This window comes from Adiantum capillus-veneris, chromosome 3, assembly GCF_014529385.1.
Source record: "Adiantum capillus-veneris isolate H3 chromosome 3, ASM1452938v2, whole genome shotgun sequence".
Taxonomy (NCBI): domain Eukaryota; kingdom Viridiplantae; phylum Streptophyta; class Polypodiopsida; order Polypodiales; family Pteridaceae; genus Adiantum; species Adiantum capillus-veneris.
In genome coordinates, this window is record NC_140933.1 from 103,534,167 (window position 1) to 103,606,255 (window position 72,089).

Below are 72,089 nucleotides of genomic sequence, written 5' to 3' on the forward strand. Positions count from 1 at the left end.
TGTGAAGCACTTGCGACTCGGAACTGCAGTGAACTCACGTCGCATCAATCGATATCACCATCTAATTTGCAACTAACGTTTGCTCAAATTTCGTGATTCATCTTTGTCAAGTGTTCGGACATGGATAAATCAACATGCACAAAGAGTTCATTATTTATACTGCCAACTTGGTAATCGTCGATTTTCAATCACTTCTGCCATCAAAAATGCGGAGGGTGACTACTCATAGGCCTATACATGTAACCACTCAGCCAGGAGTCGGGCCGTGTTAGGATTTGACGCCCTTCTTTCCTTCTTTGACTCTCAAGCCCTTCGTATGAAGGCCACTTTGAGGCAATACCGATGTTTTGGAGGGAGAAGGCAAAATATGTCCATCCTCATGGACGGATGCCAATCCCACTCTCTTGTCATTAGAAGGGCAACCCTTAGGAAAGCCCTTCCTGGACTTGAACTGAGGTCAAGGCCCACCAAAGGTAGGGGTGGAAACATTTGCACAGGAATTAAAAGTAGACGAGGAGGATCGGGGTGTGTGGTTAAGCCATTCATAATTTGGTAATTTTCGAAATTCCAATGGGAAATGGGTCAGTGGCCATTGCTAAGTTCTAACTTAACCTAATGGGAAATGGGCGAGTCAGTGCTTACCCAAAATTTTGAACGAGCCAGACTCTGGGGCTGTGGTGCTCGCGGACCACGAGTGTAACGTTTTCTCTCATCCTCTCTGTGTAGGTGCCTATAGGGATTTGGAAAGATATCGAGTGTCGATGGTCACAAGGGACTAACTTCATCCCCAGACACAGTAAATGAACTGCAGCAAAGGAGGGGAAAGAAATGTGGGATTTGCTACGTCAATGCAGGAGAGAGTTGGAAGGTCTTGTGACAACACGAAGACTCATGCGCAGAGACTTGCGAGCAACCTTCGAACACTTCTCAGGCTCTCAGTCTACCCCCTATTAAACTGCAGCCTCGTATAGTGGACTACCCTTGCCCTCCTCTCAGGTTGCCTCTTCTCGAGAGTCCGACCTCCTCCTCTCCAGGGAAGGTTGCTGGGTACTCATTGTTCTAGGACTGATGGAACACTACAAGAGGTCGCTTAAATTCCAGCGCCAAATTACCGACATCAATTGCGGGCGTCGGTATATGTGTAGGTAAGTATGGAGGGAGATTAAAAAAAAAATTAAAATCAATTTTAAATTTTCGACGCGTGTTCCGATGTATTTTTCAACGCCTTTCCAATGCACTTTTCGATGCCTGTACGAATGCTTTTTCGATGCCTATATCGATACTTGTTCCATCGGACCTTCCAAAAAACAAACCGCGGGCTTTCTCTGTGCATTTCTCTTCTCCTCTTCTTCCTTACCTCTTACAGATCTTGTGCAAAACAAGTTGTCGGAGGTGCTAATCTATAAGCACTAAGGTGAGATTGTTTTCAAAGTTTACTTGTAGGTTTAGGTTTAGGGTTTAACATGGTGTGTGTGTGTGTGTGTGTGCGTGCATTTTTGTTGGTTCGAGAACGTTTACAACACCTTTTCTTGCTCAAATAGGTCGCATGTGAGTGCTTGAACTTTTAATGCATATTAAATTTATTTAAATTAATTTGTATCAATATTGATAAAAGAAAATTCCATGCTTTAAACTTTCAATGCTTTAAAAGAAATTATGGTTTGTGTTGTAAAATTTTGTTTTGAACTATTTGAAAAAAATTGTTTTGATTTATGAAAAATATTTCTTGTTTTGAAGAAATTTCATTTTTAATTATGTCATTTTTGAAATTATGCGATTGATGAAGTTTAGGTTTTAGCTTTCGGTTAGGTTTAGTTTAGGTTATATGTTAAGTTAGGGTATATATAGGTTATATATTAAGCTATAAGTGAGGTTATACGTTAAATTATGTTAAGTTACGTTAGCTTATAGGACGTTAATTATGTTAGGTTAGGCTCTAAGTTAGGTTTAAATTAAAGGTTAAATTAAGTTATAAGTTATAGGATAGGTTGACTAGATTATAGGTCAAGTTTATTCAACAAGTTACTTGTTATAGGTTAGGTTAAGTTAGGTTATATATTTTTCGTAAAAAGTTAGGTTAAGTTATATGTTTAAGTTAACTCATGTTTAAGTTATAGATGTACGTTGTGTTCGGACAGTTAGAACCTATATACTTTTATGTTAATCTAAACACTTATCGGTGAAACGTCCAAACACGACCATCTACAAGCGTCTAAACCATAACCCTCTAACCCTATCAGCAGACTGAAATGGTCAAGCGCTACACTAATTGGATTTGGAGCGACCAAATCAAAAGTTGTCAAACCTAAGTGGATTTACATAGCCTACCCTAACGCTCCAAATATAGTAATGTATTAGCGGCCAAAACAAAAGTCGCTAATCTAAAGCCGATAATCCTTACTAGCTATCCCGAAGCATTGTAAATGGCCTAACGATACCCTAATATATTTAAGAGCGCTTTACCTTAGCGGATTTATATAGTGTGCCCTAACCGTCCAAACACGATACGCCATCTATTAGCTGCCAAACCAGAATGATCCATAGAATCCTAAGCGGCTAACCCTAAGCAGATTGAAATGGAAAAACGCTACACTAATCCAATTTGGAGCGGCCAAATCTAGGCAACTTTACATAGTGCACCCTAACACTCCAAAATACGGCCATCTATTAGCAACTAAACCAACACTAGTTCTAAGACGCTAACCCTAGGTGGCTAGCCCTAAGCGGATTGAAATGGCGAATTGCTATCCTAATCCAATTTGGAGCAGCCTAACCTAAGTGGCTTTACACACCATGATACCATAAGTTCTAACTAACCGAACACAATGTCCATCTATTAGCTGCCAAACGAAGATGATTTGTGTATTTTTAGAAACGCAAACGGACTTCGATTAGGTTAGGTTATAGGTTAGGTTAGGTTATAGATTAGGTTATATTATAGGTTAGGTTAGAGCTAGCGACAAATAGTAAAAAAACCAGAAACGGATTTCGAAGATGACTCGTGTACTTCAAAAAACGCAAACGGACTTCGGTTAGGTTAGCCTATAGGTTAGGTTTAGGTTATAGGTTAAGGTAGGTTTAGGTTATTGGTTAGGTGATCGAGATTATAGGCTAGGTTAGAGCTAGCGGCAAATGAATAGTAGAAAAAATGCAAACGGACTTCGAAGATAACTCGTGTACTTCTAAAAATGTAAACGGACTTCGGTTATGTTAGGTTTAAGTTATAGGTTAGGTTAGATTATAAGTTAGAGCTAGCGGCAAATAGTAGAAAAAACGCAAAGTGACTTCAAGAATAATTCGTGTACTTCAAAAACCGCAAACGAACTTCGGTTCGGTTTTGTTATAGGGGAAGTTATAGGTTAGGTTTAATTTGGTTATAGGTTAGGTTATAGTTTGAGTTATAGCTAGGTTAGGTTAGGTGCACACAAACTTCAAAAACACTATGTAGTCATTGACCTTGTGGTCCTAATCTCCATGCACCTGTACACCGAGGTGTGCTGGGATCGGACATGGCTAGAGAATGTGAGATTATTAGAGGGGTTGAGCTAGCAGCAAATAGTTGAAAAATGCAATCGGACTTCCAGAGTGCACACAGACTTCAAGGACCTTAATATATAGTCATTGACCAATAAAAATGAGATTATTAATTACCATGTGGTCCTAATCTTCGTGCACCTCTAGACCGAGGTGTGCGGGGATTGAAGCTTGGCTAGAGAATGTGAGGTTGTTAGAGCTAGCAGCAAATAGTTGAAAAAACGCAATCAGACTTTCAAAGTGCACATAGACTTCAAGAACCTTAATATATAGTCATTGACCAATAAAAACGAGATTATTACCCTGTGATCCTAATCTCCATACACCTCTAGACCGAGGTGTGCGGGCGGGCTTGGCTAGAGAATGTGAGGTTGTCATGTATTGTCATGTACTTATCAGTGTGTAGTTATAACAACTAGAGTGTTTTAATTATTTGTTGCATCATTGTTAGATAAAGTATGGACAATAGGATGGTGTCTCCTTATGCGCATTGCAAGCATTAAATCTTTCAAAAACAAAAAATATGTGACCAACACATACGCAATCACGGTCTCTTTCCGATTGAGCAACTACAAGACCTGCGTTGTCGATCTCATGGTCTAGAGACTGGAGGTCAAACTCCGCAAGTAGATATTGCTCCAACTTCATCCCAGAGAAGACAATTTTCAAATGAGTAGCCATCGACTGAGTCCTCCCAACCAATACCTGATGTGGCATTTCAAGAAGTGGAGATGGAGCAAATGTTGACACGTTCTTTGACATGGATCCCATCATTGAAAACATAGAAGACAACAACATTGAACGCAATACTGCGGGACAACCTCAATCATCCCGTTCATATCGACATCATGATAGCAACGATAAAGAGTTTGAGATGATGCAAAGTCTTGCACGCATGCTGCTTTACAGTGGTGCAAAAATCTCAGTTCTTCGTAGCTCATCAACAATGCTTAATTTGCAGTCTGTCTACGGTTGGTCTGACGCCTCAGTCACAGAGCTTTTCAAGTAAATACATTGTATCCTAAGCATGATAAAGTACAAATTACAGTTCATAATGTGATCAAGGGGCTGACTTGTTCATGTAACGACAGATTGCTCAATCTTGCCAGAATGGAATCGCATGTCCCCTATCCGTCCAATCGCTAAAAAGCTTCTTACTAATTTGGGCTTGGATTATCACAAAATACATGCATGTCCTAATGATTGTATACTTTTTCGCAATGAGTATGCAAATTTGAAACAGTGTCCCAATTGTGGATCAAGCAAGTACAAGGAGGACACACAAGGAAAATTTATCCCTGCAAAGGTCCTTTGACACTTTCCTATCATTCCAAGAATAAAGAGCATGTTCAGATACAAGTCCATAGCCGCTTTGATGACATGGCACTCAAATACTAGATCGGCAGATGATGTGATGCAGGTACGTGCATGGAAGCACATAGAGGAAAGTTGTCCTACATTTAAGATTAACGAGCCTTGATGTATCCGCTTTGGTATGGCAATGGACGGAGTAAACCCATTTGGATTATGGAGTTCGTCATGGAGCATGTGGCCTATTTGTCTGGTTAATTATAATCTTCCACCATGGCTAGCTATCAAGAAGGGCCATCTGTTGTTGTCATTGATCGCCCCAAGAAAGTACAAAGCAAAGAACATGGACGTCTATCGAAAACCACTTATAGAAGAGCTCCAAATCTTGTGGACACGAATTGATGTGGTTGATATGTCCCAACCAATCGTACGACAAAATGTACATGTGCAAGGCATTGTCATGTGGACCATGCACGATTGGTCAGACTTTGGTGATAAGTGCCTTTGAAACCCTCACACACATGTGATTCCTGGCTATGCCAACGCTTTTATATTTTAATTTTGTGATGTTTCGGGCTTGAGTTACTCGGGCAATCATGCAATGTCCAAAATGTGGTCCTTCACTTGGCTTCCGCCGCTCTGAGCATTTAAGCAAGAAGTCCATATTAGAGAGTTTGAGACTTTAGAGCCAATTTGGGAATCACCAATGTCTTGAAGATTTGGCCATATGGACAAATTTCAATTTGGTTTTTAAAACCAAAGCCTTCCACAAGGTAGTACTTGAAAAGATCCTCCAAGCCATGCTCTGAAAACTTTGGCTAAGATTTGCCATGTGGTCAAATCTTAAGCTCTTGTTAAAAATGAGAATTGGCAAATTCCCAAATTCATTAATATGGTATTCGAGACAGTTTACGAGGAGCATGGTAGATTTTTTCCTAAAGGACATGAGCTACGTGGACCAAACATATGCAAACATGACATGCATCCACTGAAAGCGAGTGATTGGAAAAACGTGTGGCTGTAGAGGGGAGATTGGATGCCACCTAGAATGAAAAGACTTTCTATTTTTCATGAACTCCCGTACTGGAGTGACGCTGATTAATCATTTGCTCAACCCAATGCACATCTTCAAGAATGTAGTGGAGATCATATGGAAAACCATCATTGAAAAAAGGGAGAGCAAGGCCCAAAGAGATGACCTGCAGGCTGTGGGTCGAATGCCAGAGATGTGGCGTCGACGTAAACCAATGGAAAGTTTGCTATACCAAAAGGTCCATGGGTTTTGAGTCGTGCAGAAGATCAACAAGTGAAGAAGAGTTTATCTTCATTCAAGACTCCCACAGGGTGCATGCGATGTTTGAAAATGCCTTTTATGAGAGATGACAATCTTAGTGGTCTTAAGTCCCACGATTGGTACAAATCTTTATACTTCATCTTACCAATTTCTATAAAGGGTTGTTTGACGGATGACATTAGAAGAGCAATCTACAAAATCAGTGAGTTGGTACGTTGGATCATGGGAAACACTTCAGAGTGCAACGAATCGACAAACAAAGGGTCACTTTCAATAGTGGTGTTAGGACAAGCTTCGTCCAAGAAAGTAGGAGTAGTGCCAGGGATGAGAACACAGAGACTAGCCAACTTGAATACTTTGGCTACATCTAAGACATCTTGAAGATTAGCTTTAAAAGTTTGATATATTTATCTTTGATGTCAAGTGGTTCAAAGTTATTACCAGCGACCCTAATGCAACTTTGCGTAAAGACAAGAGTGGATTGATTCAAGTGAACTCTAGGTGGATGTGGAGAAATGCGCAGGATGCATTCGTACTTCCGAGCATTGTGAACAAGTTGTGTTCACACACAATCCACTATGGATAGAAAATGATGAGAATGATCTGTCTAAACCCTGATGGATCTATGTCGTTCAAGTTGCTCCACGGAGCAAGCAAGTGTGTGAAAGATTGGACATTGAGGTCAAAGAGGTGATTCATGAACAAAGCGCAGGACCGACAAAAACTTTAAGTTTAGATTTTGAGGTGGATATCAGCAGTGAGCAGTTGTTTGAACCTAGAGATGAGCTGTCAAATACTGAAACTGATGCGGAGAGCGACGAAGAAGTAGAGTTCAATGACGAAGATGTAAAAGTAAAAATTGAGATAGACATCTTTGGTGCATCATATCTCATAGAAGATGAGAGATTAACTAATTATTTTTGCTAGGAACTCTTTTGTAAAATTCTTTTTATTAGTTTACAATACACTTTAGATTCATTCATTTGTGTTGCAGCTTCGTTTATTTATTATTTGTATTGATAAAGCGTTTCTTCTGTAAACTAACATATTTTGTGGGTGTTATTTGTGTATGATTAGCCATGGACAATGACGAGTAGCCATACTCTCCTAGTTTTAGTTTACCTATCACTCCGGTCGGCATGCCACCCGAGCAGATGGGCTCATTTTTGTCTCAGTTCACACTATAACAGATCGGGATGGCACAGCACCTTTGGGCAGCAGGTCTCTCTAGACCTACTACAATCGACCCTATGCCCGAGACTAGTGTGGTCCCTACACCGAGCAGCCCCACACCTCATTCTAGTGTGCTCCCTACACCTAGGACTCATGTGCGCTCTACGCCGACGGGTGGTTCATCCTCGAGACGAGGTAGGTGCCATTCTAGAGGCGGTGGTTGTTGTGGTAGCGGTTCTACCAATGCGTTCACACCACTGAGAGAGCGTCAACCACTCTCTTTAGTAGATAGTTCACCAATTGGCACACCACGTACACCTTGGGGATCACACGAGCATGATCTTAGCAAGGTGTACAAGAGCAACGATGGGGCTGCAGTGGGGGATAGGGTAGGAAAGGCCATGCGACAGAGGATTCGAAAGCTCTATACCATTTAGTTTCGTCACTCTGTGATGGAGGTTTGGGATAATCTTGATCTTGAAAGAAAGAATTACATCATCGAGGCCATTCACAAAGAGTACAGGCTGGCAGAGGGGTACGATCCAATCTTGAATCCCTGGATTTTGAGCATGGTGAGGCCACAATGTCACACCATCGGTTAGAGGCAAGAGACAGGTACAATGCCAACAGTCCAAAGCCGGCATGGTTGGACGCAGAGGAGTGGGCCGGGATTGCACAAGAGACACAAGACAATCTGGAGAGATTTCAGCAGCAAAGAGATGCAGCCAGAGCACATTTGGAGTCTGCTGGAGCGTCACATCTTGGGAGTGGAGGCTATGACACGCTTTGACATGAGTTTTTAAGTATTATATATATGATTTAAATTATTGAAAATATATATGTTATTTGAAGATTTATCTAATGATTAAATCATAATTTTGTAGGAAGTTGCCGTGAAGCATCCTCCGACATGCCGAGAGGAGAAGTATGGGTACAAGCAAAGACTTGTGGGCCTTTTGACCCAGCTGCAGGAGGAGGGAGAGGACGTCGACTGGGAGGCATTATCATGAGGGTCTTCTTGATACAGTCGACTGGGAGGCATTATCATGAGGGTCATCTTTATACAGTCTTCTCAGTACAGTCTTTTTTGTAGTTGTGGTCTTCTTGATACTGTCTCACTCAATGATTGTTTGCATATGTACAGTTTTGTAGTGCTTATGTTTATGGTTTATGGTTATGTTTATGGTATGGCATAGATGTTATGGTTAAGTCAAGATAAGGTTATGGTTTTGCTATGATGGTATGGCAATCATGTGATGGTTATGGTTATGGTTATGGTTATGCAATGATGGTATGTTTGTTATGGTTATGGTATGACAAGCAAGTTATGGTAATGGTTATGGTATGGCAAACGGGTTATGTTTATGGTTTTGCAGTTTTCGACTCATGTTTTAATTATGGTTATAAAATCTTTATACCGTCATGCCATAATCAAGCTTTTGATTTTGTGGTTAAGTTATTCTTACAATTTTGCTAATTGCCATACACTCGCTCTTTAGCGTCAACTTGTAGGTAGCGGCTGCTTGTGCACTATTCCTTTGGATAGAGAGGGCTATTTTCTTTTGCTGCAGTACATGCAACATCAATTCCCAGCCTCTCCGTCCCAAAAAAAATTGCAGGTTTGGTTGTCGGTACAAAGTACGGTACAAGCGTCGGTATAAACTTCAGAGGATGAGTCAGAATATTCTTTACAATTACCGGCGCTTATTTCTAAGCTGATTTTGACGCTTAATTTCAAGCCGATTCCGACGCAGAGTATACCGATGCTTATATCGATGACACAAAATTGGCGTGTTTTTTCGAGGCCTGTTTCAACGCTTTTTAGTTTTAAAACTAACTTTATCTCGTCGCCGATTTTTGCGCGATGTGTTGCAGTGGAAAAACATTTTTCCTTGTATATATGCTTGCATATTGTAACTTGTGCAGAGTGTGTGTAGGAACATATATGCATACCCAATCCTACGTATAGTTTTTAACATGTTTATTGAATGTATGCTCAAGTGTGAGTTTGTGTGGAGTGCTCCCCACACAAATACCGAGACGTAATACTACATATGGGTCTGGACACTGATGAATTTGTTTAGGATGCACTTTTTAGTCATTTGTTTGGGCTGGTATCTATTAGGAAATATGACGTAGCTAAGTAGATAATTGAGTAAATTACTTAATGGAGAGAGAAAATTTTCACACGAAAGAGATTATAGAGTAGGTAGAGAGAGAGAGAGAGAGAGAGAGAGAGAGAGAGAGAGAGTACACATGATATACGTGGTTCACCCAATGTGGGCTACATCCACGAGAAAGCAGCCACTTAACGGCTTTAGTACTTCAAACAAGAAGTAGGTTTCAAAGGGATTATACCCTTTATAGAGCTCCCACCTTGCTTCACTCTCACCAACTTCACACTGTGAAATGTGTGTAGAAATGGCCTCCTTTTATAGGTCAAAAGGGTTGCCCTCTCTCATGAGAGGCAGCCATGTATAGCCGCCCTAGTGTAGATAAGTCCAAATCGGACCCTCCAATCTGCCCATGTATGGCCGCCCTTGAGAAGACAAGTCCTTTGAAATCAGCCACCGGCCATTGACTTTCGACCACCGGCCAATGCTTAGTCACATGGGGTGCTTGAATCCTATTGGCTGGGCTAAAGAGAGGTCCAATGAGCTTCTAGTTCAATTCAATAAATATCTAGATATTTTCAAGCTCTCTCTCTCTCAAAGGGGTAAGGAGGACACTTGTCCAAAGGCTATCATGTTGCTTGAAATGCATTATGCATGTGATTGGCTAGGCTTAGAGGGGTCCAATGAGCTTCTACTTCAAATATCTAGACATTTTCAAGTTCTCTCTCTCAAAAAGGTAAGGAGGACACTTGTCCTAATGCTACCCGTGTTGCTTGAAATGCATTATGTATGTGATTGGCTAGGCTTAGAGGGATCCAATGAGCTTCAAGCTTGATCTACAAGGAGGGGTCGACCAAAGCAAGCAAGGGGTATACTTGGGGGTATACACCTCTCACACACTCATTTTTCAAACATTCTCACTTGGTGAATGTAGAGGAACTCCATCTCCTTCTCCAAGCTTGTTGAGAAATTGAGAGCCTACACCAACACTCTTGGCTATGGAATGCAAATCCAACCAAGAGCCATGCTTCAATGCTTAAGCTTACCATCTTCTCCATCTTCATTACTATGCTATTATGTATGCTAGCAAGAAGGGTGATGATAAGTGAGGAACTATTTCTTTCTCCTATGAATGTTTCTTCTTCCTCTACCCTACCCTCATTCCCCGCTAGCTCTCTCCACCTTTGAAGGTGTTTGAGGCCTTGGGACTGAGGTTGGGGATGGTTAATGCTTTCTACAAATTCTATGTTATGTTTGTGATGAATGAAGATTTCCATCTTCATTGCATCACCTAGGTCACAAGGAACACAAAGATTGCATTATACCAAGTCTCTCTTTATGGGAGAATCTATAATACGAAAGCCTATTGGAGGGGGGACTGGCTCCACATGAATTCGTTCCTCAACTATTGTCAAGTTCTCTAAACTCTCTCTCTTGCAAAAGTATTGTTCATGCCAATTTAATTAAGTATATTGGTTATGTTGCTACCGCTAATTAAGTTCACCCTCTATGTTCTCAAAGTAGTCTCATAAAAATGCTCACTCTAATTCTCTTAATTCCGCTATTCGCGAAGTTCATGGGCCATTTTTATTACATTGGTATCAGAGCTATTGGTTACTCTTTTCTTGCTTAAGAAGAGAGGTCCTTAAGTTGTCCACCATGGAAGTTTGGGCCTGTTTTTGCTATAGGGTAAGTGGGACAAGGATCTTTTATCTTGGTTGAGAAGGACTTAGTTTGAGGTACACTGTTGGGAACTATAGTCTTAATAATGGAGTCTCTCGAGGCTTGCCTTTGGCTTAGCCATTATTGAGCTACTAGCAAGCTCAACAGGAACTCTTATCAACCGAGCAATGTTAGACCCTCTCCACTAGTCTTTGTAATCAACATTGTCTAAACCACGGGTGTGGCTGCTTGAGGACTAATTTTCAAAGGTAAAGAAGAGTAGTGAGTAAGGTTTTTGAGGGTACCAAAGCACAAAGTAATTTATACATAAGTTTAATTAGCATGGATGACAATAACCAAGAGAGTAGAACTAATATTGACAACTTTGATTTTGCACATGAAGGTGCTAATGATGATGCCCCTATGTTTGTTAATTATCTTGTTACTAGGTTACAACAAGCTATGGGCAACCGTGCTTTGCAAGCCAAAGCTACTCGACAACTTCGTGCTTATGGGATTTCACTTCCTCTCCAAGAGGAGAGAGAGTTTAGGAGGCCTCTTGATGAGACTCACAAAAGAAGACTCTCTCCCATATGAGAGGAGGAATCCAAATAACGAGAAAGTAATAAATCCCTATGTTTCTCAGAAGATGTGGCTCCATGAAGACGACGGTCTAGTCTATTGCCAACTCCTCCTAAGAGGAAACGGTCAACCCACAGTCCTTCTCCTCGTCGCTCCAAAAGGTAAGAGAGGAAAAAAAGGAAGAAAAGGGTAAGAAAGAGGTCACCCTCTTCTTTACCTTCCTCCTCTTCCAACGAAAACAATAACTATTCTCCTAGATAATACAAGAGGGGAGGACATCGCAAATCTTACCCTGCATGGCGAAGGTCCCAAAAGCTCAAGAAGTTCAAAGAGGGAGGAAAGAATATTTCTTTTCTCACCTATGATGGAACCTTGGTGCTATCAACAAAGTATTGGCCTTCATCCAGAAATTTGATGCAGCCTTTGGAGATGAGGGCTTCATTGAGTCCTCGAGGCTACGTCATGTAGCTATGCACTTCCAGAAATCTGCTCGTCAATGGTGGGCTACGCTTCGTGGCAATGGTGAAGCCCCAAAGACATGGAAACTCTAAGAGTTTCCATCATGAAGCAATTCCTTGCAAGAAATGCAAAGGACAAAAGTGCTTACCGAATGGTGGAGTTTGAAGCTTCTCTTTCGCGAGTCTATCCACAAATATCTTAACAACTTTTGGGATTTATATCTCAAGGCTACTGTCTTTCAAAAAAATAGACTTCGCCGAGCAAAAGCAACAATTATGTGCGGGATTACCTAAAGAAATGACCGAGTATGTCAACTCAATGGCCTTGTTCTATCACGGAAGTAATCCACCACACTATGATTTCCTCGCGCATCAATTGCCAAAAAGGGCTAAAAAGAATGCCAAGTCCATGGAAAACAAAGATCGAAATGAAGCAAAGGGGAAGAACAATGCTCAAAATTCTTCGCAAGTAAACTCTATCAGCAACAATAAATCTAAGGAGAAAGGAGTCTACAAAGGCAAGAATCAACTTTCTCGTGAGGAGCTAGAGCGTTATCACAAAGGTAACCAGTGTTTCAAGTGCGGGGAGCAAGGATAGGCCTATTGTGTTTGCCCCCAAAGAAGTGTGCGCAATGAATTACCTACAACCTCTATGGTTGAAGCTCCAAAAGAGGATGCTCATTGCCAAGGATTTCTCATTTCTTATGCTTGGGAAAAGATGCAAGAGCATGATGCCTTTATTTTGTTTGACCCTGGTTCAACTCACAACTTCATATCCATGGAGTTGACCACCAAGCTAGGCATACAAGCCCACGAGATGGGAGATGCATTGAAAGCCAATGGAGCTATCAAGGAACAAGATGTCTCAATTACTCCCTTAATTGGAAATTGAAGTTTCATGTCCAAAGCTATGTGGACAAAGAGGATTTCTTAATCTCCCCTCTCAAACATGAGGATGTTATCGTTGGGGCACCATGGTTTAACCGCACGGCTTCCAACATGTTCCCTGAAAGGAGAATCTACTTCACCTACAAGAAAAAGAGCATGTATATAGATGCTAATGAGTCGGGGAACACCATATCCCTGGTAAAACGCTTGCTTTTGATAAGTCCATGAAAAGCTCTACTTCTGCGTATATGATTTTTGTTAGAGAATTTGTAAATGATTCTAATGTTTTCACAAGTAGGAATAAAGGGGATCAAGAGAAATAAGAGTTGTCTAATTTCCTAAATGGATTCTAAGATGTTTTCATTGATGACATCCCTAGTGAGCTACCTCCAAAATGAGGGATGATGACCATGCAATTGAGCTCCTACCAAGAAGCTCACCGCCTAACAAGCCTCTGTGTCAAGTTTCCCAAGCTCAATAAGAGGAGATCATGAGGAAAGTACATGAATTGATGGAAAAAGGGATGGTAACAAGAGGATATCATGAGGCAAGTGCATGGGTGGAAAAAGGGATGGTGAGGCCTAGCTCCTCTCCATTATGTTCACCAGTAGTTTTAGTGCAAAAGAAAGATGGCACCTATCACATGTGTGTCGACTATAGAGCACTAAATAGGATCACTATTCAAAAAAAGAGATTTTCCGTGTCGTGGATAGAAGATCTATTTGATAAGTTACAAGTTTTGGCCTAACAAATTCTCTAGATGCATTCAAACTCATGATGGACAAAAATCTTCAAGTCACTCAAATTCTCTTGAGGAGTACAAGCGACACCTCTAGGTAATCTTTCAAGTTGTGAGAGAAAATAATCTTTTCATTAATCAAAAGATAAGTGAATTTTTCCTACAAGAGATTCAATATTTAGGTCACATTAGCTCTAAAGATGGCACCCGTATGGATCCAACAAAGCTAGATGTAATAAAAGGATGGCCTAATCCAAGGAATCTACAGGAGGTACGAAGCTTTGTAGGTATATGTGCGTACTATAGATGCTTCATAGAAAAATTCTCGCTAATAGCAAGCCCATTACATGACTTAATGAAAAAGAACGTTAAGTATTCATGGATTGCAAAAGTGCAAGAATCTTTTGAGAAGCTTAAGAAGAAGCTTATCTCTCAACTTGTGCTCACACTACTAGTTCTCTCAAAGCCATTTGAGGTCCAATGTGATGCTTGTGGTTATTGCCTTGGAGCTGTTTTTCTTCAAGAAGGGCATGCCATAGCATATGAGAGTCACTCAAGTCCGACAAGCGAGTATTGGGCAAATATGAAAAAGAGCTAGTAGCTATTCTATATGTACTAGACACGTGAAAACGCTATCTCTTGGGGACTCCATTCATCCTGCAAATGGATCACAAAGCCTCAAGAACTTCATGATGCAAACCAAGCTCTCCGACAAACAAAAATGAGATGGAAAAATTTTCTTTCGCAATTTAAATTTCATATTGCTCTGATTGTTGGCAAGTACAATCAAGTGGTCGATGCACTTTCACGACGGACAAGGGTAAATGTGGTGTCTATAGCAACTCACAATGATCTATCTTTTATGATAGATGAGTATGCTATTGACCAAGACTTTAAGCATGTAATTATAGCCTTTGCATTAAGGAAGAAAGAAGAACCATTCACCTTAGAGGATGGTTATCTTCTAAACGGCAATAGGATATGTGCTACTCACCCATACAATAAGAAAGTCATGTATGAATCCCATGCTTCTCCTTATGCAGTGCAAAGAGGGACTCCATAATCTACTCTTTAAGTAGAAATGTATTTCCATTGGTCTGGAAACATACGAGAGTATGTTTCAAATGTGTGATATGCCAAAAGTTGAAATTTGACCCAGGAAAGCAACTTGGATTGTTTCAGTCGACAGGCTTAGCAAGAAAACACGCTCTATGCCTGTCAAAGAGACTATTAAGACACATCAAATGGCAACCTCTTTAGATTTCAAATTTTCAAGTATCATGGCTTGCCAACATCCATAGTGTCGGACAAAGATCCTAGAATGACCAGTAATTTCTAGAAGGGTCTCTTTGAGAATCTAGGAAGTAGATTAAATTTCTCTTTTGGCCTATCATCCACAAACGGATGACCAACGTGAAATAACTAATCTAACGATTCTTGAATCTACTAAAAGCCTATGTCGGGGAAGTAGATCAACATTCTCATTGAGAGAAGTCCCTACCTCTTGTAGAGTATGTGTATAATGACATTGTACATACTTCTATGGGGAAAGAACCTTTTGAGGTTAAAGAGAGAAGATGCAAAAGTCCCTTACTACTTAAAGTACATGGGAAGATCTTCGCTATAGCCGAGACTCACAAGAATCTTTTCCAAAGATTAAAGAGGTCATATCCATATAGCAAAGGCAAAAAGGGTTGTTGCTAATAAGCACAGAAGAGACTTAGCCTTTAAGGAAAATGATTGGGTCTTGCTAAAGTTTCTCAAGGCTCATCTAAAGCATACTACAGGCAAGAATCCTACGGGCCACCAAGAGTATTATGCTAAAGTAGCAAAAAGATACTACGGTCCTTTTTAAATTCTTAAGCCAATCAATGAGATGGCTTATCAATTAAAGTTTCCCAACCATTGGCTCATGCACAATGTTTTCTATGAGAGCCTATGTAAGCCTTACAAAGGAGCACCACCAAAATAAGCAATAGTTGCAAACCCTTCAAAAATCGAAGATCAAGAAGACGTACTTCAACCTGAGTCCATCCTACGACATGAAGACAAGGTATTAAGATTATCCAATGAACTCTCTTCTTCTCCTCCTCCTCCTCCTCCTCCTCCTCCTCCTCTCTCTCTCTCTCTCTCTCAGCCTCTCAGCTTCTACAAGAAATAAGGAAAAATTGACTATACTTTATTTGGAGTAAGATGAGTGCCTCAAAGATGGGTCCCCGGTCCAAATACTAAATGGCCGATATTATCAGGTTGAATGGCAATCTGCAAACAATTACCATTGTAAGTTAAGGAGTATTGCTTAAGAATAATGATTAAGCTGCAACTCTTTGCTCAATTCAATTACCCTCTTTAATAGCCCTGTATTGTATAGTGAGCGCTATGAGACACGACTTGCTTCTTCCCAATGCTCATTAAGGTCAAGATGAGCTACTGTTGTTGTCTATCAATTGTTTCTACTCATTTGCTCGTGTTCCTCAACAAAAAGCGAAGGGAGAGCAATCACAACCAACCAGTCTATGCTCAAAAATCTATCGAAACATGTACAACAAAGAGTAGTTGTAGAGAAATTCGTGGAATTCAACCATTTTACAAACAGCTATAGAGGTAATTTGTCATCATATATGCTTACTAAATACACATGCACTTCTTTTTTACTTCGTTAGCGTAGGAGCCTCTTTTGAATTCTCGAGCTCTCAAGCCTCCACGTGGTCAGAGCAATTTCTACTATTTTAAATGCTCTCTCTCTCTCTCTCTCTCTCTCTCTCTCTCACACACACACACACACACACACACACACACACACACACACACAAGCGTGCAAACACAGTCCTGTTTTTCAGTTTTCACAGGCAATAAATATCTTGTAAGCGAGGGCCTCTCTGCGGATGCAATCACCTATGTACTCCAACTGCAATCACCTATACAGCCATTTTGAAGGCATATGGCTCTACGCATGCATCTTGACGGCATGTGGTTCTACACAAGATGCTGATATGAGCACAAAAATTCACAGTTTATACTGTTAATCATAGGCTGTTGAAAAAAGATGGTGCGTGTGGCACTGTCTTGGTCGATATGTATGCCAAATGTGGTGGACTAGAGAAAGCACAAAAAGTGCTTGAGGAGCTTTATGTCGAGAACATTGCCTCTTGGAATGCACTTATTGTGATGTCGTGCTTGGCACATTGTCTTGGTCGATTTGTATGCCAAACGTGGTGTGTTTGAGAAAGCACAAAAAAGTGCTTGAAGAGCTTCCTGTGCGGAATGTCGCCTCTTGGAATGTACTCATTGCGGGATGTGCGCAACAAGCGCAGGGCCAGAAAACTCTAGGTTGTTTTCAGCAGATGCAAAGCAAGAGTATCTCTCCAAATTCAGTCACCTATACTTTCACTAAGCTTGCCTATCTTTACCGTCTGCGCGCTCAGCTTTTGCTTGCTCACTACACATCAATTTTCGTGGTTGATGAAGATCGTGTGGCAAGGAAGCACTGATTGCAGGATTGTGCAACAAGAGCAGGGCCTGAACTCTCCAAATGCAATCACCTACATAGGCATCTCAAAGGCATGTGGCTCTACGCAAGATGCTGATACACATTGTTATAAAAAGTATCGTGCTTGGAATCGTCTTGGTTGATATGTATGCCAAATGAGGTGTGCTTGAGAAAACACAAAAATTGCTTCAAGAGCTTCCTGACTAGACTGATTCCAGGATGCCCTCAATGAGAGCAGGGCTAGAAAGCTCTAGGATGTTTTCAACAAATGCAAAGCGAGGGCCTCTCTCTAGGTGCAATCACCTACGCATGCCTCTTGAAGGCATGTTGCTCTACTCAAGATGTTGATATGGGTGGGCCAGAAAGTTCTAGCTGTTTTCAGCAAATGCATAATGAGGGCTTCTCTCCAGATGAAATCACCTATGTCACAAGCTTTATTAATCGTAGGAAAATTGCATCGCGTAACCGCCTCTACTAAACTCGTTGTTGTGGAGAAGTAGCCAAGATTCAACGATATCAACATGGATATTGTTGCCTATGCAGAGGTCCTTATGTCGGGCACAAAACTACGGAAGATGTTGATATGTGCACAAAAATTCACAATTACATTGTTTAAAAAGGATGTCATACTTCGCACTGTCTTGGTCAATATGTACACTAAATGTGGTGCGCTTGAGAAAGCGCACCACATTTAGTGTCTTGGTCGATATGTACACTAAATGTGGTGCGCTTGAGAAAGCACAAAAATTGCTTCAGGAGCTTCCTGCTGGAATGTCAGCATTGATTGCGGGGTGTGCGCAATAAGAGCAGGGCCAAAAAGCTCTCGGCTGTTTTCAGCGGATGCAAAGCGAAGGCATCTCTCAAGATGCAATCACATAACCGTGAATCTTGAAGGCATGTGGTTGTAAGCAAGATGTTGATATGGGCTTAAAAATTCACCCTGAAATTGTTTGTCATGGGCTGTTGCAAAAAGTTTCCGTGCTTGTTTTGGCAATGCCTTGCTCGTATGTATGCCAAATGTGTTGCGGGATGTCTTCTTTTGGAACGCATTGATTGCAGGAGGATATGCCCGACAAGGAAAGGGCCACGAAACTTTGGGCTGTTTTCAGCAGGTGCTTGAGGAGATTACTATTCAAAATAGCATTAATTGATTGTGGGATATGCACAATAGGAGCACGGACATAAACCTCTAGGCTATTTCCAACGGATGCAAAGCGAGGACCTCTGTTCAGATACAATCACGTACACATTCATCTTGAAGGCATGTGGCTCTACGCAAGATGTTGATATGGGATTAAAAATTCACTCTGATATTGTTAGTCAAGGGCTGTTGCAAAAAACTCCGTGTTTGGCAATGCCTTGGTCGATATGTATGCCAAATGTGGTGCGGGATGTCGTCTTTTGGAACGCACGAATTGTAGAATACGCCCGGCAAGGGCTAGATTAGGAAGCTCTGGGCTATTTTCGGCAGGTGCTTGAGGAGCTTACTACTCGAAACGGCGTGAAAACTGATTGCGGGACACACACAACAAGAGCACCGACAGAAAGCTGTAGGCTGTTCTCAGCGGATATAAAGCGAAGGCATCTGTCCAAATGCAATCACCTATGCGTGCATCTTGAAGGCATGTGGTTGTACGCAAGATGCTGATATGGGTTTAAAATTCACTCTGATATTGTTAATCAGGGGTTGTTACAAAAAATTGCCGTGCTTGGCAATGTCTTGGTCGATATGTATGCCAAATGCGGTGTAGGATGTCGTCATTTGGAACGCATTGATTGCAGGATATGTCCGAAAAGGGTCGGGCCAGGAAGTTATAGGCTGTTTTCAGTAGGTGCGTTAACTAGGTTGTTTTCAGCAGATGCAAAGTGAGGGCCTCTGTCCAGATGCAATCACCTACGCATGCATCTCGAAAGCATGTGGCTCTATGCAAGATGTTGTTAGGGGCTTAAAAATTCACTCTGATATTGTTAGTCAGGGGCTGTTGCAAAAAATTACGTGCTTGGCAATGCCGTGGTTGATATGTATGCCAAATGTGGTGCGGGATGTCGTCTTTTGTAACGCAGGAATTGTAGGATATGCCCGACAAGGGACGGACCAGGAAGCTTTGGGCTGTTTTCAACAAGTGCTTGAGGAGCTTACTATTCGGAACGGTGTTAAATGATTGTGGGATACGCACAACAGGAGCAAGGACAGAAAGCTCTAGGATGTTTTCGACGGATGCAAAGTAAGGGCCTCTGTCCAGATGCAATCACCTAGGTGTGCAGCTTGAAGGCATATGGCTCTATGCAAGATGCTGATATGGGCTTAAAAATTCACTCTGATATTGTTAGTCAAGGGCTGTTGCAAAAAATTGTCGTGCTTGGTCATGCCTTGGTCGATATGTATGCTAAATGTGGTGCACTTCAAAAAGCACAAAACATGCCTGAGGAGCTTCCAGTCTTGAATGCCGTCTCTTGGAGTGCATTGATTGCGGGATATGCGCAACAGTAGGACAAAAAGCTCTCGATTATTTTCAGTGGATGCAAAGTGAGGGCCTCTCGCAACACAAATCAAGCGTAGACATGAAGAGCATGATGAGGAGTCAAAAACATGGCTATGGCAAGAAAGTTCTGGGGTGTTTTAACCAAAGACGAAGGGAAAGCCCACTCCAGTATGCACCTACCGTGCTCAAAACCAGTATGCACCTACCGCACTCAAAATGGTCCTCTACCAGTGTAAAAGATCCCTCTTGGCGCTTCCATACCAAAGCTTGCTAACGCAGCTTCAAGCTTTGCAATGTCAACTCCACCTCCACTATCATGTTTGTTTCGAGCAGTGCTGTCATAGAAAGCTTAAATGCAACCTGCATGCCTCGACGATAGTCAATCTATCACACGATGAGAAACCATTACCATTTCTTGATTTTTGACACTAAGAATGCAGTTAATGAACATGCTGAAAATTACATGTTGCCGTGGAATGGCACGTTCCGTCGTATTATAAAAATTGGGAAGGACTGTGCAAACTCCCCCATGCAAGGAGACTTGCATGTTTTCTTTTTTCTTGAACATAAAATGGGACAACAAACGATTAATAACATTGGCATCTTGTATGATTACGAACATTGAGCTTGACAAAACTCTAACCCTCCTTGTGGTTTTTTGCGAGGTAAACCTCTGAAAGACAAAGCCGATTTGCTCTAAATTGTCTTGAGCAAATGCAATGTGAGCAAACGTACATTTGCGCATTAAAAGCTTGTGCCACAATTAAAGCTACGAAGCTCATATCGCGATGGATAGTGCGCTCATCGACATGTAAATTTGAAATGTCGTCTCTTGGAAAATGGGTTAATTAAAGAATACCTATTAAGGATGCGGCAAGGAAACACTTTGCTGATGTCACTAGTGGATGGGAAGGGAAGAGTTGTCATCAAATTCAAATCACATGTACTTGCATCGTCTAACCTTGTGGCCTTACGCAAGAAATCAACATTGGTGAGAGAATTCGACAAGATCACCGGACAAGGTCTACTGGAGAAAGATTGCATGCAACGGTTCTTGATTAATTTGTGAATAGTAGTTGCAGACTCCACCCAAAGCTACTTCAAATGATGCTACAAAATTTATGTGAATGGTGTTTCACCACCAAGATGAAGATTTCCTGACCGTCTTGTCCATGAGAGAGATTTTAGATCAGTAAGCGATTGAGGGTTTCTCTTCAGACAGTCTCTTGGGTTGTTACGACGAAGTTCAATACTGGTTTAAAGGAACGTCTTTTGCAAACACTTCCTCCAATTCAAAGTTCAGCCAGCTCCTTGAAAGTATGTGGCCTTACACAACGCCTTCAAACGAATGAGAATCCACGATGAGATTGCAAGATATACCAATGGGAGCAAACAAAGATCATGCCAACACAGCTTTAGCCCAACATCATCATGTTTGTTTACAACAATCAACAAATGGATATCGAAACAGAAGAGTAGCTAAAATACTTTGAATTCTATACTTTTTACTACTGACTCAATGAAACGAACATATTGAAAATTGCACACTGTCGTGGGAATGGCACATTCCTTCGTATTATAAAAATTGGGGAAGACTGTGCAAACTCCTCCATGCAAGGAGACTTGCATCATCACTGAATATGAATTCTAGTCCTTCTCATGGCTCTTTTGCAAGGTACACGGGTCAAATTGAGGTATCACGATCGCAACGTACTAAAGATGGTACCAATTAAGAAATAACCAAACTTGCTTTGGTGAAAGGTCTCTCTCTCTCTCTCTCTCTCTCTCTCTCTCTCATCTTTTCCCTTCTAGGTCCTTATTACTTCGTTAGTATATAGCGAAATTACTTCGTTAGTATATAGCAAGAATCAAACATTTTGTTTTCTCTTACGACATTAAAACTCTCTTCTTCTTCTTCTTCTTACCCCCGGACTCACTTCAATTCAATACAAATGCAGCTAACAAAACACTCTAGTTAAAATTTGCCAATGCACTTTGTACTTGTTTACTTCAATGCTAGATGCTTCATGTCAATTTGTGTATGGCCCGTTATGTTCTATGGATGTTCTATAGCAACACCCACCAAGCAAGAAGAGTTCTCTCTAAAGAGAGGCAAAAGAAGTAAATGCTTGTCAAAACTTTGGCAGGCACAGTCACGGGCCTTCAAGTTACATATTTCATAGTGTATCTTTATTTTTTTGAAGGGTAGCTCACATTTTACTCCTACAAAAGCCCGTAAATGTTCGTCAAAAGCGGGACCTTAAAAGCCACGCGTAAGCTGCTTTTTGCTTTTCCGGGCCTTACATTTCTGGGGCGTACTGAGGCTGCCGCAAACGATCCCTTCGCAGCGAGCGCTTGACGACTAGCTAAGCAATCATGGTCTCCACTTATACGCAGCAGCTATGGAGCCCCTTCACCTGCAGCATATGCCATTGCGAGGCCAGCAGCCCCGTGGTTACATGCTGCGGCCACCTCTTCTGCTGGGCCTGCATCTACCGCTGGCTCCTCAGCACCCGCCTGCCCTCCACTTGCCCCGTCTGCAAGGGCTTCCTCACCTGCAGCTCCAATTTCACCCCGCTCTACATCGTTGGCCACCAGCCTGATCCTCCTCCTCAGCTTATGACCCCTCATGGTTACATATTTGGTGAGGATGACTCGCAGGACTACAACTCCGATATTGCCGTTGCGATCCCACCGCGCCCATGTGCCCATCGCAAGTGCAAACCCGAGCCTGATGCACTTCAAGACGACTTCCTCACATTCTTACAATACCCCAGGGAGGCACATCATCATCACGAGGTTTACGACGGTGATATCATCCCTGAGCAGTGGCCGGATGAGCAATATATCACATTCTCGATACACAGCTCCAGCCAGGAATTACACCAGGAAACTCCACAATTGCAGCCTATGGACGAAGACTCCATGGCTTTCTTATACCCACCTGAGAATGACGACGACAACTATGACAACGATGACCAGCTTAATAGCCACATAAAGACAACTGTGGACACCAGCTCTGTATTGCAGCAGGTTGATCAATCTGAGGAGGAAGAAGAGCCTGCACTGACCAATGTTTATATCCAGGCATTGCCAGCTGTTTCCTCAACAATACAAGAGTTTGCGATGCAATTACCAACTACTTATAACATCGATGCACTAGGCCCGTTGCATCGGTTTCGGCAATTTGCAGAGGCTGATGCTGCTACTAGCTATCATGATGATGTTATTTACCCCCTCTTATATGTGGATCATCCTTACACCTCCCATGGAGCTGATCAGTACATTGACATAGACTTTTCCACACGTCTGCCCGCTGAGGATGACGACGACAAAGTAGAGCCCGAGGCACCTGCAACTCATCAGCAGGATTTCATGACATTATTCCATTCCCCCACAGATGTACATCACATGAACAATAATCTCGACGGTGAGCAGTGGCAGGAGGAGTTCCTGACAGTCGAGATGTCCAATCCAGGCAAGGAGCAGCCCAATGCAACCCAACCACGGCCGGATGACATCTTCAGCCGATTCTTTCATATCCACCAGCTGAACCCCCACAGAAAAACAAGTGTTTACACTGCCATCGATGTATTGGGGCAAGTTCACGTGGATGAGCAGGAACAGCCACAGGCCAGCAATATGCAAGCATTTCAAGATCAGACAACAATTTTCCCGACACTTCAACAAGAGTCTGCCATGCAAGTTCCACTTGATGATGGTCACATGGATGTTGACCTGAAGCATTGTTTCAGACAATTTGCAGAAGAAGATGCTGCTACTAACTATTACAATATTGTCAACGACCATCAGTGTCAGCAACATAGGCGAACTCACCATCGACAGCGTGAGGCGCCTGTTGCACTTGTGTGCCCTATTCATAAACATTCACCCATTGGCAGCTTGTGCCCAACTTAAATGGATAATGCAGCGTGATCTGGAAAGCTGGCATTTCTCATCAAGTGCTTGCACTAGCACGGTCCGCTTGATTTCCAACCCTCTGCCACATGCCATTATTAGCAGCTTGTGAAGCACTTGCCCTGCTTTTAATTTCATGTACGTTGAAAATCATACACTTGATATAAAACGACCGACTCTCTCTCTCTCTCTCTCTCTCTCTCTCTCTCTCTCTCTCTCTCTCTCCTCGGAACTGCAGTGAACTCACATCGCATCAATCGATATCACCAGCTAATTGCCACTAATGTTTTCTCAAATTTCGTGATTCATCTTTGTCAAGTGTTCGGACATGGATAAATCAACATGCACAAAGAGTGTTTTTATTATTTATACTGCCAACTTGGTAATTGTCGATTTTCAGTCACTTATGCCATCAAAAATGCAGAGGGTGACTACAAAAGTGCATAAATGCATAAGGATTTCTTCAAGCACTCATAGGCCTATACATGTAACCAGCCCATGGCACACAGCCAACTGCCTGCGGGGTCTTAAGAGGAAAACTAAGGGATCCACTATTTTGAAATTACCCTATCACGTGCGTTCAAGAGTAAACTTATAACTCCATAATTTTCCTGAATGAATGGCCCCTCTTTCTTCATAAACTTGTCAGTTTGTAATTGAAAAGCCATCTTGTAGATGTAATTCTGTAACTTATTAGAATCCTTCAAACATCTGATGATAAACTCACTTGGTACATGTACCTACAAATCTTAAGGTGAAGGCCCCGGGGCAAGTACTCGAGCAACAGTTAAGCATTAGACAAAACTTTTCTTCTCTTCTGCTTCAAATTATTACAAAACCACTTAAACAATTTTCACTACTGTTAAAATTTGTCTCTTTCCAGAGATTGGAGTTTTCGAGAGAGGCCACGCATGCAATCAACCAGCACTTTCTTCTTTGCAATGCGATATTCCAGAACAAGCGTTCCTGCTTCAGTTAGCTCCTTGCTTTTAAGAGCTCCCTCGTCCTCTGTTATTGGCGTAGGAAAGTGGCCTAATAGAAGTGCGCACATTGCCACTAACGTTTTCAAAACATTGCTTTCAATAATATATCCTGAAGGAGATCCACTCCACATTTGTAGTTCAGTGATACCTTTGCGTTTCACCGAATCAGAATCTTGTGCATATAGAACCCTCAAGGCTGCCAAAAGGCGGCCATCCACAAGGTTTGTTCCTCCGAACTTGACCTTCACAAAAGTAACAGATCATGTCAGTTATGCATAGAACCAGCCTAGGCATTACCAAGTCCTCCAAATATGAGGGAAAATTACCAAAATACCCCTGCAATGTGTGGAAATTCTCAAGATACCCCTAAAATTTCTATAATTCCCAAAAGACCCTCATTTTTGCAAAAGATTCCCAACGTGCCCTTCAATTTTTTCCGGAATTCCCTAAATACTCCTTCATGTTGCAACATCTCCCCAAAAACGTCTTTTTCTAGTTCTTCATAAAAAGATTGGTTCTCCTTCAATAGAAGATATTAGATCGTATAGTGAGCTCTCAAAATGAAATGGTTTATTATTTGTAGACACAAATAACTCTCTTTGTGAGCTCAGATCTCTATTGTCAGAAAGAATAAACTATGCAAAAATAGGAGCAATCTGTCCAAATATGCATTTTAGTCACGGCCTTGTAGATCCGCAGTCTGATATCCGAGATTCTTTGGTGAAGTTTTTGGCCTCCTCGCCAAAATCTAGGTGGCCTGTTTCGGCTTCAGCTGTCAACTACTTTCCTCCCTCGTTCCCCTGCTCCTAGCTTGTGTAGTATTACCCATCTTTTGTAACTCTCTATCACTAGTAGTTTTTCCCGTATGGTTTGTTGTTATTGTGTATCTCAGGAGTTTTTCACTACCAGATCTGTTTATTTTGTTATGCTTATGGGATGATGTAATGCCTTCGGGCCTATAATTTTTACATAGTACAAAGGGTACCAAGCCCTCCTTTTTTTACACACACACAAACACACAAAAAAGGGGAATTGTTTAAATTTGAGGGGTATTTTGGGGGATTGCCGCAAATTTCAGGGGTACTTCGGTAATTTAAGTAATATCACCTGGAGGGAAACGCCAACTCCTTCAAAATTCAACTGCTCAAGAATTGACTGCTTCCATTCTGCTAGTTGAGAATAACCATCTCCATCCAACCTTGCAGCCACCCTTGCTGCATCTACCATAATTTTGTCATACCTCATTTCAACAAAGTCATGCACATTCTGAGACTCTACGAATCCATAGTCGAGTAGTAAGACATCATTGCTTAAAGCCCCATAGCTCAAAAGGATATTTGCTCCTGCTTGCAAATTGCCCTCTGCTACAACCTGCCAGAAATTAAACAAATTACCAGAGACTAAAGAAATACAAGAGTGCAAAACTCCAACTGCCAAACTTACATTTTAAGGTTGGGAACAGGCAGATGTCTCTATCGATTTTATTGAGCATCTGAAGGCAGATGTTTTTATCGATTTTATTAAGTCTTTGGTAACTAAATTTACTGAGAAAAGTAAGACATGTGCAAATTACCACGTTTTGGAACTCGAAATTCGTTGCAAACTTGTGTATCTGGACAAAGGTAAGGTACAAAAACTACATCCTTCATGATTGATGTAGGCACTACTTCACAAGAACCATCTTGGCAATAAGATCACAAGTTGAAACTTGAACAATTCAGTGACAGTTATAATTGCCATTGCAGTAAACGCAATTGAGCAGCAACTTGTTTTGAACCAATATGTTTCACTTTTCGGAATTGTCTAAGCATAGAGCCCAAGCAACAGTTCCAAAAACTATGATTCCTAGGCAAACTCCCACAACAAGAACTTTTCATGGTAAGGCAGTAATTTTCTGTAGATATTGCTCCATAAAAACAAGATCACGTACAGGCCTACCCAGAACGAGAGCGAGAGCCATAATATGTTGGATGCAGACACATTTTCTTAATCAAAATCTCTTCACATATGCCATCTTCAAAAGAACACCTAAAATATCTGTCACAATTGAATCATGTTTACTTACCACAAAAGATGTCCCGCCCTTTTCTTCCTGTTGAATGATGCGAGCATTCGGAGTAAAACTATGGTTACACATGTCGATCAAAGGTAGCATCACTCTGGAAGAGCCACTGGAATTGTGCATCTGGAATGCTCTGCTGGAAACTGCTGCCATAGCCCAACCTAACGAGCTTGCGTTGACTTCTTGTCCACCAAATGGTTGCTGATCGGTGCCCAGTTTTGATAAAACGGTCTCAACTTCTTTAGCAAGATCCAACAAAGCCCTGCATCTTTTTTTCACCTGAAGAGTGGCAGGAGCATCGATGTGGCATCTAAAAAATTTCAGCAATGAGTCAACAGTGATGTACATATACGAAGAGGCAAACCTGATGAATAACAGGAGCATATTGCAAATTTGCAATTTCGGATCCTGTGAAGAACACAGGAATGTTGAACCGTTGTGGAAGGTTACTTATATATGGCCACCAGAATGAGCCCCTTTGTGCCCTCTCCATCAATAACTTTAATCCAAGCTTCAAAGCCCATAGATCTTCTGCCAAACCCTTTCCACCCACACCCAGTTTATTCTTTCTTGAGTTGTGAACTCTTATTGAAAAGTTAGATAAGATGTGTACAAATACACAAAACATCACAATCAACCTCCATAACAGTTTTTGCTAACAAGAAAACCAATGCACAAACATAATAATTAAACAAGTACTATAAAACTTCAACTAGTAAAACAGACTACTGCTAGCTAAGTTCTGGTAACTCAAAACTCAGTCTTATATGTCTCCTACTTGAGACGACTTCATGGTTATAACTATTAAGAGGAGTTAAAACACGTTGGAGAGGGGCAATGGGAACACACCTAGAAACACACAAAATTGCCTCTCTATAGCCCAAGGCATTCACAGCACCCTACTCCTCTCAAAAAACACCTTCAAAACGACACACTTCTCAACAAATACACCCTCGGTTGCACACAAATAAACATATGCATTCTTTTAAGAATCAACATGCCATGCACATCTAACCCTATGTGCATGTGGACAAGTTGTAACTCCTGTTTCTAGGGTTTAGGACAGGCTAGGAAGTGTTCTGGCAACCTTGTGAGCTTGTACGCAGGACATGCATGTCCAGGCACTTAGAGTAGCTGCATACCCTCTAATTGCAAAACCCATTAGCATCTAACATCAGTACCTAGCACCAAGCATAAGCATTTTCACCGCATGTGACCATTTCCTAAACTGCACGTGAACCACCTCTTATAGGCATTTTTACTAATTGACCGACCTTTGGATTTCCCAAATCATGAGCCGTTGGGGAGCCTACTCGACCAAGCATGAAAGTTTGAAACATCTATATAAGCAGCCCCTTGAGCGTGGGAAGAAGGCAGGAGAGCACCAAGTACCTCAGCACCCGCAATGCAAGCAGCTCCTGGCGTTTTTCTCAGCAGTACTCCGGCGTTTTTAATTCAGCGTTTTCAGCAGCATCAGCGTTTTGCTTCAGCCTCAGCCGTTCCGCAGCAGTACCTTAGCCCATAGCCTCGTCGCGGTCGCATTTCCCACCGCAGCCACACCAATGTTTTTGGTTTTCAGCCAGCCATACAGTCAGCGTTTTGCAGTTTTCAGCCACCGTCGTCATTCACGATAGTAGATTAGCCCTTAGCCTCGCCGCATTCGCAGTATTCCATCAGCATCCATAGCGCCTTCAGATTTCAACCCCTTAACCTCGCGGTCTCAGCATCTACCACAAGCGTCGTCGTCGTCGTTGTCATCGTTGTCAAGCATCTCAGCATTTAGAATCATTGTACCAGACTTTGTGCAATCTAAAGCAAATATCTCTCTAGCAATAGAGAGGGGGACCCTTGGAGGGGGTTTGGGACCCCATCTGGTGTCGATCTTCTCTCTCTCTCTCTATGACTCGCAGCACTTTTGTCTCACAGATTTCCATTCTCTCTTGTTTTGGTCCATCGCACAATCTCTCATAAAGTAGAAATGGGGGCTCTCTCTCCCTTCAGTAAAAGGAACCTTGAGCACATACTGATTACTCATCCTGAGCATACACCATCATTCACTTCCGCTACACATTACATTGGTATCAGAGCTCTTTGGCAGTGTTTGGTATCATCACTCAAGGAAAGAAGCACAAAGAACCACAGAATGTTTTTTGCTTGTTGTGATCGCACGTAACCCAAGACCACTTGGGCGTGTCGATCCCTAATCTGTGTTTTTGAAGAGTGGCAGCTAACCCAGAAAAGAAGGGCTTGTCCGACCTCCCCCTTGTTCCTCTTTTCCACTCATTGAGAGTGGACCTTGCCCTTAGCGGCAGGCCAATCGACGTGAGGTGGGAAAAAGCAACCTTGGTGTGAGCGCAAGGCCGCCAAGGGGTGCTCCTGCAAGGAGGAGTTGAGCTTGGGTAAGAGAAAATCCTTCTTAAACGCATATTTCAAGCCGTACCAAGTACCAAGAACAAGTACCCAAGTACTTAGTACATGGTCATCACCAGAAGTGGAATGGATACTTAGCGTGAAGGTGATGAGAGTGGAGCTGCAGGAGACGAAGTCTCTACACCAGGAGGATTGTTCCCCGATCCTCCCCCATCCCCATGTACACCACAGATTGCACCAAGCCCTATGGAAATTTTGAAGTTTGGTCCAATCGATGGAGAAGATGCTACAATAAGAGGCTTAGTGTGTCGCCATGGATAGAGACCGTGAAGAACGAAGGGTATCTATGCAGCTTGAGCGTGAGCAAGCACACGAAGCTCAACGCATAGCGGTTGAAGAAAGAAGGGCAACTATCGAGCTCAAGAGTGAGCAAGAACACGAGTCTCAACCCATAGCGGCCAAAGAAAAGGGAGCGGCTATGGAGTTAGAGCAAGAGGCACAACGAGATCAACGTATGCATGAGTTGATCCTACAGGTACTCTCTTCGAAGACCGAGCCACTCAAGGAGACAATCGAGTGATCATGTAGTACAGATAGAGAGGACGACTCCATCAATCCAGTCACTGAGAAGTTGACGTTCACTAAATATGATGGTAAGATGGATGCTTCTGTGATTCATTCTTGGTTGCATCGATTTAATGCTTACTTTGCAACTAACAAGAAAACCAGCAATAGTAAAGTTTGATTGCGGCCATGTATCTAGCAGGTGATGCCATTAATTAGTATCAAGCTTGACAGGAGTCACAATTGGTTGAGCATCTTGAGCATGCCGCTCATGGTATACTCCTCTCTCAGTTGGGTTGACTTCCAAGACAAGCTCAAGGCTTGTTTTATGCCACCGCAATACCTTGATCCGTTAAAAGAAGAATGGCGCGGCCTTAAGCAAAATGGCACTACTGTTATGTCTTTTCCTGACCGTATTTTGTAAATTGGCGTTCAATTGCGCAAATCGGTTACCGAACGTAAGGAGGCTTTCTATCACGTGCAAATCTAACCCTATGTGTACGTGGACAAGCTATTTCATGACATGGGTTGGTTCAGTTCAGTCAACCTAGATTAGGAAGTGATTTGGCACTTTTGTGAGTCTGTTCGCAGAATGTGCATGTCCAGACACTTAGAGTAGATGCATATCCTCTACTTGCACACAGCATGACCATCAGATTTCCAATAAGAATCCATCAAGAGCAATTTTACAATGCATAGACCTATTTTTTCTATTTCTGACATTTTTCACTTATTATTTTTAAGTGACTTTTGTTGGGAACTAGGTAGGGCAATTTAGAACCTCAAGTATATAAGAAACCCTAGCGCTAGCATTTCTTGCAGAACAGGCAGCAGGAACACCCTTGTTCAACAGGCACCTTCTCAGCAAGATCCCCCCCAACAGACCCTAGCGTTTTGCAAACTGCACACCTAGCGTTTTCTACATCAGACCATAGCTAGCGTTTTTTACCTACATCAGCCCCGACAGCAGCAAGACAGCAGAAACCCTAGCGTTTTGCAACAGAACACCGAACCAGCCCTAGCGTTTTTGGATCAGCAAGCAAGCTTAGCGTTTTGGAGATTCACCACGACGGAACCCAGATGTAGACCAGCGTTTTCAGTTTTCAGCACCATAGACACCGCAGAGCAAGTCCCGAACCTCGCAGATCTCACCTTCCCGCAGCAGATCCTCGCCGCACAGTCAGATCCAGTGTAGTTTGCAGTTTCAGCTTGGAGAACGCAGATTTCAGCATCTGTGTTTTCAGCGCGTCGTCGTCATCGACATCGTCACCGACATAGAGTCAGAATTCAGCAGATAAAGATTTGCAAATTTCAGCCATTAGCATTTTCAGATTTCAGCCCGTCTCGTCATCGTCCTCATTGTCGTCGACATCGTCGGCAAGTCCAAGCATTGTAGAGATTTGTGCAATCAATAATAGACCGCTCTCGCCATAGAGAGTGGGGCCTTCGGAGGAGGGTTTGACAACATTTTGGTGTCGTATTCTTCTCTCTCTCTATCTCTTAGTCTCATGCACCTTCCTTCACAGTGTTTACCATTTGTTTGTGTCCATTGCACTCTCTCACTAAAGGAATGGAAGGCTCTCCCTTCCGTAAGTAAAAGGAACCTTGAGCACAGTTCGGAGCACTCAGCTTGAGCAAAGTTCAACATTCACTTCCGTTGCACATTACATTGGTATCAGAGCTTTGGCAGTGTTCTGTATCACTCAAGGAAAGAACCACTTTTTTTTTTTTTGCTTGTGGTGGTCGCACGTAACCCAAGTTCTCTTGGGCGTGTCGATTCCTAATCGTGTTTTGGAAGAGTGACAGGAAACCCAAGAAAGAAGGGCTTGTCCAGTCTCCCCTTGTGCCTCTTTTCACTCATTGAGAGCGACCGTGCACTTAGCGGCCGGCCAATCGACGTGAGGTGGGAAAAAAGCAACCTTAATGTGAGCGCAAGGCCGCCAAGGGGTGCGCCCGCGAGAAAGAGAAGAGCTCGGGTGAAGAGAAGATCCTTCTCTAACACAGATTGCAAGCTAAAGAAGAACCGCAAGAACTCAAGATCCTCAGAACCCAAGAACCCAAGTTCCTCGTAAACTTAAGAACCAAAGATCTCGGTGGATGGTCATCACCCGAAGCCGAATGGATACTTCACATGGAGGTGGTGAGCATGGCAGTGGCAAAGAAGAATTTTCCCCACCGGGAGGTTTTTCTGACCCCTGACCCTCCCCCTTCCCCATCTACACCAAGGACTGCACTAACTCCTATGGAGCTTTTCGACAAGACGATGATGGACAGGAAGAAGTTACAACAAGAAGCGCAACGCACCGCCTTGGAACGCGAGCGCGCAAAAAGAACAACAGAAAGAATGGCAACCATAGAGCGTAAATACGAAGAAAGAATGGCAGCCATAGCACGTGAATACGAAGAAAGACAGTTAGAACGTAAAGCAAGAAGAGCAGAAATAAAAGCAGAAATGAATCGCGAGCACCAAGAAAGAAAAGCAAAATTGGCTCGCGAGCGCGAAGAAAGCTGTTAGGTGCAGCAGAATGAATGTTTGCGCTTTGCTCAAGATGAGTGCTCCGAACTGTGCTCAAGGTTCCTTTTGTTCTTATGAAAGGGAGAGCCTTCCGTTCTTAATGAGAGAATGCTATGATCACAAACAAAGTGAATGGACACTGTGCGTGCAAGTGTATGAGACTGAAAGATAGAGACAGAAGAGAGATACGACACCAGAGAAGTTGTAAAACCCTCCTCCGAAGGCCCCACTCTCGTCGACGAGAGTGGTCTACTTATGATTGCACAATCTGGTACAAATGAATGCATGTGACTGATGCAAGTCTAGGCTATGTCACAATGATGACAGTGATGACGAAGTCGACCTAAGGGCTGAAATCTGCAATCTTTCTACTGCTATCCAAAAACGCTATGGGCTGAAATCTGCGACTAGTCCAAAAACGCTGATTTGGGGGGCTGTTTCTGTGGGTCTTTGTCGCTGAAATTCTGCAAGTTTAGGGCTGAAAACTGAGGTCTCTTTAGGCTCAAAACTGATGGTCTTTCCGGCTCGAATCTGCTACTTCCTAAGGGGGCTGATCTTGCAGGTTCTTTAATGATGAAAAACGCTGCACGCTGAATCTGCAAAGGCTGAAGTTGGGACCAAAAACGCTAGGTGATGGGCTATGCCGGCGGTGAAGATCTGATGCAAAACGCTATGCTTGAGACTTGCTGGCGATAGTGTGCTGATGCAAAAACCATAGTTACAGGGGACGGAGGGGACGGACCCTAGGGATGGGGGACGCCCATTTCCGGGACGGGGACGGGTGGGGACGGGTGGGGACGGACGGAAAAATGGCTGCCAAGTGGGAACGCAAGCAAAACGTCCCGGGGACGGCAAGGAACGGTAGGGGACGGAGGGGACAGTAGGGGACGACAGGGGATGGGAGGGGACTTTTTTTTAAATTTGAAAACCTGATCATTTCTAGAGGCTAGTTTCTCTCTAATAGACATATGTTTGAACTTTGAAGCACCCCAATGGCTATTAAAGCCACCCTTTGGGTCCTCATTTCTCGATGTTTTATTAGCACATTTGCGTCTATACGACTGATGTTCTTTGGTCTATTTAGTGTAAATTTGTGGTCAAAGTGATGCTCTATGTGTGTGGCATGTGTATAGGTCAAAAAATGCCCAAAAAAAAAAATGTCAAGTGTCATGCTTCTGATACACATAGAGCATCCTGATGCCAAAAAATGCCATACTTTTCAACTTTTCATGAAAAATCCGCATACATTCGTGCTCATTCATGAGTGCTCAACGTACAATATGTCATGCCTAGGAAAAGGGATCACATAAAGACGCTGACTAAAATAAAGAAAACGATCACAAATGAAACACTCGAACAATGCGTGCATATCAATCATGCGAACACAAAATACTTCCTGTAGGGTTCCTTGGACCTAGGCTCGAGAGCCAAGATTGCTTCTTCTTGAATGATCAAATCGTCCTGTGGGGGTTCTTTGGACCTCGACTCGAAAGCCAAGATCCGTTCTTTGTGATTGATCGAATCTACAACGAGGTTAGCTTCGCTAGAAAAAGCATCAACTAACACATCATCCTTCTTGTAAACAACCATATCTTCTTCATGCAACTCATCATGCTTGTGAGAAATCACATCTTGATCATGCAAATCATCATGCTTGTCATTGTCATCCGAATCATTATGCAAATCATTGGCATCCAAATCATCATGCTTATCATAATCATCATACTTATCATCATGCAAATCCTGTGTATCATGCTTTGGAGAAGAAGAGACTGAGAGAGTCTCCTTTTCCTGATTCTGTGCAAAGTGCGCCTGCACTTGAGAAAAGAGTCGTAACATCTCTTTCATGTGTCGAGCGCTTTGTTCGGCCGCCAAGCGCGCTTGCTCACGCTCACGCTCCAAGTCGGCCTTTCTTTCTGCTTTTCTTACTTTGGCTTCCAAGCGGGCTTGCTCGCTCGCACTGGCTATGACTGCCATTCTTTCTTGGTACTTACGCTCGATGGCTGCGATTCTTTCTTCGCTTTCTAACTTCCTATCCATCATCCTCTTGTCAAAAGCCTCCATAGGAGTTAGTGCAATCCTTGTCGTAGATGGGGAACGGTCAGAAAAACCTCTTGGTGGGGAAAATTCTTCTTCACCTCTCTCATCCTCATCACCTCCAAGCAAAGTATTCATTCCGCTTCGAGTGATGACCATTCTGATGTCGTGGGTTCTTGTGGGTTCTTGTGGTCTTGGGTTCTTAAGTTCACGAGGAACTTGGGTTCTTGAGGGTCTTGGGTTCTTGAGTTTTCTTTCGCTTGCAATCTGTGTTAGAGAAGGATCTTCTCTTCACCCGAGTTCTACTCCTTTCTGCGGGCGCACCCCTTGGCGGCCTTGCGCTCACACCAAGGTTGCTTTTTCCCACCTCACGTCGATTGGCCGGCCACTAAGTGCACGGTCCGCTCTCAATGAGTGAAAAGAGACACAAGGGGAGGCTGGACAAGCCCTTCTTTCCTTGGATTCCTGTCACTCTTCAAAAACACGATTAGGAATCGACACGCCCAAGCAAACTTGGGTTCGTGAGATCTCAACAAGCAAAAAAAATTCTTGTGATTCTTGTGGTTCTTTCCTTGAGTGATATAGGACACTGCCAAAGCTCTGATACCAATGTTAGGTGCAATGGAATGAATGTTTGTGCTTTGCTCAAGATGAGTGCTCCGAACTGTGCTCAAGGTTCCTTTTGTTCTTATGAAAGGGAGAGCCTTCCGTTCTTAATGAGAATGCTATGATCACAAACAAAGTGAATGGACACTGTGCATGCAAGTGTATGAGACTGAAAGATAGAGAGAGAAGAGAGATACGACATCAGAGACGTTGTAAAACCCTCCTCCGAAGGCCCCACTCTCGTCGGCGAGAGTGGTCTACTTATGATTGCACAATCTGGTACAAATGAATGCATGTGACTGATGCAAGTCTAGGCTATGTCGATGATGACGATGGTGATGACGAAGTCGACCTAAGGGCTGAAATCTGCAATCTTTCTACTACTGTCCAAAAACGCTATGGGCTGAAATCTGCGACTAGTCCAAAAACGCTGATTTGGGGGGCTGTTTCTGTGGGTCTTTGTCGCTGAAAATTCTGCAGGTTTAGGGCTGAAAACTGAGGTCTCTTTAGGCTGAAAACTGATGGTCTTTCCGGCTCGAATCTACTACTTCCTAAGGGGCTGATCTTGCAAGTTCTTTAATGATGAAAAACGCTGCATGCTGAATCTGCAAAGACTGAAGTTGGGGCCAAAAACGCTAGGTGATAGGCTATGCCAGCGGTGAAGATCTGATGCAAAAACGCTATGCTTGAGACTTGCTGGCGATAGTGTGCTGATGCAAAAACGCCAAGCTGAGAGGTATGGCGATGATGCTCCTTCAAAACGCTAGGCTTGGCTTGTGGAAGGAAAACAATAGGGGCTGAAGTTCTTCTTGCTTGGTGGGGGAAACCGCCAGGGTCTTGTTGAGAAGTTGCCTACTGAGCTTGGCTCCTGTTGCCTCTTTTGCCAAATAGTGCTAGCTCTAGTTTGCTTATATACAAACTTACTCAATTTGCCCTACCTACTTTCCAACAAAAGTGACTTTAAAAATAATAAGTGAAAAATGTCAAAAATAGGTAAAATATGCTAAATGCACTGGAAAATTCCCCTGAAAGATTCTGATGGATTCTAATGGGAATGCTTATGATCATGCTATGTGCAACCACAGGATATGCATCTACACTAAGTGACTAGGCATGCACGGTCTACGAATAGACTCACAAAAGTGCCAAATCACTTCTAAATCTAGAGTGACTGACTGATTGAACCCTGATCATGTTGTAGCTTGTCCACGGACACATAGGGTTGGATGTGTCAGGTGACAAAAGCCGGTTAGCCTTTGAGCGTGAGCACGAGCAAGCGCGCTTGGCGGCCGAACAGAGAGCCCAACACATGCAAGAGTTGTTCCGACTCTTTTCTAATGTGCAGGCACATATTGCAAAGGACCAGGAGAAGCAGACTCTCAGATTCTTCTGTTCCAAAGCACGACACACATGATTTGCATGATAATGATAAGCATGATGATTTGCATGATCAAGATGTGATCATTCACGAGCATGATGGTTTGCAGGATAAAGACGTGATTGTTCACAAGGATGATGGTTTAGTTGATACTTTTTCTAGTGAAGCTAACCTCATTGCAGAATCCATTAATCACGAAGAACCGATATTGGCTCTCCAGTCGAGATCCACAGAACCCCCACAGGAAGATTCGATCAATAACGAAGAACCGATATTGGCTCTCGAGTTGAGTTCTAAAGAACCCCCACAGGAAGTATTATGTATACAAATGATTAGTCAACACGCATTGTTCGAGTGTTTCATTCGTGATGCTTTCCTGTATTTTAGTCACCGTCCTTATGTGATCCTTTTTCATAAGCATGACATATTGTACGTTGAACACCATTCACTCATGAATGAGCACGGATGTATGCGGATTACTCGTGAAAAGATAAAATGTTTGCATTCAAGAAATTCACATTCCATGTTTCTTCCTTGGCACGACACAGTATAAGAAAGAGCACAAGAAGGATTGAGCATCAAGCATCGGCATTTCCATTGTGATTTGCCACAGTTGATTGATTTAGATCAGAAAGTCGAGATTCGACCCCATTGTTTGCGTGTGTTTGATAAACGGTTTGGCACTCCGTCACTTTGTTCATTTGCATTGCATGCACAGTTTGTTCGAAAGACTATAATTTTTCCAGTCACTTTACATGGAATGGGTATGTTCATGTTTTTTGTGTTGAAAGTGGTTTCAGGAATTTTCATCCTCGGAGATTCTTGAAGAAGGTAGACGCATGACTATAGACGAAGTTGAAGCATTGAAGGAGCCACAGATGACTGTCGCTTTCGGCGCGGCCCAAAGAAGCAAGCGTTGCAGACCTTTATGAAGTTCAAGTATCGCATGACCCACGCATCAGAGTAGGCCGGCGAAGAGTCCTTTCCATGATTCCAGACGCTGTTGGCGATCTCCCTCGACGCCATACAATTCGGTACCAGTACCTCACTTTGAAAAGGAGGGGATGTCACGTGCACATCTAACCCTATGTGTACGTGGACAAGCTACTTCATGACATGGGTTCAGTTCAGTTTAGCCAACCTAGATTAGGAAGTGATCTGGCACTTTTGTGAGTCTGTTCGCAGACCGTGCATGTCCAGACACTTAGGGTAGATGCATATCCTCTGGTTGCACACAGCATGACCATCAGATTTCAGTCAAAACTCATCAGGAGCAATTTTACAGTGCATAAACCTATTTTCCCTATTTTTGACATTTTTCACTTATTATTTTTAAGTGACTTTTGTTGGGAACTGGATAAAGCAATTTAGAACCTCAAGTATATAAGAAACCCTAGCGCTAGCATTTCTGGCAGAAGAGGCAGCAGGAACACCCTTGCTCGACAGGCATCTTCTCAGCAAGATCCCCCCAGCAGACCCTAGTGTTTTGCAAACTGCAGACCTAGCGTTTTCTGCATCAGACCACAGCTAGCATTTTTCACCTACATCAGCCCCTGGAGTTTTGGATTGCAGATCAGCCCCGGCAGCAGCAAGACAGCAGAAACCCTAGCGGTTTTGCAACAGGACACCGAACCAGCCCTAGCGTTTTTGAATCAGCAAGCAAGCTTAGCGTTTTGTAGATTCATCGCGCCAAAACCCAGATCTAGACCAAAGTTTTCAGTTTTCAGCACAAAGACACCGCAGAGCAAGTCCCGAACCTCGCAGATCTCACCTTCTCGCAGCAGATCCTCGCCGCACGATCAAATCCAGCGTAGTTTGCAGTTTTAGCCAAGAGAACGCAGATTTCAGCATCTGCGTTTTCAGCACGTCGTTGTCGCTTTGTCGTCATTGACATCGTCACCGACATAGAGTCAGAATTCAGTAGATAAAGATTTGCAGATTTCAGCTCATCTCGTCGTCGTCCACATCATCGGCAAGTCCAAGCATTGTAGAGATTTGTGCAATCAATAGTAGACCACTCTCGCCATGGAGAGTGGGGCCTTCAGAGGAGGGTTTGACAACATTCTGGTGTCGTATTCTTCTCTCTCTATCTCTCAGTCTCATGCGCCTTCATTCACAGTTTTCACCATTTGTTTGTGTCCATTGCACTCTCTCACTGAAGGAATGGAAGGCTCTCCCTTCCGTAAGTAAAAGGAACCTTGAGCATAGTTCGGAGCACTCATCTTGAGCAAAGTTCAACATTCACTTCCGCTGCACCTTACACTTTCCTTTTTGAGTTGCATGAGTACATCAAATTTGATGTGCAAGTCTTCAACCCTACGGACTACAATGCCGCAGTGGCGATAGCTCTCCCCCAAGAAATGAAGCACAACAAAGGTAAGCCAAAGGAGAACAAGTCATCTCAAAGTACCTCGGAAAACCTTCAGACCCAACAGAATGGTAAGAACAACGGTGAGAAAAATGGTAAGCATAACGGTAATTCTTCGTCTTCTCAATCTTCCTCTTTACCTACGCACAAGGTGCTAGATTTGTGTCGTCTAGTGCGTCGGTACTTAGAGTTAGTGTCTACTGAACCGGTTTATGGCTTATGTCTGATTTTGCAGGTGTTATTGAGGGCGATTACAATTCTTTCAAGAGGGGGGTATGTCACACAGTGATGACGTGGCATGACTACCTAGACACCAAAGCCATTTTATAAGTTGTTCGAACTTATGGATACCTATCGACAAGGCCCAAGGGACACAAGAAATTAAAATAGCGTTGATTGGCAAGCTGTACGGACACCACAAATTGTGCTGACATGCTGACGTGGAAGCAATACGGATTTCCACGTTTTGCATTGGTTGGTGTTGGCGTGGCAAGCTGTATGGACTTCCGCGATCCATGTTGGCAGCTCTTAGGACCTGAAGCTTTTGAGTTTGCAGCTTTTCATGTAATTGCTTTTGAGTTTGAGGGCAGAGGGCCTATAAATATGAGCACAGGGCCACTTGTTCTCTCAGTCTGCTGCGAGCGACTGAGCAAAGAGGACCCTCTATCTTTGTACTTTGCTCAAACATTAATATAAAATAAATACCGAAAGGGGCGCCAGATTTTGGGGCCAATACCTTTGGGCACAGAACTACGCCGGGCCGTGTCGACTCTACTTTTAAAGTGTGATAAAGTTGTGAAGTGTTTTAAGTGATTCTCTCACGTGGTGTGCCAAATTTCGGACTTGGGGTGCTCAAGTTTGTAACAAACATCATCATTGGCTGTCCAAACACTCTCCAATACACATTCGGTTGCTGCTCCGAAATGGCTTGCATAGCTCCAAATCCAGAACTTGAGAATAGACCATACAAGGTAGGTCCAAGACTTCGCATCCAAAATTGTCGAGCCAAGGTACTCACACATGCCGACTCCAAATTGAATCCCAAAGAAACAAGTCGGCGGCCAAGCATTGAACCACCTCCAAAGACCTCACCTTGTAACTCCGAGACATGCCTATCCAATAGCTCTCAAATATGAACATGGCTGCCCTTTGACACACCCTTCACTAGCCACCAAAGACTCTCAAAAGTAGGACGAACCAGCATCTCAAGAATCGGATGCAAAGGTTAAGAAAGATGGACAACAATACAAAGAGATTTTTAACTTTCATTGAAGCCCGGAGCACGAAATGGGAACGGTAACGAGTACCGCCAAAGGAAGGGACCAGAACAATGAAAGGGGAGAGAAGGGATAGATAGTCTAGGGGAGATTGCAAAAGTAGAAGTTACGCTTCAATGGCCACAAGGCCCAATAAAAAGGAAGCAAACAATGAGAGCCCAAAGGATAGACCCCTTGCTTGTGCAATGTATGTATACCTTCAAGATCTCACCGAATGAAGCACTTCCGTCCAGGGGGAACAAAATTTAATTTGGCCTCCTCAAGCTCTATCTCCTCTCCCAAACACAAGCAATTTTATTTTAAGAGCAGACTCCTCTTGGCCGTTCTGGCTGAGCTGTGGAAATTTTTTCAGCCTTAGAAATGGGTGATAACAAAAATCTTAATGTCAAAGGCAACATAAGGCTCAAGCTTTGATTGGACATTGACAGGGGAAGTAAATGCAGGACAACTCTGTATACTAGCCTCTTTGCCATTTAAAAAGTCCCCTCCTACACACACAAGACTAGCCGGACAAACAAAGTACTCCCCTTCCTCTCATCTTAACTCACCTTTTGGGAAATGCAAGCACACCCCCAACCCAAGGTGGCCCTGATGGATCAAGCCTTTCACAGGGATAAGCCAAGCAAGAGCCGCACCAAAACACACCATATACTCAGCCATGAAAGCTGAACTCTCACACAAGCACAAAAACACTCGATCCTCAAGTATCTCCTTCCTTTCTCTTCCACAAGCCTCAAATTGTCCAAGGACAACTCAAGAATGCCTTGCAAAAAGCCCTCGCATTCTCCCTTAGTTCTCCATCAACACACACTCCACGGCACCTTCCCCACTCTCACAGACAAGAACACACATAAAATTGAGTAGAGAAACCCATAATTCAGTTGTTCATACACATAAAGACTGGAAGGGAGAAGAACGGAACTTCCCAGCGACACCACAAAGAAACTCGTGTATTCTTCTTCAAATGTGCTAGAGCCTCTCAGTGCAGATATTTGGGTCAAGCAAGCAACCCCCTAGTTATCATGTGATCATGGATGAATACGCATTCTCAAACCATTTTCACCAATAAAACCCCAAGTTTTTCACCATTTAAGCGTTGATGTTGGCAGTTTGGGAAAAGAGCAAAAAGGCTTAATAGCTCGGATGGAATATTTTATTTCAGTTCTTTAAATTCTAGTTCTCAATGTGTCCTCGAGTTAAATGCAAGTCACTATGCACCAAGACTGTTGGCCTGTAGCCTCTGATTAACCATTCATGCACAGCAAAATCATTAATTTGCTCATACATGATCAAGAAACACTGTAACAATCAATTCTATGATTCAAAATATTTACAGAATAAGAAACCCAGATACTAGGCACACCAAACTCCTTCAAATTCACAGTCAAAATTGCAATAAGTCATATTTCATCTTTCAATGCACCTGTATTCCCACTAAGTGATTCTTAATTCACAAAAGACCACCATTTCGGTTCTATCATGAGGACTATGCCATCTACTCATATGACCTATGCATGGACTATATTGACAAAACACACACCTGCTTAAACAACTGACATGGTGCCGCCTATAGACAGATCACTGCGCAGCGAGATAGAATGAACCCAAGTGCTTTCAAAAGTGAACTGTAAAGAGGGGCGCGGCCACCCGTGTGTGTGTGTTGTGTGGGGGTGGGGGGGGGGGGGGGGGGGGGGGGGGGGGGGGGGGGGGGGCGCTTACCAGGTACTAGCTGAGCCAACTGGAGAAGTGTCTGATCCTGGCTTGAGGCCGGGAAAGTGGGTAGGGAGAGGGGTAGGTGGGGAGGCAAAGTAATGAGGGGGGTGCCTGAGAGAAGAGGGCGAGTAGCTGCCAGACCCAACCCACTGCTGCTATGGACCAACAGTCGCAAAGAAGGGTGCACATGTCCTCCATTCTGACGCACCCAAGCTATGAGGTCCTCCCCAGCCTGCTGTTGCTGGGCTTGAAAGTAACAGAACGAGACCCTTGATGAGCGGGGAGCCAAGGCTATCGGCAACACCGAGTGAGTACATAGCCGGAGCATTGCTATTCAAATGGGAACAGCCTATACCATAGACTCTAGAGTCAATTGTGCAGTATCTATCTTCTATCTATCTATTATGGAGATCCAAATTCCAGCAGGCCACGTGGCTCAATAAGCACAAGCAGCCAAGAGTGGTGGACTTCGAAGAGCAGTGGCCGGTGCACAGTGAGAGAGATAGGCTAGATTGAGCACATTCTATCTACCTATTATGGAGACCAGCAGGCCACGTGGCTCAATAAGCATAAGCAACCAAGAGTGGTGGACGTCGAAGATCGGTGGTCGATGCACAGAGAGAGAGAGAGAGAGAGAGAGATAGGCTAGGTTGAGAAAATGCACAATGTCCGGTGTCAAAACAATCGCAGGCACTACCAACGGCTACCGTCCCATATCGAGCACATGCAGACGGCTTTTAGGTGTCGTAGTGAGAAAAAGCAAGAGAGAGAGCTAAAAATGTGGTCTGACAGAAGTGCAGAACGCTGCAGGCTAATGGAGGATCCCCCCACCAAGCAATCCCAGCAGGTCACGTGGCTCATTAAGCATAAGCAACCAAGAGTGGTGGACGTCAAAGAGCAGTGGCCGGTGCAAAGAGAGAGAGAGAGAGAGAGAGAGAGAGGCTAGATTGAGCACATTATATCTATCTAATATGGAGATCCAAATTCCAGCAGGCCACGTGGCTCAATAAGCATAAGCAACCAAGAGTGGTGGACGTCGAAGAGCAGTGGCCGGTGCAGAGAGAGAGAGAGAGAGAGAGAGAGAGAGAGAGAGAGAGAGAGAGAGAGATAGGCTAGATTGAGCACATGCACAATGTCCGGTGTCAAAACAATCCCAGGCACTACTGACAGCTATCGTCCCATATCGAGCACATGTAGGCGGCTTTTAGGTGTCGTAGTGAGAGAAAGCAAGAGAGAGAGAGAGAGCTGAAAATGTGGTCTAATAGAAGTGCAGAACGTTGCAGGCCAATGGAGGATCCTACCACCTAATCGGTGCTTCACCGGAAGTGACCATTAGGACGAAGGTTTATCAGTTCCAAGGAGCCGCCGATGGCTTCTACGATGCAAATAGGCAGGTTCGTGCAGTGATGGCAGGGGGCCAAGACTCTCTTTTGACAGAAGGAGCACTGCATGTGTACACCCTGAGAGAGAGAGAGAGAGAGAGAGAGAGAGAGAGAGAGAGAGAGAGAGACGCCTTCTCTGCAGTCCCAAGGCTCGCCTGCACACGAGCACACAACCCATAGGCTATAGTGAGAGAGAGAGAGAGAGAGAGAGAGAGCGGGGGGGGGGAGGGGGCACTTTCCTAATGGCTACCTACCAGCATATGAAATTATGACCCCTCCGACTCCACTGCCCCTCCCCCCCCCCCTCCTCGTTTGAATTCTTTTGCAAGCTGTAAAATCTGCTTCACAACGCATCAATGCCTCCTTCCTTGCTTGCTCTACACTCCACTTTGTATAACCTTAGTGGTGGTAGGGTAAAGGGGCCAAGTTAAGGCCACCTAAGAGAGGTACCAGATTTCAACCTGTGTCTTGCATTGTTTGCAACTTGGGAGGGCACATCTAAGAGTTGAGCGCAAGAACTACTGGGGTGGAGTATCATCACGAATGGTGAGGCGCGCAATACAGACGACGCCGAACAAGATCTCCTGTCTTAAAAAAACGATCGCGAAAAAGGAGTCACTCAGGGGTGAAATTAAAACCATCGCGCCAGCATGAATCGAACTCATGATCCAACGGCTACGATGCAACACTGCTCTACACTGACCAGCCCAACTTTGGCTTCAACATGTCATCTGTATGGATAAATTCTTTATTATTAAAGGTGGGCGATGAGTCCTAGTTCAGGGGGGCAGTTTCTTATTGGTCCCTTTATCCTAGCTAACGTTGATACAGTGGCTCCAATGATGGTAGCCAGTGATGATTGTTAGCGGGTCGCCACGACGGACGTCTGCAGCATAGCTTTTTGGTACTAGCATAATGTCAATACTCAGGGAAGTGACTCGGATGGGGCATGGAGACTCTTTGAGATCGTCAATCTCAAGATCAAGTGAACCTTAACAAGCAAACACATCAACTCAACAAGAAAACCAACACTCAATGATCAGGGAAATCTGCCTATGTCCTTTCTCACAGCTCTAGGTCATCACGCCATTTCGGCACTTGAACAGATTTGAAATGCAACGAAACTTTAGGAGGAGGCATAGGACACCTAGGGGCACTATCCTAGCAACAAGGTACCAAAGTCACGATCCATCATGAAAAAGGTCTTGAAAACTGAATAGATCGGTCCAGAAAGGTCGCCCTATGGTCTAGGAACACTCTCCACTGGTCAAAACAACTAAAAACAGTGATTTAAGCACTCAAATCTGAAGATTAGGCTCACAGACACGTAGTCGCAAACCTCAACAAAACTAACATACCAATGCTTACATTTGAATGAAAGAACAAAGAAAGGGGAACACAATGCAAGTTTTAAAACTGAAAATGGATTACCCAATTGTTAGTTGCTATGATTACAAGTTGGAGCTTCGTAGTCGCTTGAGCGTACATTTTCAGAGCTCCTTTCTTCTCTAAAATAAGCCTTCTTTCACATTAAGGTTATTGACTTTTATACCTAGGGATTTCTAAATGGCCAGTGGCCAGCTCACATGTACCTTTACAATTGTCATGACAGAATTACAACTCAAGGAATTGACTGATACTCTAGAATTAGGATTTACACAGAGTTTCACTACACTAGCTCGGCAAAATAATAAACTACAAATGTGGTGTCCGGCTACGTGTCCGATCAATTGGACGCCCATTCGATCTTTCCTCAAACATTCCCCCCTTCCTAAATCGTGTCGTCCCTTGACACGACCTTGTGCAGTCTTGTCATAGGGTTGTCTTTAGCTTTGACTTCAACATTGGTCTTCAGCTTGGGAAGTGCGTTATTGTTGATGACGCTCCCCCATTCCTTGAGTCGTTCATAGTTGCCGTGAAGAGTTTTTGATGTTTCTGTCTTTGTCATTGACTTGCAATACTTCACTAGCTTCAACACTATGGAACACCTTATGTTTTGTTGTTGAGAGCTTTTTTGCTAAAGTTATCATTGTTTTTTCATTGTTTAACACATTCTTCGTCTTTCCATTGATCATTGAATCTGTGTCTTCAAGATTAGTCTTTAGCTTCGGAAGAGCTTTGGCGTTGATGACACTCCCCCCTTCCTTGAGTGCTTCATATCTTCCATGTTGTTGATACGTGACTTGATCTTTGATTATCGAGACAACTTTTCTTTTCATTGCGAGGTCTTCTCTTTGTTGCCAGTCTTAGCCACCATGAAGAGGGTTTTCATGTATTTGAGTTTATTAAACCAATCCTCTTTGTGGCATGGACTTTATGATGGGTATGCTTTCCATGTCCACTGCATTTGAAGTTGCCTGCAATAGATAGCCAATGTTGAAGCATTGCGTGAGTTACGTATGGCTATTGTGGATAGCTCGCTTGCTTGAATTGTTCATTGCTTGTCGTTGTAGGCCATTCTTTGACTTGCCATTTATTATGGAGATCCAAATTCCAACAGGCCACGTGGCTCAATAAGCACAAGCAACCAAGAGTGGTGGACTTCGAAGAGCAGTGGCCGGTGCACAGCCAGAGAGATAGGCTAGATTGAGCACATTCTATCTACCTATTATGGAGATCCAAATTCCAGCAGGCCACGTGGCTCAATAAGCATAAGCAACCAAGAGTGGTGGACGTCGAAGATTAGTGGCCGATGCACACACACACACACACACACACACACACAGAGATAGGCTAGGTTGAGCACATGCACAATGTCCGGTGTCAAAACAATCGTAGGCACTACCGATGGCTACCGTCCCATATCGAGCACATGTAGGCGGCTTTTAGGTGTCGTAGTGAGAAAAAGCAAGAGAGAGAGCTAAAAATGTGGTCTGACAGAAGTGCAGAATGTTGTAGACTAATGGAGGATCCCCCCACCAAGCAATCCCAGCAGGCCAGTGGCTCAATAAGCATAAGCAACAAAGAGTGGTGGACGTCAAAGAGCAGTGGTGGCCGGTGGAGAGAGAGAGAGAGAGAGAGAGAGAGAGAGAGAGAGAGGCTAGATTGAGCACATTATATCTATCTATTATGGATCCAAATTCCAGTAGGCCACGTGGCTCAATAAGCATAAGCAACCAAGAGTGGTGGACGTCGAAGAGCAGTGGCCGGTGCAGAGAGAGAGATAGGCTAGATTGAGCACATGCACAATGTCCGGTGTCAAAACAATCGCAGGCACTACCGACGGCTATCGTCCAATATCGAGCACATGCAGGCGGCTTTTAGGTGTCGTAGTGAGAGAAAGCAATAGAGAGAGAGAGCTGAAAATATGGTCAGATAGAAGTGCAGAACGCTGCATGCCAATGGAGGATCCTACCACCTAATCGGTGCTTCATCGGAAGTGACCATTAGGACGAAGGGTTTCTCACTTCCAAGGAGCCACCGATGGCTTCTGCGATGCAAACGGGCAGGTTCGTGCAGCGCTAGCAGGGGGCCAAGACTCTCTTTTGACAGCAGGAGCACTGCATGTGCGCACCATGAGAGAGAGAGAGAGAGAGAGAGAGAGAGAGAGAGAGAGAGAGAGAGAGAGACGCCTTCTGTGGAGTCCCAAGGCTCGCCTGCACACGAGCACACAACCCATAGGCTAGAGAGAGAGAGAGAGAGAGAGAGAGAGAGAGAGAGAGAGAGAGAGAGAGAGAGAGAGAGAGAGAGTATCCTAGCAAGTCTGGTCGTAATCCAACAAGGTACCAAAGTCATGATCCATCATGAAAAAGGTCCTGAAAACTGAATAGATCAGTCCAGAAAGGTCGCCCTATGGTCTAGGAACACTCTCCAATGGTCAAAACGACTAAAAACAGTGATTTAAGCACTCAAATCTGAAGATTAGGCTCACAGACGCGTAGTCGCGAACCTCAACAAAACTGACATACCAATGCTTACACTTGAATGAAAGAGCAAAGAAAGGGGAACACATTGCAAGTTTCAAAACTGAAAATGGATTACCCAATTGTTAGTTGCGATGATTACAAGTTGGAGCTTCGTAGTTTTATACCTAGGGATTTCTAAATGGCCAGTGGCCGGCTCACATGTACCTTTACAATTGTCATGACAGAATTACAACTGAGGGAATTGACTGCTACTCTGGAATTAGGATTTACACAGAGTTTCACTACACTAGCTCGGCAAAATAATAAACTACAAATGTGGTGTCCGGCTACGTGTCCGACCAATTAAACGCCCGTTCGATCTGTCCTCAAACATTTCCCCCTTCCTAAATCGTGTCGTCCCTTGACACGACCTTGTGCAATCTTGTCATAGGGTTGTCTTCAGCTTTTTCTTCAACGTTGGTCTTTAGCTCGGGAAGTGCGTTGTCGTTGATGACGCTCCCCCCTTCCTTGAGTGATTCATAGCTGCCGTGAAGAGTTCTTTTGATGTTTTTGTCTTTGTCATTGACTTGCAATACTTCACTAGCTTCAGCACTATGGAACACCTTATGTTTTGTTGTTGAGAGCTTTTTTGCTAAAGTTATCATTGTTTTTTCATTGTTTATCACATTCTTCGTCTTTCCATTGATCATTGAATCTCTGTCTTCAAGGTTAGTCTTTAGCTTCGGAAGAGCTTTGGTGTTGATGACACTCGCCCCTTCCTTGAGTGCTTCATATCTGCCATGTTGTTGATACGTGACTTGATCTTTGATTATCGAGACAACTTTTCTTTTCATTGCGAGGTCTTCTCTTTGTTGCCAGTCTTAGCCACCATGAAGAGGGTTTTCATGTATTTGAGTTTATTAAACCAATCCTCTTTGTGGCGTGGACTTTATGATGGGTATGCTTTCCATGTCCACTGCATTTGAAGTTGTCTGCAATAGATAGCCAATGTTGAAGCACTGTGTGAGTTACATATGGTTATTGTGGATAGCTCGCTTGCTTGAATTGTTCATTGCTTGTCGTTGTAGGCCATTATTTGATGCCATTTTTTTATGGAGCTTTGTTGTTGACCTTGGAGATAAAAGATTCTCTTGATAAGCATATAGAGACCTACAGTTTTTGCTCCAAGTAGTTGTTGATTTATTTGGGTAGCCACTTCCTTATGGCTGATGTAGAAGTAATATATGCAAGAAAATGATGATGATAGTTTCTATATTAGGGTCTAAAACCTGGATGACCAAAGGGAAAAAACCCGGTGGGAAAAAAGTGTCTTTGGTATACGCTCTTATTGGAGTTGAGCATTTGGACTTGAAGTACCTATCATGCAAGGTGAGTGCTTGGAAGAAACAAAGGAAGAGTATCTAATGCAAGTGCCAATTACGGAACACTCTATATGCATATGAAAATTTATTGAACAAAAGCATGCAGTGTGGAAGATGGAGTTGATGGGTGCTTCAAGGAATAAATGTAGCACATGTGACATCAAAGGACGTCTCAATAGCTTCCATGTTTCCAAGAAGGGTTTTCGATGTAGAAGCTTCTCCACTCATACCTCACTGTGTTGAGTGTGTGAGTGTCTTTTGGGCTTCCTCCTTCACTTACCACTATACTACAATGACTTCGACTCTTATGCTCACCTATACCAGCATGAGCGACACAACGTAATTATGTTCAACTCTTCCAGCTTGAGCAGTACCTAAAATAGCTAAGACGCTTAGACCACATATAATATTACATGAAGGTTTGGGACTAATGCCTCGCTCATTTAGTGGCTTAGCTGTCCGACTCTGACTTTTATGCCATGTATTTTTAATGGCGACTTGGACTTACCTTTTCAAGGCAAGAAACCCGATTCCATAAGTTCTGGAAATTTAGGCCTTTTCCATTGTGTTGGTCTTTGGATGCCACCATTTTGTCGATTAGGCTGGCATACTTTAGCTCCTTTTGACTTGCTTGTCGTATGTTCCCAATGCTTTGTGAAACAAGTCCTTCAGCTCTTGTAGGAACTAATGTAGTTTGTGCTTTATCTCCCATGAGAAGCAATTGAATCTGTGTGTGGGTTCTTTGTGATTGAGTTTCCACGAGCAATTTTGGAACCCACCTTGTCTTTGGTCCTTGTGTGAGCGTCTTTTGCATTTGCTCCTTTTGCTTGATGACTTGATGGACACTAGGCTTCAGTAGGCATATTTGATGAATTCCATTGTAGAAGCCTTGATTTTGTAGTTGATGATAAGGTATCCATCTAAAGTTCTTAGCACTATCAATGGTGACTGGCTGTTGGCTCTTCTTGTTGATTGTGTGCCTTTGGGTGGAGCCTTGTGCTTCTTGATTGATCTTTGTTGTTCCAGGTTGAGCTACAATTTTGGTAACCGTATTTGTGCGTTACCTTCATAAAATCCTTGAGCTTCGAGTAGCTTGACTAGAATCATCCGCTGCTTCACCTGTTTGAATTTTGTAGCTTGGATAACTTGGCTAAGTTCTGACTTCGGCACCCATACTTGTCGCATTGCTTGTTTGGAAGGCCTTTTCTCCTGCCTTGTGTCGTTGTTCTTTCTCTTGCGTGAGGTGTTGATCTTCCATTGATTGCTCGGATTTCTCCTTGTAGAACTTCTTTCTTGAAGTAAGTACATCCAGGCTGTTACTTTAGGCTTTTTGGCCCAAATATTAATGTTTCCTTGGAAATAGCATTGAGCAGTGATTGACTCATTTGATGCTACCCACAGTGTCACCTTTTGTTGTTGAGGTTCAACTTGTGTTTTATGTATCCAAACTGGGTCTTTGACTTGGATGTGTTATTTGGATACTCTAACACTTGGTTTATTCCCTTTGGCTTCTTGTTGATGCTTTTTTGTGATGGAAACTTTGGTTGATAGACTTTTTGTTTCGGTTTCCATTTCATTGTCGATGATTTGGCTCTTGATGTAGAGGCTTCGCATGAGGTTTCATGGAGGCTCGTTGAAGGTAAAGTTGTCCTGCGAAGTTGATCTCCTTTAGCATTTACTTTTGTTGGGGTATAAAGCCCAATGTGGTCGCCCAGGTAAGTGGACGGGCCGCCAGGTATGTACACATATTCTTTTGTAAAAACCTAATAAGAACTCACTATGCTCTACACATTACAGTAGAGCGAGTTCACCATATCGTCGTGCTCTTCTTCTTGCACTCTCTCTCACGCCACACTTCCGCTCGTACTCCTTCAACTGGTATCAGAGCTCAGATCGAGGCTCGGGGCACCATTTGCAGGTAGCCAGAGTCACCTACTCAGATTGGAGTGAGATTCGACAGGCGAAGACACGGCCCCAAATCTTGTTGGCAAGCCCTAAGGGCTTGGTGTTCTTAGAATTTCATTCTGATGTCATCTCGGCCACCGTTCGGCTTCGACAAAGTTCTGCGCAGGCCATTTTCGACGTGGTCTCAGCGGGTGCAGATCCGACTCTGCAAATTTGGGGTTTCGGCCTACGACTGCAGGTGCTGAGGATATCGGCACTCCCAGAGTGTTGATTTGTGGTTGTCTACACATCGAAGGACGGCTCACAGTTCTTGGAGGCGTGTCACATACGACACGAGTGCATCTACACACAGACTGTAGTAGGCGACATCCACTAGTTCATCAGGTAGCTTGTGTTTACTGCTAGATATTCCAGATTTCATCCTGACATTGCAGGTACTTCCACATGGGATGTATTGTCAGAGATGATGTATGTCTGTTGAGGGTTTGCTGGCTGTGAGTCACGCAGCAAACAACCACCGCAGCGGTTACAACATATAGTGGGAAATTTGTGGATGTATGACTTTGTGGGAAGTCTATGTACTGTTAGATTTACTGCAGCCTTTGTTGAGGGTCGAGTGAGGTTTTATTGAGCTGGGGGATTCTCGAATGTTGAGATCCTTTCGGTGATACAGGTCTTGGAGCGATCCCTCGAGCACCCTTAGATAGGCAGCTAGGATGTATTGACTGTGAGTTAGACAGTTGGGATTGCATCTTTGCTTTACTGCCGTCGAGGCATTGTCACAGTCTATGCTTACAGGACAGTGACAGGACAGTGAGAGACAGTACAGGTGCAGGACAAGTTTACCCACAGCTTACAGTGTTAGAGAGACAATGGTTTTTTGAGCTGTTTTTTGGTCTGTTTTTGAGTACACCAGAGCCATTTTATAAAGGAGACTCTGCCAAAATTTATGCAGAATCTGAAGCTTTCTTGGTTCATTTGACAGGTTGATATTGGTTCCGAGTTCAGTTTACAGGGGAAACTCTGCCGAATTTTCCCCAGGAAAGTAAACTACTGTGAAGCGTAGCTATGGCTGGATCACAGGACACTGCTCTTTACAATATCAAGAAGCTAGATGGAACCAATTTCCCATTGTGGAAGAAGCAGATTTGGCACGTGTTGGTACAAAGGAAGCAGATAAAACCTATAAAGCTCAAGCGGATAAAACCAGAAGATATGGACGAAGATGAATGGAGCGAAATGGATGACTTGGCACTTTCTACCATTATGCTGACTTTGGCAGAAAGCGTTTACTTCAATGTAGCAGACGAGATGTCGGCTTATCAAGCATGGTTAAAGTTGAGTGATCTTTATGAGAAGCAGAGTGCAGCTTCACAGGTATACTGGCTTAAGAAGCTTGTTGACTTGAAGATGAAAGAAGGGACACCTATGTCCAATCATCTGAATGAATTCAACACAATTTACAGTCAATTGTCAGCTCAAGGTGTCAAGTTTAATGAACCTGTTAGAGCTATGTTCTTGTTGATCACGTTGCCGGAAAGTTGGGACACTTTTCGCACAGCTTTGAGTAATTCTACACCTCCAGATGGTTTGAACATAGCAGGTGTAGAAGGAAGTCTGCTTACTGAAGAAACCAATAGAAAGACAATGGACAAAGGCAAAGGAACAGCCTTAGTTGTTAGGGGAAGGACCAAAGAAAAGTACAAAGGTGGAAAGAGGAATCAGTCTCGTAGCAAGTCCCGCAGTGCTAAAGGCAAGAGTGACATAGAATGCTACCATTGTGGCAAGAAGGGTCACATGAAAAGAGACTGCAGAGAATGGAAAGCAAAAAAAGGCAAAGAGAAAGCTGAAGACCATGGTGAGAAGAACAAGTCCTCAGTGAAGATTCAAGAAATAAATGTGACAAACACTGTTGCAGAGGATGATAGTCTAGTGTCAGGAGACATCTACTTCTTGAAGAATACAATGGACTCATCTCTTCTTACAGCATCTGATGGAAATGCACTGAGTGACTGGATTATAGACTCAGGGGCATCACTTCATGTGTCTCCAAACAAGGAGTGGTTTACCTCTTATGTGACCACTAAAGATCATGTTCGGCTAGGCAATGGGCAGACATGTGAGATCTTAGGTGTTGGAGATGTTCAATTGAAGTTTCAGAATGGCTCTTCTTTCACGCTGAAGAATGTGAGACATGTTCCTGCAATTACAAAGAGCTTGATCAACACAGGTTTACTTGATGATGCTGGCTACGTCACCGCTTTTGGACAGAACATGTGGAAGATATCCAAGGGTTCTATGACAGTAGCACATGGAGTAAAGTCTGGAGGACTTTATATGATTTATGTATCAAATGTCTCTAAAAATGTAATCAATGTAACCGAGCAGCCGAACGTTTCTTTGTGGAATAGCCGGTTAGGACATATGTCCAAGAAGGGAATGGAAATCTTGTCTCGTTCTGGTTATTTGCCTGGCTTTTCATTTAATGATTTTGAATTCTGTGAACATTGTCTGTATGGTAAGCAAACACAGCAGCCACATAAGCATAGAATTAGTAGAAGAGATACACAGTTGGCACTTGTTCATAGTGATTTGTGTGGACCTATGCCTAACCTATCTCTAGGGGGAGCTTCTTACTTTATGACATTTATAGATGATTACTCGAGGAAAGTATGGGTTTACTTTCTCAAGCACAAGGATGAAGCATTTAGTGTTTTCAAAACGTTTGTGACACTTGTGGAGAATCAGAGTGGCAAGAAGCTTAAATGCTTACGCACTAACAATGGTGGAGAGTATGTTTCAAAGGCCTTTCAGGACTTTTGTGAGTCAAAAGGTATAAAACGTGAACTTACTGCTCCTTACAATCCTCCTCAAAATGGTGTTGTTGAGAGGATGAATAGGACCATACAAGAGAAGGTCAGAAGTATGTTGTCTAATGCACAACTGCCAAATGGGTTTTGGGCTGAAGCTGTATCAACAGCTGTTCATCTTGTAAATAGATCTCCTAGCAAGGTTTTGCAGAAGGATTCAGTGCCAGAGATGGTATGGTCAGGCAAAATTCCCTCATACAAGCATCTTAGAGTCTTTGTCTGTGAGGCATATACTCACGTTCCAAAGGAATTTAGGAACAAACTTGAGCCAAAGAGTAGAAAGTGCATCTTTCTAGGCTATGGTAATTCTGGTGAGATGGGGTACAGACTTTGGGATCCTGAATCCAGAAAGGTTGTCCGCAGCAATGATGTTCACTTTAATGAATCTAAATATCATTCTAAACCAGAGAGGGTTGAGGAGATAAGAAGAGTTGTCTTCCAAGAAGATGGACCTGCACGTGCAAGACAAAATGTCAAGGCTCAAGAGGAGCAAGGACAGGATAGATTGGAACCACAGGTTGTGGCTGAGCCTGAGCCACCTATTGTGCATAGATCTGGACGTATCACGAGACCTCCTGATAGGTTTGTTCCATCTATGAACTATGTCATGTTGACTGATTGCAATGAGCCTTCATGTTACAAGGAAGCAGTGCAAATGAAGGACTCTGGGAATTGGCAATTGGCCATGCAGTCAGAGATGACAGCTCTGTATAAAAACCAGACATGGAAGCTAGTTAAATTACCACAGGGCAAAAAGGCTCTACCTTGTAAATGGGTTTACAGGTATAAGATCACCGCTCATGATAGTCAGCCAAAGTACAAAGCAAGGCTTGTTGCCAAGGGCTTTAAGCAAGAACAAGGCATTGACTTTGATGAAATCTTCTCTCTGGTGGTCAAGATGACTACATTGAGATGCTTTCTTGCATTGGTTTCCATATTAGATTTGGTGTTGCACCAAATGGATGTCAAGACAGCGTTCTTGCATGGTGATTTAGATGTGAAAATTTACATGCAGCAGCTAGAAGGGTTTGTTAAGAAAGGCAAGGAAGATTTGGTATGCCAATTGTTAAAGACTCTTTATGGCTTAAAACAATCACCGAGGGCATGGTACCATAAGTTCCACAAGTTTATGCTTTCTCAAGGCTACAAACGTAGTGAGTTCGATCACTGTCTATATACAAAGAAGGCTAAGGATGGCAGTTGGCTGATCCTTATTTTGTATGTGGATGACATGTTGATTGTTGGCAAGCACTTCGAAGAAATTTCAGCTTTGAAGTCAAAGATGGCAAAATCGTTTGACATGAAAGACATGGGTGAGGCAAGTCATATACTTGGTATGCGCATTGAGAGAGATAGATCAAAGAAGTTGATTTGGTTATCTCAAACAGAGTATATTGACAAGGTTTTGCAACATTTCAATATGGAGAAGGGAAAGGCATCGAGTGTTCCATTGCCACCATATGTGAAACTTAGCAAACAAGATTGTCCTGTGTCTGAGGAAGAACATGCTGAAATGGATAAGATTCCATATGCGTCTGCAGTGGGTAGTTTAATGTATGCAATGATTGCTACTCGCCTAGACATTGCATTTACAGTGGGAGTAGTAAGTCGATACATGTCAAACCCGGGCAAGAAACATTGGGAGGCAGTGAAAGGAATATTGAGATACCTGAAAGCTACAAAGAGTATGCGTATATGCTATGGGAGTCAGGAGCTAAGTGTAAAGGGTTTTACAGACTCAGATTATGCAGGTGACTTAGACAACCGAAGGTCTACGTCAGGGTATGTCTTTACATTGGCTGGTGGAGCAATATCATGGCGTTCTAGATTACAAGATTGTGTTACTCAATCTACTACAGACGCTGAATATGTTGCAGCATCAGAGGCATGCAAAGAATGAATTTGGCTTAATCGACTAGTAACAGATTTGGGAATCAAAGAAGAGATGCATGTGTTATATTGTGATAGTCAAAGTGCTATACAATTGGCTCGCAATCCAGTTTATCACTCAAAGACAAAGCATGTGGATGTGAAGTATCATTTCATCAGGGAAATGCTCGAGGATAAGCAACTTCAGCTTGTCAAAGTTCACACCACAGAAAATCCTGCTGATCTACTTACAAAAGGACTTCCCTCAGAGATCTTTGCGCATTTTCGCAAGCAGTTAGGTGTAGGGTAGTACATCACTTCTCTACATCTCTTGTATATTAGCTTGTATAGTAGCTTCTCTCACACTTAAAGTACCACATTGGACTTTAAGTGGGAGGTTGTTGGGGTATAAAGCCCAATGTGGTCGCCCAGGTAAGTGGGCGGGCCGTCAGGTATGTACACATATTCTTTTGTAAAAACCTAATAAGAACTCACTATGCTCTACACATTACAGTAGAGCGAGTTCACCATATCGTCGTGCTCTTCTTCTCGCACTCTCTCTCGTGTCACACTTCCGCTCGTACTCCTTCAACTTTAGTTGTACCCTTTTCTGCGATGGTCGGTGATTCTTTCTCCTTTTTTGCATTGACTTGAGGTGCTTTTGGGGTTTTTGATAGTGTTGTTGCTGAAGATTTTTCTTGTGGTTGAAAGAAAATGTTCCTCCAGCTTTCTGTGAGGATCAGACTCTCTTTGATATGATGGGAGTCGATTGTGTGGAAAGTATCCTTCTACTCCCCAATACTCAACTTGAGTATGGCTTCTGCCATGCCAACGCTAGGAATCACCGTTTTAGAACTTGTGTACACTATCTCCTCTAGCTCGGTGATTTGTGGCTTTCCCATCAAGATCCATGTTCCATAAGTCATTAGATTCTTTGTTGTTACTGGATCTATTATAGATGAACATGTGATTTTGAGTCACAATTGATCATCGTCCTTATCTCTGTTCTTCTTTTGATCTTGCATTTGTTGAACATTTGATGAACTTGGAAACTTTGCTCCTTCATCTGATTTCATTTGAGCTTTTTTTGTAGTCGAGCTCTTTGAAATAGCTTCTTCAGGTATGTCAATGATGACATATTCTTGTGGTTGCTCTGCTTCCTTCATTTGCACTTTGGCATCATGCTCCATGACATAGCGATCTGTTTCACCTTTTCTGCTTTCACACTCACAAACCTCGTTAGCTTCCTTCAACACCTTTATTGTAAATAAGGGAATTATATCATAGCCATCTTCATCGCAAAATTTGGTGTCGGTTGCCTCATTTAGGCAGACATTAAGAGTCGTCAGTATTTGATCCCATCCAAAGGGTTCAAATAACTCCTCTGGAAAAGGCTCTAGTACATATGCCTCATCTTGTACTGACCTATCATGAATGTAATTCTCTTTTTTCAAACTACCACCCTCAGAAGCTCCACATGTCCAATTGTGAGCTTTGTTTTGCAGCCAAGCAAATATTTCTCCTTCTTGGTCAATTGTGGAGTTTAATTCCTCTCCAGGGGTTCATTACACATCTCTATAACTATGGTCCGTGACATTGATCTTTGTAGTGACATCCTTGTGTCTCAAGTAGATATAGTCATGGCCTCAGTCTTGTACCATTTTGAGCTGACGCATGAATGGCCTATCCAATATGATATCAAAGTTGTTGCTCTTATAAAAAACTTTGTTATGGAAAAGGTGTGCTCGTCCTCTATGCCACACGAGGATACAATGATTTGTTCTAATATTCCTATCGGTTTCTCCACGTATCCATCCGCTAATTGCAGTTTCATTTGATTTTTTGTAAGAGCAGGATTTCCCCATTTTTTCCATATCTCTTTGGTTGCAATGACAATTCCTGCCCCACTATCTAATATAGCAACCATATTTACTCCTTTGTACTCAAGTGGTAAGGTGGTGTTTCCTTCTTCTCCTTCACAATAGTCACCCACCTTATTTACTGGTACTGGCTTTGTCTGTGGCTTCTTAGGCAAGGTGTCATCCATGTTTTTGTCCTCAAGTTGGTCATGTGAAGGGATTTTTAATTCATGCAAGCTCTTGGTATCCATCATTTTTGGTGTGTCTTTCCACTGAGAAGGTATCATTTTAACCTCTAATTTTGTTTCAAGTTCTCCTATGAAAGATGGAAATGTCTTTAGAGAGCGTGGTTTACTCTCTTTGGATGCGGCAGACCTGGCATCCACATATAGAGATCGTATATCCCCTGGGAAAAATTTGTGATCCATGTTTATCTCAGGGATAGGTGCTGATTGTAAAGTAGCACTACCATCTTTTTGGTTTCTGATTGATTCCCATAAGGATTATGGCCATGATTCTTCTACCTTCGGAATAGGCATCACTGGTTGTGAGCCCACCCCATTTGTGGTATTGGCTACTTCCATTGTATGTAACGTTGCCTCAACTCCTGGCTCTTCCTCTCTGTTTACAATACCATAACTTTCCAATTCCTCGATTTTTTAATGGATTAGCATCTCTATTTTTGGAGCATCTGGAACATGTGGTCCCATAAGAGCTTGGGCCGCCTGGATGAGCTCCTTGCACACTTTCAACCTCTCTTTTTCATACTGTGGATGAGGATATATTAGCCATCTATCCTCTTGGGTTTGATTGGGTTTTAGCTTAGCTTCATAGGCCTTCAAAATTGCATCTGAAGGTTCAAATACTTTGTCGACCAAAACTGAACCTCCCGAGTTAGTCTTTGACTCTTTAGGTCCCTTTGCATTTCTGTTTCTTTTTTGCTCATGCTTCAGTTGTTCTTTTGCTTGATGCAATTCAATTTCCAAAGCAGCTTTCTCATGCAGCCTCCTTGCTTTCATTTTGTCTCGTTTGGCTTGAAGGGGATCGGGGAGCACCACGGATGGAGAGTGAGAGAGAGAAGGAGACACACGACACACAGATATGGGTGGGGAGACTCAAAGAGTGAGCAGCCCCCTATACACTTATGCTATGTATAAGGTATACAAGTCAGTGGGCGCCCAAACTCTGGGCGGCCGGGCAAGGCACAGGCGCCTATACCCCAACAACCTCCCACTTAAAGGCGACTGTGCCTTTAAGCAAGAGAACCTAGTCTAAAGACTACAAAAGGCGAGATAAAACCGCTCTCAACCGATGCCCACTGGCTGGCTGTGATCGTGTGCATCCGGCTGTCCTGCTCCCGTGTAAGTCCATACACCACCAGACGTACCGCACACGTACTGCAAGTATGTACGCAATACCTGCATATCTCCCTCGTGCACTATGCCATCATCAGTCAACAAACGACTGACAACCCCAACTGCAAATGCTCCCACTGCAGCTGCAATATCCGGTCTCAAGATCAAAATCTCATACATGAGACCACTGAATGCCGATGCAATGCTAGCAGGCCCTGCTAGCTCTACGAAGCATGCATCAACATATATATCCTTGGCAATAGGCATCTCTGACTGACAAGGCGTGTCAGCCACATGCATCTCCTGACTGTCCGCAAAAGACGCATCAACCTGTCGTGCAACCTCAGAGCAAACTAGCTGCTCTAGGTGTCTGCTGGAAGACATATCCTGCACAACTATATCCCCATGCTCACTGTCGAGCATAGAAAGAAATGACTGCATAATCGCTGACATCTCAGCCTCCTCTGCAATCATCCACTGAAAACATGACCACTCAATCTGCTGTGACTCACTAGAGCTCTCATGCTCTAACTCTGTATGCATAGACTCTTGCACAACGTCCTCCTATCATGACTCACTAGAGCAAGACTGCTCTACCTGTCTATCGTGCATAGAAGTATCTTGCACAACTGACTCTCTGCTTTGCTCAGTCACTAGCAAAGCATGCATGTCTAACTCTGTCACCTCTCTGTGTGACTGCTCAAGTCGTGCCCCAACTGTGTGCACAACAAGCTCACTACTCTACACTCCATGCAAAGCATCCTGCAACCCATGAGCAAAAGAGACTCGCCTGCTCTCTCGCTCTCTACCTGGCTGTGTGATCACAGAGACAACACCGTCTCTCGCGTGATCCACATGCAATGGGTAACTTGTACCACTCCTGGCACCTCTCGCAATCACTAGTGAACACAAATGCATTGCAAAAGATCGCTCAAGCAGCGATACCCGACATCCACTATCCCGTAACTGTCTGACTGAGATCAAATCTCGTCTCAGATCTGGCACATAACGCAAATGACGCAGGGTAAATCTCATACCACTTGGCAAGGACAAACATACGTCTCCTGCACCCTTAATGTCATACACAACACCGTCAGCCATGTGCACACAACCAAGTCTCCCACTAGAAAACGTGCTAAACCACTCACGATGCGACGTGACATGGAAAGTAGCATCTGAATCTAGTAACCAATATGAAGACAATGTGCAATCCGATATGCAATCCGTAGACATAAGATTGTCTGAAACAAGCTAGATGTAAATGTGACATCGCCGTCACAAGCATACTCAGTAACCACTGTACTGATCTCACTAGCATCTGTCATGCCCCAATTCTGCATCACGCATATGTCGCCTCCGTTGTCTCAAACGCCTGAAACATCGACGCCTAATGTGCCCTCTATGTCCACAATGCCAACATGTCAAGTCTCTATGCCGTCGAGACTTGCGTGTGGGACCAATCTCTCCCATGGACATAGAAGTGGGACTAGACTTCCCTGTAGACATGGATGTCGCGTACATAGCATGTAAACTCTGCCATAAAGCATGAGTTGTAGTCTCCCTCGAGACCTGCCAGTAAACAGACTCAACCAGATGCAAACAAATCGTAGACATGGCTAACTCATCAAGATCGTGCCAATCATCATCACACATAGAATTGGGCTTCGCCGATAACACCACGCAAGGGTTTATCCTGCCCCAAATCCGCCAATGCAACAAGCATATGCTCCTTCAAGCAAAAAATCTGCACCATCAAACTGTGTCAGACCATAACGCTGGAAGTCAAATGAAAAATCAAATTGCTCGCAAAAAGGAGCAACCAACAATAGGTAGCAAATGGAACAAATCAGCCCTAAATGGGGGCGAATCGATCAACAAAAGTCTGCAAATATGGCTGTAAGATAAGGCTGCAAATCATCCCCAAAACAGCCCCAAAATTCAGCTCTTAAACAGCTACATAAACAAGTCACAAACGTGTCCCAGATCAGCCTACAACTGAGCCATACATGGACACCTGCAAAGAGGAAACAATGGCTAAAAATTCAGCGTCCAAATAAGCCCTCAAACCTGCCTGTAAACTTGTAAACCTGTAGCTGAAACTTGTTGAAAAACCTCAAGCCATTAGTGCTCGAATCCGGCTACCTAGCTCGTAGCCACACAAGCATACATCACAACATTCACTCTTGTGAGTGTGTCAAGATAACTGTACGCTTGTCAAACCGTGAGCTAATCACCAAGCCTACACTGTGCGGTATCGATGCATACACACGCACAAATCTCCCACCTGCAGAGAACACCGAACACAAATGCTGAGTGCAACCCACAATCTCTACCTAGATCGCAAAAATGATGCGCATAAAACTCCTGGGAAAATTTTGCCAGAGTTTCGACGCACAATGGCTATCAACACAAAATAACCATTGTCCTGCAAGCTCAATACAATGAGCAATCAATGCGCATCAAACTACACTCAACATACATGCATAAGCTCTGCAAACATGTGGCAAACAATGCTCGAGATCACAAGACTCTCCCACCTGAGAGCAAACCACTGTCTCAAGGAAAGAAAGATACACAACTCCTCACTCTTGCGAGAGTGGATACAAAAACACAAAACTGTGTACAAACTGACAAAACCTGTCAAAGTGAGAGTAAACACTCGATCACAAACTATGGCGAGAATCTGGGAAAAATCCGACAGAATTTTCCCTCAAAACTGAGCAAAAAACTCAAGTATAATCTTTACCATAAACCATAACACTACTCAATGCCAATGAGTAGAAATGCCAAAATGGCTCCACATTTTCACATACAATGGCAATCTGCACTCAACGTACATCAACGGAGTGACCGCGCATAAGCAAGCGCCAAAAGATTTGCAATCCGGAAACTTGATCAATGCGAAAACAATGCTCTCAAGAGAGCTCACTGGCACTTGAAAGTGCTCGCCAAAATGCATATATAATGGGCATCAACCATGCGCCATAACCATATGCAAACCATCCACAAGGATCATGAATCCAAGCACAAAATCACTGCCAAAGTATCCTGTGAAAACCAGTGAAAGAAGCTCCACCTGTGTGCTCCAAAAACTTGCGTCTCTCAAGAGACCGCTTCGGTGGTGTGTAAACGCCTCCGTACTTCGTTGCCCAAGTCTACCAAAAAACCCTCAAACCACAAGCTTAACACAAGCTGCAATTGCATCTTCAGCTCAGAATTTATGCACTCAATTTCAAGCATCTCGCGTGCTTCCAAAAGTGCATCAAACTCGCACACAATGCGACAACAGAAAATCTGGAATTTTCTGTATACAGTCAGTCTGAGCTGAATATCAGCAAAACGGTGAGGAATTTGCAAAAAGTTTCTTCTGCAAAGTTGTAGACCACGTCGAAACGGATGGGCGCGAACGACAGAATTCTCAGATCTGCATTCTACAAGGAGAAAAACAAATCTGAAAACTGTGCTGCTACGCACACAGTTTTAGGGCAGCACCTTCACTTACACACAATCTTCCACACTCCTTTCTGAGCTTCCACAAGAGCATACATCACTCTCAACTGAGCTCACAAGCTCCCATTGCATTCTCACAAAGCTTCCAAGCTTTCTTAATCTCTCTACCGTCGAGAGAGAGCGAGCTATCGCCTCGAACCTCTCAAAGCCGTCGTGCTATTCGCGGTCACCATAGCTCTGATACCAATTGAAGGGGATCGGGGAGCACCACAGACGGAGAGTGAGAGAGAGAAGGAGACACACGACACACAGATATGGGTGGGGAGACTCAAAGAGTGAGCAGCCCCCTATACACTTATGCTATGTATAAGGTATACAAGTCAGTGGGCGCCCAGACTCTGGGCGGCCGGGCAAGGCACAGACGCCTATACCCCAACATGGCTTTCCATGATTTTCTTCCTGTTCTCACCGATACATTGTCGATTTCTGTTTGAATAGGCAATGTGGACTCCTCCTCAACGATTGCGTTTTTGGCAGCTTCTTGAGCTTGAGCTCGAGTCATCACCTTTAAAGGAATGGCGAGTTCTACCTCGGATCCGCTCGAAGAAGGCATCACGCCTACAACATTCATTGTTGCTTTTCCCCTGTAGTCTGGATTCTTAGCACAGTGTTGACGTAGATGGTCTCTACCACAACCATCACAGAATACAAATAATTCTATTTGTGGACCCTTGTTTGGACAACTCCGTGCCCAATGATCACCTCCACACTCATAGCATAGACCTTCTTGTTTCATAGCTGGTGATCCAGCCAATGGTTGTTCTTGCCTGGTAATAATGTTCTTTGAACCATACTCCTGATTGGCTATGAATATGAGCGTATTTGTATCCATGGAGTATTGGTTTTTCATGGGTTGTGGCACGTGCATTGGCTGAGTGTAGTTGAATACTATGCTACCATCGTTTTGAAGAGGAGGTTGTTGCCATAGCACACGTTGTGGCTTTGGCTGAGTGCTACACCCTGGAGCGGGGTGATCCCCTCCACAAGTATTACATCTCCTTAATTGAGGCTCTCGTACATTCAGGTTTATTTGTAGCCTTGGTTTATTCTTCTCATCACCTCCCTGACCATTTGGTCAAAGCTCGGCATTATAGGATTTTGAACATCTTGCTTTGTTGAGGGTTCGTTCTTTAGGGATGAGGCACTACTAGTCACGTTGTCTGTATCTTTAGTCACCTCTCCGTATGCCTTACTATTATCAACTAGATAAAGAGATTCTCTAGTGACTTGCTCAAACGTTGTGCATCCTTTTAGATGTAGGTCTTTTTGGAGAGTCTCGTTTCTCAAGCCCTCTATGAAGAGAATTGATAATCTCTCATCTTGTAGTAGCTCTCTCACATGACATCTCTCTATGTAATGTTTGAAGTGAAGCGAAGTTTCCTTCACTCTCTCATTCTTTCTCTGCTTGAAAGCGTAGATTTGGGACACTCTGTTGTGTTTGATCCCCCTTTTCAAGAACTCCTCTATAAATTCTTGTAAGAGTTGTGCTATTTTGGGAAAATCATCTTTGTTTAGAGGTTGGAACAATGTCAAAGCTGTTCCTTCTAATGTCAACCCAAATCCCTCATACTGAGTATAGAAATCTGCACTCTGTTCAGCTCTCAAAACTTGTTTGAAGAGTGAGACATGAGCATATGGATCCTTCAACCCATCGTATTTTGTTTTGACACATTGAGCCACTTGATATGGTCTTAATTGTTGTGGTCCAGACACTAATCTAACCAATTCATGGTTTCTTGGAAAGACGTCTCTCGTCCTCTCCTCTCGTCTTGGAGAAAATCCCGGTGGAATCCTCTCATATATGTGCTCTGGCATCTTCTTTGGCTAAAAGTAAGTAGAGATCGGAGTACCCTTGTATGTGTATTGTTCTAAGTCAATTGGATCAATAAGTTTGTCCTCACGACCATATTTATCTACCATCAAAACTTGAACTTCATGGGCATTTGTATACGTAAATGCATAGAGGTTCTTATGGGTGGTCAACTCTCTAGCATAGGGCTCTACACACTGAATCTCACATTCGGTTTGTTGATGAGAGGATGCCTCTCCTCTATGTGTTCTCTCAATCCCTCTGTTGAAGGCATTACAACATTTTTCATGTCTCTGAGCGGAGTGGAGAACCCTGGTGGTGGGTGATTTGTCATGCTTGAGGCTCACTCAAAAGATAATCCTTGACAAGCCACTTTGGCTTAGTGCAACTTATCCCTTTTTGTCCCTGGCAAGGTCTCTCAAAAATCAGGTCTTTGTGGCTTTTTGGTCTCTGGAAATTATTCTTGGGGTACCCTAAAAATTTGGATTTAGAGAACCTGGGAAAACTTAGCTCTAAAACCAAAACTTATTCTAGGTGTGTGATATTGTCCGCAAGCTTTCTTCCTGGCTATACATGACTCAATTTGGAGTTGTCTATCAAAAGTTAGAGCAATTTTAGTGAATTGCACTTGAAACAACACTCAAAACAGTCTCAGGACTAGAACACAAGAACTTTGGCTTGTATTTTGGTTTCCAGAAGGTATTTTTAGTTCAAACTTGAGATTTGGAATGTACTCAAGTATATCTACAAGATCACCAAGTCAGATTACCCCACTATGCTGAGGTACATGGATCGCGATCCATGTTCCTCTGTCAAATTTTTTTCTCCAAATTTTGATTGTGTATAGACAAGGTCATATACAGACTCTATACCAATTTTCATGAAATTATGAGGTTGAGGTACATGGATCATGATCCATGTTCAACCACATCTAGACTTGATCTCTTAGGAGTTTGTTGCTAACTATGTCTACAAGCTACAAATCTTTTTGGATTTGGACTTGGTTTGATAGGTCAAATAACCAACACTAGGTCAGCACTGTAGTTTTTTGTCTATCACCTGTTTTTCTCCCTTTTGACCCAAATTTGCTCAATTTTTTTCACAACTAGGCTTGGGGATATGTTTCCTTGTGTATGCACTACTGATCTAGAAAGTTTTAGGTCAAGATGCCACTATGGGTACATGGATCGCGATCCATGTTTGGAGCCCAAATTAACTTTTCTTGGTATCATCAAATTCAACATGATTAGTAGGTCTTATGGTATCAAAATTTTTGAAATTGGACCTCTGTATTGAAAATTAGGTCAATTTGGCACTTTGTCAGAGTACTTGACAGTTCAAGGCTTTTGGTTTGGTTTTTGATATAATTTAGTTTTGAAAAGACCACTAGATTCCTTGTGATATCCTCTAGCTATGGTGAAAATATGGTATTAGTCTGTGACAGAGGAACATGGATCACGATCCATGTACCTATGTATCAGATAGTAATGAGACTTGGCACTCAGCTTGTCCTCCTGATGCTAGCTATATGGTTTTTGTGTGATTTAGACTTGTTTAGGCCAGGCAAAAGTCAATCCCTAGGTCTGTTTTAGGGTTTTTATCTTAAGCTATTTTTTGCCCTTTTGACCCACTTTTTGAACTTTTTTGACAATGCTTCTTTGGGGACTTTTGTTCACGATGGTCTCTGCTACAGGTTGGAAAAGTTTTTGTCTGAAAATTTCTCAGGGGTACATGGATCGCGATCCATGTTCCATCACTTTTGGATCTGAATTTTGATGTGATGATAGCTTGTGATGTTTGTAGCTTGCTCCACAAATCTTTTTGAATTTGGATCAGTTTTTCCCTACCAAAACTGACTTCTACAGTCTACTGTGACAGTTTAGAGAATGTTCTATTTTTGGCTCTTTTGACCACTTTTTTCAACTTTTTGCCAAATGGTTCTTTTGGGAAAAGTGGTTGCCTATGTCTCAGCTACCTACTGCTCAAATCTCACCCAAAAAAATTTCTAATTTTTTTCATGAGGTACATGGATCCCGATCCACGTTTGACCTCATTTTGACATGAAACTTGGTCAACTTATAGTCCATGTTATGATGATACTCTTCCCCAAATCTTTTTGAATTTGGACAACTTTTTCCTAGTCAAAAGTGAGTTTCCATGTCTGCCCTGCGATTTTTGACTAGTTTTTGTATTTGGCTATTTTGACCAACTTTTTTCAATTTTTTGACATGGTCCCTTTTGGCAAAGTTGTTCCACTAGTCATGAGGGATATACTTATCAAATATCAGCCCCAAATGTCAAAAGGTACATGGATCGTGATCCATGTTTGACATCATTTTTTCATTATTTTTTTCTGTTGGTTCTCTACTCCCTGTAGAAGCCAAATATCACCCCTTTTTGAATTTGACGTTGAAAAATCCCCGCTTTTATGTTTGAAATGCCTGTTTTGCTACTTTTATCCTAGCAGTCAATTCTGATGTGATTTTTGAGTTTTACTTTCAAGCAAACTTGATGAGAGCAATGTCCCACTGTTGCACAGTGTCACTAATCACTTTTCACCAAAAATGGTTTCTCGAGTACATGGATCGTGATCCATGTTCCTACACAGATTCTAGCCAGCTTTCTAGATTGCTTCCAGAGAGTTTGCTGATGGCCTTGATCCACAAATTTTTGAATTTGGATCACTTTTGAGGTCTCTACCATCAAATTTTCAGCATTTCAACGTTATTGTCGTTTTTTTGCCAAAATATGGTTTTCACCTTTTTTCCCCTCAATCTTTTAGCCCTAATTTGATGGTGGTTGTTTTTACTTATCCTACTCCTAAGTACTGAAATGAAACATGAAACAAAACAAAATAAACAGTACAAAATAAAGTCAAAGTGGAAAACGGAACAACACTCTAAAGTAATGAGAAAATTGAAGAATGAAATGCTTTTGGCTATCTCACTCACAACTCTCTTTACCTATCAAGAATAGATATAGCAAGTCTTCGATTTCTAAACTGTACCAAGCACTAAACCCCGTGTCTAGCTGCTTCACTGCTAAAGTGTAAATGGAATGGAGAGACAAATCTTTAGAAAAAAAGCTCTAAATACTCACTAGGTCACTCACCATCTAAGGATCATTTCCCCGGAAGCGGCGCCAACGTTAGCGGGTCGTCGCGAAGATGGACGTCTGCAACATAGCTTTTTGGTACTAACATTAGGTCAATACTTAGGGAAGTGACTCGGATGGGGCACGGAGACTCTTTGAGATCATCAATCTCAAGAAGTGAACCTTAACAAGCAAACACACCAACTCAACAAGCAAATCAATACTCAATGATCACGGAAGTCTGCCTATGTCCTTTCTCACAACTCTAGGTCATCACTCCATTTCGGCACTCGAACGGACTCAAAATGCAATGAAACTTTAGGAGGAGGTCTAGGACACCTAGGGGCACTATCTTAGCAAGTCTGATCGCAATCCAACAAGGTACCAAAATCATGATCCATCATGGAAAAGGTCCTAAAAATTGCAACAAATCAGTCTAGAAAGGTCGCATTATAGTCTAGAAACACTCTCATATGGTCAAAACGACTAAAAAGGGTGATTTAAGCACTCAAATCTGAAGAATAGGCTCACAGACGCGTAGTCGCGAACCTCAACAAAAATGACAATGCTTACACTTGAATGAAAGAGCAAAGAAAGAGGAACACAATGCAAGTTTCAAACTGAAAATGGATTACCCAATCGTTAGTTGCGATCATTACAAGTTGGAGGTTCGTAGTCGCTTGAGTGTACGTTTTCAGAGCTCCTTTCTTCTTTAAAGATAAGCCTTCTTTCAGATTAAGGTTATTGACCTTTATACCTAGGGATTTCTAAATGGCCAGTGGCTGGCTCACATGTACCTTTATAATTGTCATGACAGAATTACAACTCATTGACTGCTACTCTGGAATTAGGATTTACGCAGAGTATCACTACACTAGCTCGACAAAATAATAAACTACAAATGTGGTGTCCGGCTACGTGTCCGACCAGTTGGGCATTCGTTCGATCTATCCTCAAACAATGATACAAGCAACACCACTAAGATGGCATACCCTTTCTATTGCTAGGAGGGTGGGCGGGAACTCTTGCACATGACTATGACCAATCCAACTAAACACTTCATCAAATCCCATCCCCATCTCCTCTCCATAGTAGGAGAGAAAAAATGGGCCCCTTGCCTTATCTCGACCCTTTCGTGCCCTCCCCCCCTCCTCTCTCTCTCTCTCTCTCTCTCTCTCTCTCTCTCTCTCTCTCTCATAACAGGTCTTGAGTTCAACTCCTCATCGGTTAGATCTTTAAGGTCTCTTGGGATAGTTTCCTACGATGTTAAAACTCTCTTCTTCTTCTCTTCTTCTCTCTCTCTCTCTCTCTCTCTCTCACACACACACACACACACACACACACACACACAGAGAGTTGTAGAGTTTGACCTTTCTCATGTTTGTAATATAGCTCCAGATCTACCATGCTTGATTGGAAGCAAAGTTTGTTGGGGTTGAGGAGGAGGAATAGACTTTTGTGCAAATCATGACCAGAATGTGATGGTCTTGAAGAAAGACTTGCACAAGGAGCAGGACTTGGAGGGAAGCATTGTGCATATGTGTGCACAGACAGGCACGAAGGCAACAAGTACTAGCATGTAATGGAAATGGCCTATGAACTTTGAGAAAGCGTAATTAGGGGAATTAAAGAGAGCATTTTTGTGAGATTACTTTGTGAGGATAGCGGGTGAAATTAATTGATGGTAGCAACATAAACATGGTAGTGAGTTAACTTGGCATGAACAATACTTTTGCAAGAGACAGAGTTTAGAGAACTTGACAACAATTGAGGGCTGGATTTATGTGGAGCCGGTCCCCCCTCCCCAAGGTTGAGGGTTTGCGGCTCACTAGTTACGTTCTCTTGGGTGTATTCTCCTCCTCTATTGGGAGGGTGGTTCTCGCGATTGCCCCTCGAGGGTGTAATGTACAACAATGTACAATTGTAAATACATGATATGTGTATAGTTTCTCCCTACTACCTTCCCCGCACTGATGATGAAAAAAAAATAAAAAATCAAATTGTTTGATTGTGTTTTCCAATCATTTTTCAATCCTATATTACGTTCAAAATGCTAAGCACACCAAAGGATTCTTTTGGTGTAAAGTACAACCAACATTTGACTACTAACATTTTCTTTTGTTGTTTTAAGGCTTTCACAGAGCTTTCGTGCTCGGCTCCTTGTAGCCTACGAGATGCACAGGGGTAGGAGGCACGAGGGTGATCTACGATAGGGCAGGGCGCGGGCATGCCAAGCTAGTTATCTGCTTGTGCGGAGTAGCGTACATGGTTCCCTCTTGGGTGAGCGATTGGGCCATCCCTGCTGCTTTGTTGGTGGTTTTCCATCACCGTGCCCGCTATTTTTGGGTACCACCAGGGAGAGACCACCCCTCCCACCTCCTTTCGAGGAGGGCAATCGACAACCTGATCTGCTCGAGTCTTGGAGTCTCCATTTACAGGTTACCAGTTCGTGTGGCGATCGGGGGTGGCCCTGTCCTGTGGCTGTAGGTGGAGGTGAAAGGGCACAACTCTCTTGGAAAGCGTGCATGTGTAATGGTTGTTTGTTTCAGAGTTACCTACATCATGTGGTTTCTGTTGAGGCTTTTGAGACTTTGATTATGGACGATTTGGTTGGTGATGGGTCTTGGCTAGTTCTCCTTGTTAGAGACGGAGAGGCTTCTGGGTGGCAGTAGTTGATAGGCCCCCCAGTGGCATCTCTGACAAGATCTTTGGTATGGTTCGACTCTATTGCTAGTTCTCATTTTTTCTTCTATTGAGGGTGGCTTTCTGTTCAGCCATGGATTGCCTTTGTATGGAGTCTTTTTGATAAGTTCAAGGTGGCTCCCCTCGTATCTTCTATATGATCTAGGTAACTAGAGATGCACCATTAGTTGGTGCGAACATAAATAACTATGTATTTTTTTTGGTTTTAACTCATCTATCACTCACAATCTGTGAGTTTTGCACCCCAAAAAAATAAAATTTCTTTTGTTTTGTAAACTGTAGACTATAGGTTTACCACAAAGAAAAACTGCCTTCCTTGTTATGTTAGTAGGGGGTACTCGGCTGTAAAAAATTGAAAAAAGAAACGAATCTGAATTGATACCATCTCCAGCGAGGCAGTGAGCGATAGTTGATGCGAGGAGTCAGCGAGGCGAGATGCAATAGACGAAGAAGGTATGAGGCACGAGGGGGTTGCACGCTGCAGGGAAGGAATGACGTCTATATATTTTTTGTTTTAAAGTTTCCCTGCGTTAACAGCACCTCACGCCGGCTGGGTTGGCAACAGTGAATGTCCCCTGAGGGAAATTGTGTGAGTTCGAAACTTTCATAACACCTTTTAAATGGTTAAGGGGCCATGATGGTTGCAGATCTGATATAGGGGAGGAATCTTTCGTATATATGAATAAAATATCGAAGCTCCCAGTAGTAACATGACACAATATTGGATTGATTTCTATTAGGGAGAATGCCAGGCGACACGTGGAGGAGAGAGGGGGAGATAGATAAAGATGTGTGCATAGAAAAGCGTAGGGAGATGGGGAGATGTGTATGAGATGTGTGCAGAGAAAAGTGTAGGGAGATGGGGAGATTTTTTTGTGTCCCAGAGCAACGTCTCTCTCTCTCTCACACACACACACACACACAGATGCGGATGGGGGACTATGTTGGAGCTGGATTGGGGCACCTGCTAGCACAGATGGGATGCTTTACTTTCCTCTCCAGATCTGGACATATGCACATCATGTGCATAGGATGGCAACAACAATGGCGACCAAGGGGTCATTGCGTATAGAGCATTCCTCTTTTGCCTTCACATTCAAAGATTTCAACAGAATCTTCAAGGCATAGACAGGGAGGGTGCAGAAGACGCTCTACCATAGAAGCCTGCAAAGGGTGGGGCTTGGGGTTGAGGCTTTGATGTCTTTGTTGAAGATGATGGCAAAGACATGGCAGGGCCGTAGCTTCAAAATTGGTGGATTTTGAGGGAAAGAAATTGATTGAGTTTCGTGATGGGGCCATCTGTCTAACGGAGATGGGATGTTTCTGTTTCCTACTTAGTTTGTGGAGCCAAGGTAGCTAGGTTGCGAGGTGCGTAGAAAGAGTGCACCTTGGGTCTCTCTCTCTCTCTCTCTCTCTCTCTCTCTCTCTCTCTCTCTCTCTCTCTCTCTCTCTCTCTCTCTCTCTCTCTCCACGGAGATCCCGTGCACGTGACACTAGCTGCCCGCTTTTTCTATGTAGATTAAGCGGGCAGCTAGTGTCACGTGCACAGGATCTCCGTGGAGAGAGAGAGAGAGAGAGAGAGAGAGAGAGAGAGAGAGAGAGAGAGAGAGAGAGAGAGAGAGAGAGAGAGAGAGAGAGAGAGAGAGAGAGAGAGAGAGAGAGAGAGAGAGAGAGAGAGAGAGAGGCAGGTTCAGAGCTTTTATCACTGAAGATTGGTTAGCGCATGGTGATGCAAAGTAAGGCATCCAAGAGAGTGGACTTAGCTTCGTGATGTAGAGCAGGGTCGAGGGACCTACGATCGCGACGCGAGTGGGGGGCTCCGTGCAGGCAATGACTTTTCCTTTGAATTTCTAGATTTCAAAGGAATCTCTAGATCTAATTATTTGAAGTTTGAAGAGTAATGCAGGTCTCTTAATATCTTGTGTTAATATTTTCTTCCTATACATACCGGTAGGCCGCTAATTCAAGTCAAATGAATCTTCACGGATACCTTCACCTAGGCTTCACGATTCTGATACCTTCACCCAAGCTTCACAATTCTTATCTTTTAGAGGAAAATTGTGATTTATTGAGGAATCGAACTGCACACGTTGCGTATGACGAAGTTAAACATGCTTCCATAACCATTCCAACCACGTACTTGGTGTGCATTGCCATCTTTGCCTGCAATTTAAGGGGTATAGAGGTGTGCAAGAGATCTCACTATCAAGCAATAAAATATGTGTCGCAAGGCATATGAGGAGAGGACTAAGAAAAACAAGGAGATCTCTCATGAAGAAATTGTGCCCAAAGAGGAACCAAGTGCCTTGAGAAAATAGGAATGTGTGACCTATGAGGCCGAGTTACAATTGAAAGTATGCTTTTGAAATTGCAATGGATATCCATGGAATGTGGAGGTTGGCATAGATGAACTAACAAACAAAGCCGATGTACTTCTTGTTGAAACTTGGGAGCATGATACACAAAGGATTAACAGATTGGAGGATTACAATATACATTATTGAAGTAGTCAAAGAATCTCAAGCAATGAAGAGGGCAAGGAGGGCTAGCATGTATGATTAAAAAAGGAACGAAAGATTTTATATCAATTGTGAAAGATGACAAGCACAAGCATTACGTATGGCTGAAAATTATGACACCAAAAAGAGCACCCATTTTTGTAGCCGGTTGCTACATTCCTCATCATGATTCCCCCTTTTATGCTTGCATGGATAGAGATGGACCATATTTTTATCTAGAGGAGGACATTGCTTATTTTAAAGGCTAAGGTGATGTTAGTGTCTTTGGGGATATAAATGCTCACACAAAAACATTGCAACATGATACTCAACAATTTGATATGCCATACATTTCAAGGGAGTTGGAGGAAGTTCAGAGGATCAAAATCATTTTCTTACATACAAGGCATTGATTCAAAAGAAGAGAAGAAGATGGGAAGTAAAGCAATAAACTTTTTGAGTTTAAGAAAAGGCACGTGTATGTGGAAG

At 43.1% G+C, this 72,089-nt stretch overlaps 1 protein-coding gene across 3 annotated transcripts; it reads right to left on the bottom strand.

The window, feature by feature from the left end:
- Positions 1-24,315: 24,315 nt before the first annotated feature.
- On the bottom strand, positions 24,316-41,892 carry LOC147461420 (Rubisco methyltransferase family protein). Of its 3 annotated transcripts, XM_086508981.1 has the most exons (6): positions 41,526-41,892; positions 27,056-27,222; positions 26,695-26,970; positions 25,737-26,000; positions 24,778-24,871; positions 24,316-24,678 (listed from the first exon to the last, which is right to left on the bottom strand). In XM_086508981.1, exons 1-6 carry the CDS (start codon positions 41,845-41,847, stop codon positions 24,509-24,511), a joined length of 1,293 nt encoding a protein of 430 aa, XP_086365107.1. In that variant the 5' UTR covers positions 41,848-41,892; the 3' UTR covers positions 24,316-24,508. The 3 variants fall into 3 exon arrangements, with proteins under 3 accessions (XP_086365107.1, XP_086365106.1, XP_086365108.1); XM_086508980.1 differs by having other exon boundaries at positions 24,316-24,871; positions 41,526-41,891; XM_086508982.1 differs by having other exon boundaries at positions 24,316-24,871; positions 27,056-27,232; positions 41,526-41,664.
- Positions 41,893-72,089: the final 30,197 nt, after the last annotated feature.

What these genes read in the sequence shown, in the direction of transcription:
- LOC147461420 (XM_086508980.1), bottom strand. Translation starts at nt 41,847, where the DNA reads ATGCTCCGGCTATGTACTCACTCGGTGTTGCCGATAGCCTTGGCTCCC. An exon ending in ATGCTCCTGTTATTCATCAG is followed by an intron (nt 26,971 to 27,055) that starts GTTTGCCTCTTC and finishes GCCACTCTTCAG; the next exon opens with GTGAAAAAAAGATGCAGGGC. An exon ending in AGGGCGGGACATCTTTTGTG is followed by an intron (nt 26,001 to 26,694) that starts GTAAGTAAACAT and finishes AATTTCTGGCAG; the next exon opens with GTTGTAGCAGAGGGCAATTT.